The following is a 72,089-nucleotide window of genomic DNA, read 5'->3' as shown; positions in this document are numbered from 1 at the left end:
TACACCCCTAGGGGGCGTCTGCTAAAGCTGATTTTTGCGTGTACTGTGCGACACCACGGACCCCGAGCACCCACGTTTAGCCGTGCGTGGCAGTGGCGTGACCGGGGAAGAGAGAGTCCTGGTGGTTGAGCCGACGCCGAGTGCTTGGACCGTTAAGGTTCCTTGGCGACGGCAACACACCACTTTGGCCTCCACGGCTCGTAACCGGAACCTTTGCTCCGACCCGCCTGGGGGAATCGGCAGTCACCACTTCCTGTCCTCCCCTTCATCTTTCTCTTTTCTGTCTTCTTTCTAACAACTTTCCTGACGTCTCATTCCTTCTCAGTTTCCCTTTTCCTGGCGGCTAGGGTTACCCAGGTGCATCGGACGAGTCTGAGTTCAGCCATAATAGCTGAAGGTCGTGGAGTATATGTGGCGTGGGCAGGACTTTCTCGCGAGTTTTTGTCCCGTTCCCATGTTGGGCTCCATCGGGGCCGGCTGGCACCATGGCTCAAAAGATTTTTCATTTTATTCCTTCCTTTTTTCGCGCAACTGATCCCTCCCGTAAAAGAGGGGGCACCGGCGCAACCGCTACCTTCTTCGCAAAAAACGTCAACAACTTCCATCGGTTTCACATAGTGCACAGCAATCATGCTGAAGAAACCACACGGCTGGTGTCACCATTTGTAGTCAGAAACACTCTGATATCTGCAATAGGGAGAGGCTACAAACTAAAGAAGCTAGCCAATGGAGACCTCCTACTCGAATTCCTGTAGAAACACCAGTGTGACCAACTGCATTACTTATGTTTTTTGGGGAGATCCCTATTACCATAAGCGAACACCGGTCGCTCACCACGGTCCGCGGAGTCACCTCCGCTGACGACCTAAACTAAGTTCCTGAAGAGGAAGTCCTGGAAGGTTTGAAAAAACAGAATGTCACAAATGTGTACAGGATCAAAATCCCACGAGAAAACAAAGAAATCCACACTGAGCACATCTTCCTTACCTTTATATCCAGCATTCTTCCAGGATCCGTGGAAGTAGGATACACAATAATGAAACTGATACCGTACACTCCAAATCCCCGCCGATGCCACAAATGCAAACGATACAGTCACGGGTCACTCAGCTGCCGGGTCCAAGACACCTGCGCCAATTGGGCCTCCAATGAACACCTTGCCGAGAACTGTGAATCCGAAAAACAACTCTGTTTGAACTGCAAGGGCAACCACGCAGCATCCTCTCATCTTTGCCCAGCGTCGAAAAAAGAAAAAGAGATCATAACAGTGAAATTCACTGAAAACCTTAGATTTCGCGAAGCAGGGCGCGGCATCACAGCGGTCTTTGGCGCCTGCTGAAGCCACACAAAGTGAGGCCGAAGCAAGGCCTCCCGCGCCCCCGGTGGAGAGAGGGAGAGAATACATTTATTTAACCAAGGGTTAGCGCAGCTTGGTGGCAGAAGACCGTGAGCTTCGGCAATGGCGGGTGCCCGACCCGTGAGTGACTTCTGGATATCCAGGCTTGACCATCCCAGTGCTGCTTCCTACTGGTCGATGGATGTGATGAGAGCGAAGGGATCGTACTTGCAAGCCCACATTTGGTGATGTAATGTGGCCCGTTCCCCGTAGTACTGTCAGAGTGTTGTGGGGTACAGTGAGGGGTGAATGTGATGAAGTACGGCTAAACTGTGGAGGGATACACTTTGAAGCTGACGCCAAAGGCGTTCTTCTTCCACTGTTAGGGATGGGTGGGCGGGAGGGTATTTGCGTTGGGAGAGGGGGTAATGTTTCATGATGTCTCTGTAGGTGAGTAAACTATCACGGGTTGATCTGGCTCTATGAGAGGCAGTGCTGGAACAACTGGGGCTGCGGTGTGTGCAACTTCATTTCCTCCAATACCCGTGTGGGCAAGGAACCAGATCAATTTTTCAGGATCAGTAGGTAGCTTTTGATTAAGAATTTGGTGTCCCTCAGGCGCGCGCTGGCCTCTGGCATTGTTTAGAACGGCAGTTTTCGAATCTCAGAACATGAATCGGGGTGTCGGCGTGTGTGAGTGCAAGTGCTATCGCCGCCTCTTCCGAAACTTGAGGGTGACGGGTTCGGGTGGTGAGGGTCGTGAGTGGGGAAAAAGCGGATGACTTGATGACTACCTGGGCAAAAGCGTCCAGGTGACGATACTCCGAAGCATCAACATACCGTGTGTATGGATCAATGGGGTAGCTGGCTGTTAATGCACGGGCTCATTGCGCCCTTATTTGGAAATGATATTGGGGGTGCATGTTTTGAGGAAAGGGCTGAATATTGATGTTTTCTCTTGTCACAGTTTCGATGGCTGAGTTTATCTTGGTCTCTTGTAGGTATCCAATGTGCAGGCTGTCTAGGAGGGCTCTACCAGCTGCACTGCGCGTCAGGTGGCCAAGCGGCCCCGAGCGATGTCCTTCGATAAGCTCTGCAGCCGTAATGTACACGCCTGTATTCTATAGTCGGGCAGTGGAAGCTCCTGGTGGTATTAGTAGAGTGGATCGATAAGCATTCCGGATTAGGCAATCGACGTTTCGAATTTTCGTTTCCCTAAGGGTAAGATACGGGAGAGCGTATGTAATCCTACTGATTAGGAATGCTTGTAATATTTTTAGCCTATAATTTTTTTTGAGGCCATGTCGTCGTGCTACAATTCATCTAAGAAGCCCGATTATTTGCACTGCATGAGCCGATAATTTCCTGATGTACGCTGTGTTTCGTCGGTCCTGTTGTAGAGGCAGTCCAAGTATGTTTATCTGCATTACCCGTGGTACAGGTGTACTCACCAGCTGTATCGCGATTGAGGGGTCTCGTGGTGCTCTATATTTCTTGGGTGGGAGGTCTAATAGTTCGGATTTGGCTGGTAACCAGTGAAGGCCAGCTAAGGCCGCGCCTTCTTCTACAGCGGTTGCTCCAGCCTGTAGGGTGGCTTCACGTTGAGCATTACTACCTCCCTTTACCCACATCGTGATGCCGTCCACATAAAGGGTGTAGTGCAATCCCGGCATCTGATCTAAGGTGATTGCTATATGAACCACTGCTAGGTTAAAGAGAAGCGGGGAAATCACGGATCCGTGAGGAGTACCGCATGATGGAAGCTGTATATCGGGCAGTGTGAGATTTCGCAATCGGAGTGTGGCCGTCCTTTGTGTCAGGAACGCGCGCGCGTAGTTATAGACTCGAGCACCTGGTCCTGTGCGTTCCAGAACTCTCAGGATAGCATCGTGGGTAACTCTGTCGAAGGCTTTGGTTAAAACTAGTGCTAAAACAGCTGTGGAATTCTCTATGGTTGGGTATTCCAAAATATTATGATGCAGCGTCGAGTGTATATAATTTGTGGAACCTGCCACTACAGTTAAATCCGAATATAATGAAGCTGACACAAATACGCAATTGTTAGTTGCGTGCATGTTTTAGTTACATGAAGATTTCGTGTAAAGGGTCGCGTGAGTAAAACAGAAACGATACCAAAATGCTAGACATTAGTGATGGTGAACTGAACCTTCAAGGATTAATTTCGATATGAAAAACGTCATGATTTATGCCTGCTGCTTTCCCGCGAACTAAGTCACAACACCTCATTCCAAAAAACCAAGGTCACGTATCCCCTTATTCTCAGGTGTAACCTAAGTATCACTTTTGCTTTTTTAGAATTCTCGGTGCCTTAACCCGTTCCAACTACCAAAATAATGTTACAAGGGAGCCTTTTCACGAACTTGATTCTCTTTGCCGCACTCAAAATTGTTGACAGGTTCCTAGCTCGAATACCGTACAGGTTGGCGATGTCCATCTTTCTCGCCGGTAGAGATAAAATTTAGCATTGCGAAGTTATCCTGAAACTGCGAAAAATTGTTTTTTGGCAGCATATCTTATTACGTACGAATCAACGCCACAGATTGAAGTACAGACAGGAGTACACTCATATACAGGCAGCCCTAGCTAGCCTAAACCACACTGACACTGGAAACGCACGGAAGTTCGTGGTGCGGGAAAATTTGGCTAAATAATACACTTCCCCAGCCGAGTTCAAAGGAAAACGAAAAAAAAAACAGTTGCTCATCCACTTAACAAATTCGTTACAGCAGCGTTAACCATCTCAACGGCTTCCTTACGTAGAATTCTCAAAAACAAGCGTTTCTTTGAGACTGGCAATGGGGAATTTCATGATTTTTATTAAATACAGGAACTCGTTACATTAGGGTTCGTTACATCCAGGTTTATCGTTATTCTTACTTTCGCAGAACCCCTCAAAAAACAAAAAATCAAGAAAAAACATACAGGCACTGCCGTAAATAAATCACATTTTATGAGACGCAAGAAAAGCTGTTCTTAGAAGCGAAATGATTCGCTTTTATTACACGCCAAGGTGCTTTAAACGACCATGAATGTGCAATATGCTTCCCAAGAAATAAATTTGGTTACTGTATTGGGAGTTCTCTACACGTTAGAGAACAAATTTCCGTTGCTGTGGTACATAAGCAACCATAGTTCTAAAATGGCTCGGATTCGTAACGTAGAAAGTTGCAGCTTTGGAAGCATGGTTTGCGCCTTTTGTCTCTGAAAATTGGGAGTTAAAGTTGGCTAATAATGGTAAGACATTTAAAGAGAAATAAAGAAGAAATAATTTGACAAGTTCGCGTGTTTTGTGGTTACTTGCATGGCCTAATATCGCTACTTTAACCCCATAAACATCTGGGGTTTAATAGAACGCTTGAAGCCCACGTGATGATTCACGTGTGGCTTGTACTAAAACCTCCGTATTAAAAGGAGAACGTGCGCCTGCCGAAACTAGACACGGGCTCTCAAAAACAAAAAATATTAGGTTATGAATTAGTTGTAACCTGATTTCTGTAACTTCGACACTCAAACCATTCTTGCTTTGTGCGTAATATGCTAAGCGTCCATGCCGATTTGGATTTGGGTGCGACAAAATAATAATTGGGTACAACCCTTGTGTTTCGGCAATAAGGATGAAGTGATTTCTATTCCACCTTCAATATTGTCTGCGGGTTTAAAGGGCTGCATCAATCTACCTATTGGAATTTTGCCTATATAACAATGTAATGCCAATGCTTCCAATTTATTTTTAAGCGGACAGTCGTCGTACCCTAAATCATGACTCCGATAAAAAGTTTCCCTTAGAAAGATCCGAGAATTGCGCTGCTTTACAAAACACAATTAGTGACATGAATACTCTCTGTTTGCTTCTGTAGAAGCAAGGCAATTTCAATAAAGTGACAGCATTAACTTTTAAGTTTGTGGTTTTTATTTGAAAACGCTTCGGCGTATACAGCTGACTGCCGAAAGTAGAAAAAATAAGGTCAAAGTGATTGGTAAAGAAACAAAATATTTGCGTTTTGTAAAAACCAATGTGGAGAAAAAGGCTGGGGACTTTCTGAAAAACTGTAAGGTAAAGAAACATGAGGTCGTTCGCTACAGAGGTTTTCTGAAGCGCCCTACCATAAACGCCTCCCATGTCCATTTTATGCCAATCTACTCAAGTGAGCGTGAAGTACACTGGTTGTACACCTATGAATTCGGAAAACGCACATCTTCCACCTTTACACGAATGCAAGTGCGATGTCATCGCGTTCATGATTTTGATTCCGTTTTAGTGTGAGTCGCATTTACATGCAATTATATGTGATTTGCGGCTGCGTCATACCTGGCTCTCTGTTTTATTTCGCATGCGGTTAGCCTAGTAGAGATAGCGCATCGTAGTGCGAGTAACGGATATTTATATAAACAGCGCGCGTTGGACAACATACGGACAGGTGATTATTTGTGCTCGGCAGTGATTATTGCGTTCAATGCAAACGAAAATGCTCCAGGTGTTATGAAATAAAAAATACCAACTGAACGAACAGTTACCCCAAAAATGTTTAAGCGGTATTTTTAAACTCAGACCACTGTTTCCAAAATACATTCATATTCTTAAGAAACTACTGTGGAATAAAACTACTTAGGAAGTCAAAAGTCCACCTGTATTCTTACTTTCGTCTAAAAATACCCATAAAAGCCTTTAAAATATTGTAATTGCAAAGAAAAATTACTTAGGTGATTGTTACAAGAAACATTTATGCATTTCCATACTTGCCAAAAAAGCTGCGTTCGAGGAAAGAATTCTAATTTCTCCCGTCTGGAAACACGGGTGTACGCGAAGCATAAACTCAATAAAAACAAAAACGTCCAACAGATCCAGTAGTGACCACAGAACAAAAACTCTTACGCCAAATTGAAAAGGCAGTGGCAAAGCAAATGGTAAAAGCTAAAGGCAAAGCATAACACACAGAAAAAAAATAAAAATACATAATCATTTATCCACCGAAACAATACCCTTTTTTTCGCCAAGCTTTACGCGAAAACAATTGTTTAGTGAACGCGATTCATCTCCACCAGTGATCATTGTTTTTTTCTCTAAATATCTGCCTCCTCTCCCGCAGAGGGAACCACATAAAGCCGGCTGAGCTGCGCTAGAATGTCAACTGCCCGATGAGAGCAAGCAAGCGCCCTGGCGATGTGGAGTGACGCGAGCGATGACGCTGATTGGCTGCCATTGTGGCTTCATAAAGCACGACACTTAAGCGCGCGCATCTGCGCCGGCTGCGAATTTTGAGCTCTAGCAATGTATAATGAGCATCAATAACTCCCCAATCAGTAGTACCTAACCCTTCGACGGCATCCTTATCACATTTAATGAAACACTTAGAGGTGGCTTTGTATCAAGGTATTTAAGCTTACGCTATTACCGACGTAGCAAGTCAGTAGTTACAAGCTTTGTTTGATGTACCGCCACATAAAAGTGTGCCTAACAATAAAACTACTGGTCAAAAACGGTATGTTCCGTAAGGACGTCGCTAACAGTACCTGCCTCCAGATTCGGCGTATCGAGACGATTCGCCCGACACAAAATAAGGATGGAAGTAATGTCCAACATGCAAGAGATGTAGCAGTTGATGCTTTCACAACATCATTAAATTTCTTAATAAATTTTTGCAGCAAAAACACTTTCTCGGTTACAAGACTTTAATAATTGTGGCTCTGTCCAAAACCAAGGCCTGAAAAAAATTACCAAATTAGGCGTACGGCGCTGAGAAAAATTGAAGTCGACTCAAAAGAAAATTCGCTTCCGTGCTACAGGAACTCGACGGCTACCAGTGTGTTTAAACTTACGATTACGTGGAAGCAAAATATTGGATAATTTTACAATTGAATAATTGCACAATTAGATAATTTTAAAACCTCACCTCCAGTTAGAATAGCTTGGTGACGTTATAAATTGCCCCAAAATATTTCTGATTTGCCTTAAATATTTCAAGACTAGGGAAGACGGAAAAAAGAATAATCGAGGACGAATAATTACTTCAAAGAAAGCCATCGTTAATGTGGCATATAGCAGGGACCAGTGTTTTGGAATATCTCCTGTGGGAACGACCGCCAGGCGAACAATTCTTGAAACCTAAAGCTAGTTGTCCGAATGGAGGACGCCACCATTTTGGCCTGCAGAACATATCTTGGAATGAAAACTTAAATACCCGAAGGGATAAAGAAGCATTCCTTTACTTTGCTCTCGACGACGGAGAATTAGGGGGAGATTCTGAATATGGTTGGGAGAGATGTTGGTTGGTGCAGTGGGAGGAAAGATGTTACTTTGAATGTCGCTTAAATGGAAGATGCTTTTTAAGCTGCCTAGGCATGCAGTGAAGGGCGGTTGCTCTGAAGAATAATTGTGCACGCACGTTTTTCTGGTGGTATGCCCGGGGAATATGTATGTGCCTTAAGGTAGCAGCTACGATGTTTGCGCAGGAAATTTCCGAACGTATTCTAGTTGGTGCGAGCAAAAGTAACCTGAATACCCTCCTGAGGCGCCTTCATGGAGTTTAGATTGTGTGCATAATTGAGGTAGCTGTAAGTTGTAAATGGCGAGAATGGAGGGCAGAATTCAGGCACCGTGTGACTGCGTAACCACGACTTCAGTACCATGGGAAATGGTAGAGGCGAACGCAATGCATATGTCCTCATTTAAGGTTGCGTCAGGTGTGAAGCTTGTGATGGCGTTTACTTTGTTGTCCTAATGGCAATGTTGGAGGCCCACATGGTTAAGCTTGTGCCATGTCATATAATTGGCGAGGTTTTAATGGTACAGCCATGGCGTTCTATATGGCAACGCCTATGTAGCGGAGTTCTGTAAATGTACAGGCCTCTTCAAAAGCAAACGAATCATGACCGTGGGGCCCTAGTTTCATTGCTTCGCCACATAGTAGAAGCGGCCGCAATCAAATAGTGGAATTCGGGAGATCGGTTGGCAGTGACCAGCAGCCCAAATGATATGCCTAATCGTGCTTTGCTGGTTTGTTAAGCTGTGTGGGAAAGCGTTCAAGGCGCAGCGGCAGCGTGAGGACGTGCAGTGGCGCTGGGCCCGTTGTCTCGGCAGCACGAGCCCCAACCAAGTCCACCGCTCTTGGGTTTGTAGAAAGAGCACTGTAAAATCTGCTGTTGTGACGTGCTACAATGCGCCACCGATGACATCCTGGTTTCTAGCGGCAAAACATTGCCTCATTATCAAATTTACTAGGTAAAATTGAGAGTCGAGCATATATACATTGCTGAACATACATTGTTGAAAATTAAGCGCGATATATAAAACACGGACAAGAAGGAAGAACGACATCGGTGCTATATTAGCAACTCAAAGGATTATTTTCACAGAAAACACACAAATATACCATCGGAGCAACCACAGCCACCAAATAAACTAGGGCCGGACTGTTTGGCAGAATACAAAGTTAAATAAATGGGCAACAAAGTATTCATGTGGAAAATAGGTTGCAGGTTGATGTGAAATCTCAACAAAATCTGTTATTATTTTAAAACGAGTTCTGCTTCTTCGATTGTCTTTGTTGTGATTACCCTGTTTTCTCCCACATAACTGCTGGCACCACTAGCTAAAGAATGCTCTTCAGAAGAGAAAATACAGCACGTGCGTGTGCCCAAAGATGAGGTGAGATACGCAGGAACCACTATGTGACCCGAAAGCAGGACATCGGTAATTGCGGTTTTAACGCACAGTAACAGGGTTTGGACGACGCAGCTTCAACGAAGTTGAAAGCGGCGGGTTATGTTGCCACTTGCGGCTGTGAGAAAGAATGCAAGCCCTGCCAGTTCACAGCCTCGTGCTGCCGCGGCCCTTTGAAAATTGGCACGTCCTGCCAGAAGTAACAACGCAGCAAGGGGCTACCAGAACGCCGCATCTTCTTTCCTGTCAGCGCTACTGCGCGGCGCAGCGGCGCAATTCGGTATTGGTCCCCAGCTCTATTTATTTCTACAGAGACTTGTACTTCAAAAATATGTCTCCTTTGTGGCGCCTGGAGGCTTGCGCGTGATTTCTGTTTGCGGTAAGGCGTAAACGCTAACGTTGTTGCGGAGAGATACCAATAGTCTGTAGCATGGGCAATGGTGTCGTGGATTAGGCAGGAATGACGGCTCAGCAAGTAAAATAATATTGTTATGTAAAGAGAAGTATTGGGCGAGTTGTTTATCCATCATTACTAAACAGCGCAACAAAAACACGTATCTTTTTCAATAAAAGATCAGTTGGAAGTCAGCGCTGGACCTGTGTACCTCAGCTATAGTTCGTGTTTTTGTTGCGCTGTTTAGTAATGATTGTTATGTGACCACAGGACAAAGATAACACGAACGATGCGATGATGGTGAACGATCTTTTAAGAGTAGTTATATGGCTGCCACAAGACCGCGCGCTCCAGGACCCAGCCACTCCTTCGTCATCTTCCTCGTCTGCTGACAGAAACAGACAGTACGGGACGTTGCCCTTCACGAGTCCCGTGACATCACCGCCCCCGGTCGAGGGCGACCGTTCCTGTCGAAACCGCGGTGAGGTGGCGATTTTGAGGTGGATGGGCAATGCGAGGGAAATGGTAGCAGTACAGAGGTTAGTTGTGTGCACAATCGGGTTCGCGTGGCATGCTTGACAAAGTTCGTACTAGGTAGCGTGCATTTTCATCTGGACTGGTTTTGCAATTTGTCGGTGAGAGCACCCGGCTACTCGGCAGGTTTGACAAATATTAGCGTGGTTTTTCAATTTACCCGTTTAACGTTTTACATTTTACAGATAATAAGAGGGCACGCATATTTTCTTTCCAAGATATCTGTGCTGTGCATGTGCGTCAAACAACCGCGGGTGTAATACGTGCAACTGCTGTTTAAACGCATGTGCGGCAATCCTTAGGCCAGCGTAAATGATGACTCATTAGTGATTGTGGACTGAAATCAGGTTAACACCAAAACAATTCGTTAGTGCATGGACGTCTTAGTTTGGCAAGATACACATATAACTAACACTTCTTTGGGTTTGCACACCAACTAGAAGTTTGCAACTGAGAGGGCTTGTTATTATCGCCCTAAACTCTAAATACACAATAAGAAAATATTTTGTGAACATGGAAAGTTTGTGATAATCAAAATCAAATTGCTGCTTTGGAAATACCTCTGTCAATCTATTATAAATAAAAAAAACTCGAGCAGTTTGGCCTTGATGCTAAAGGCAAGCAGCGTGAGCTTACGCAGTGGTTCATCATTCCAGAGGATCCTTAGTGTTTAAACTAATTGGAAGCGGATACCTGTGATCCAGCACCAAGAACAATCTTCCCTGAGTGGGCGGTCCTTGTATACATATTGGTGTCCTTGCGTTCACGGCTGGTTCCCACGTTCCTAAACAGTGCTGGGGAGATGTCTCGTACGGAGGTGTACTTGCACACAAGTCCAGTTTACAATGGTTACCATGGCCTATGCAGAGTGATAATAGCCCGAACAGCCAGGCGCACTTCATACACCTAGACGCACTTAAAGGACGGTCAAGGCTGGCAGGGCACCTGCCATCGCATGTATGGCATTCGGTGCTGTCTTCAGTGGCTGGCTCTAATAAAAGGGCTTAAAAGGGATCGTATATCTTTTGTATAAAGTTGTTCGTGTCAGTGGGCAGCGTTGTGCGCAGGGTAGATTTCGCAACACAACCTTAGCATGTACAATTACAAAATTATACCGCTGTGACAGTGCGGAAACTGCGCTGGTAGAAACATAGAATGTGCTATCTAAAGTCATAAAATAATTACTGTTTTTAATCAGTAAAATTAGTGTATATTTGTATGCTGGTATAAAAATAAACAAAATATGCTTGGAAGAAAATTTACAGCCTATTAAAGCAGGAAGAAGGGCCGAATTACATTGTATTACGTGTAAACTGACAATCAGACGAAAAAACAGTCATTGTTGTGTGTGAACACTGCGTAGGGGCGCCAATGTATTTATTTATTACTTCTGCGCTCTGTAAATCTGAAAATCTTTGTTTGTTTTGTATTCTTGATTTGTCACAGTTTTGTGCCTTGTTAGAAGCCCTAAAGTTAAAGAACTTGCGAAATGACGTCCTAAAAACCAGCTCAACTGGCGACCACCCAATTTGTTCGTAATATCTCGTAACCCCTAGCTTCCAACGTGCAATCTAATGGCATTGCCTAAATTGAATATCGTCATGGGCATATACACTAATATTTAGACAAAAACGCCAATTTAGAGCTCTCAAAATACCAAGAGCATCACTGAATATTACAAAAGGAAGTGAAAAAAAAATGACATTCCGACATTATTAGGTTCACTAGAAATATTTTGAAATTTTCCCCAATAAAAGGGGCGCAAAGAAAGTGATAAGAAAAAGAAAGCCAATGTGTCCGCTAATTAAAGAAGCATGGTTTCAAGGCCATGCAACTGCTGAAGACGAGGATACCACGTAGTGTAAAACGATCTCACTAAGATAACATTGGTTGGTTCAAGACATGTCATTGTTCATGATTCGAGACCCCTTCTACGGTATCGGAATAAGACTGGGATAAAAGCTGGCGTCAAAGTAACAAGGTTTCGCACGCCCCATTCGTAGCGGCACTCTTTCTTTTCACAGCATGTATTCTCTGTTCGCTCAAGAAACCTTTATTGCACCAGGGGCTTTGCGCCGCTGGTAACTGTAGCATTTCACCTAGGACAAACTCGGGGCAATATTGTATACAGGTGTAGATTCTGTGTCTTGGAGGCATTAGGTAACACGCAATCGTAGGCAGTGCCAGCTACACTCGTCACATCGCAGAGCAGCTCACAAATGGGAGAGTGCCACCGACTTCCCATCTGTGCCTGCTATAAAAAAAAGTAGAACATGGATAGTAAACGAGACCACCAATGAGGCGACTTTTGAACGCTGCAATAATTTGAATACACACAAAGCTAAAAAGTACTTGCATCCTTTTTTTGATAATAGGTTGGTGTTGCTGTGAGTGTCCTGCTGCTCCTGTTTATCGTGTTATTATATACGTGATTGACTGTGAGTGATGCGTTCTTGTTTAAAAAAATAAACTGGGGCTCGATCGCGGTCTCACCTTTACCATCATTTTTTTCGCCAACACAGCTTGCCTGGTGGTGCACCTGGCGCTTTTTTCGGCAGTCAAGGTTTTGTGAGATTTCAGCATGTTTAGGTTTACTAGAAAATTCTGTTTTAGTAACAACTCAACGGGTGTTTTACCAACAGGATAATGCGAGATTAGGGCAGGTGGCTCAGGAACACGAAGCTGGCACATAGGTCCGAAATCCGCTTTGCCTGGCAGAGAAGAGTACGCCATGCACCAAAAGGCTCGTATTCAAGTACACGAGGCGTCCAGACTGCACGACCAGAGACAGCTTGCAGAAGGCCATAAACTCATAGCCGAGAATGGACTGCTTGGTGTCGGCCATTCTGCAACGCCACCAGTATGTGCGACCTAGGTAAAAATTTGCTCTAAACGACCGGTCGCCGTAGCTGTTGATAGGCGAGTAGTTGACCGCGATTCACCGGGAGGTGACGTCACGTAATCATCGGCCAATCGACGGTCGGACGCTGACCTCGGCTGCCGTATCGACCACGAACAGTTGCCTTACAACCTTATAATAAATGTTAGAACTTCTTTTTTCACGCCTGGCGGACGATTGCCATCGTCATCAGCTTCATCTCTAGCAACGAAGGTTTGTCACGCGCTCCGCTGCACTTTCACGCTGCACGTGCAGGTTCTTCGATTAAACCATCTTTATTATCTTATGTTTGCTCTCTGTTTTTTTACGAAGGCTTGGCAGCCGCAGGACCTCAAGGTTCATGGCATGGTGCCAATTTCAGGGACCAAGCGACTTCTTCAGGTGGGCTACATCGACGAGATTTTGGCTTACCTTCAACCGCCTCTTCTTCTCTGGAAAACAAGAATGATGCCGCCATATCAAGAAACCCGTTTTGGAAGCTTGGAGCAGTCCTAAGAAGAAGAATATACGAGGCGACCCTAATAAAACATGAGATGTGCCTTCGCGGCTGCCTAACGGCCAGGATGATGACATCGACTTTTGCCCCAGAAATAGGGTGTCCTGCCTGTCAACGTCTTTTACGATGGGCTGGACCATGGGGAGCCTTTTTGAAAGACGGTGCATCATCCTTGAACAACACACTGAATCGGAAAGGTTAAGGACTTATTAACGCGATTGCGTCCTTAGGTTCATTTTTCGAATTCTGCGTGGCTGCTAGACGTCCGCATTCAGCCGTGTTTATCAAGCCTCCGCGTAAACACGTTTTCGCTGCCACCCGTAAGCTACGACTACATTGAATATGGCACATCCGCAACTGAAGTTTAGAAAGGAGGCCAATCATACTACAGCAGAGACGAAGGCGAGGACATTCAATTTTGACCGCACCTGAGCAGTGAAGTGCGTTCCCAGCTTGTCGGTGGTAGCACGCTTGGCAGGCACGGTCGCCAGCCGTGCCCGTAGATCACATCACACCAAGGCGCCTCTTCATCGAACATAAAAATTTACACTTTCTGTAGTTCACGTGCGGATGCCACACCTGGGCTTTAGACGCACAGTAGTGGAGTGCTCCGGATTATTTTGCTCAATCTGGGGATAGTTAATGAATGCCGAAACGACGGTACACACGCGTTTTTGTTTTATTCTGCGACCAGGGAAGCAGCCGCCGCGGGCATGATTTGAACCCGTGTCCTCGGGCTCAGCAGCATCATGACGTACCCACTAAGCCACCGCGACGTGTTCTTTACCAGAAATATCGCAGGCAATGCACTGGGTCACCAAACTAATACAGGCTAATACAGGGAGCAAGAGATTAACGCCAGTCTTTGAAAAATAAAGGTACACATTATGGGCAGGAACAAACTACTACAAAACTCTGTATATTGCGTGTAATTACATGATTTTTCGATCTATTCTTCAATATTTCCGCTTTGCTGCTTCCGTGGCAGGCCGTGTTGGCCGCACGCGAAATGGCGCTACGCGGCCAAGTTAAAAGTCACCCTGAACATAGCTACAGAGTTATTCCCAGAGGACAGTCACGTAAGGCCTCCTGCTTGGGCCTAATTGTGGCCTGCAGTATTTTCTTACTAAAAATGCTCGGCATGGCTCTACAGTCAGGCGGCAGAGCAGATCGCAGAATTGCCACAAGACCATATCTTCAGATCGTCGCTCACATTAAGAAATACCTAACCAAGAAGAGAGCATCAATAACATAATAACCGATAATGCTCATGCAGCCACTAATCATGATGGCATAGTCAGCGTAGTATATATTTACCCCGCACGAAAAAAAATCTAATAGATGTCATCATCAGGACGCAGAAACAATGCCCTCCACCAAGAAATATTTATCGTGAGGAGCTCTGACAAACGGTGAACTACCAGGGTGACAGAATGTTCACTCACAGAAGGTTTGATAAGGGTAAAGCCTTTAACTATATAAACAGACGACAAAGCAAAATTCAGAGGCTGCGATTAGACGTTGGCAGCACAGTACAGTAGCAGGTGAAGTTCGAAGGCGATGCCTTCATCCAGCAGGACCGCAATTGGCTATTGATGGCAATGATTATGAATACGTTCGCAAATGCTCTCCTCAAAACGCTTTTGAAGGAATTCGAGAAACCGCTCTCCGGTCATGGCACCGACGGTGTGTCTGACAAAACAAAATCGGCATGGGTCATCGTATGACATACAGCCTCCCGCCCCCTCTCAAAAGTATTGACTTCAGCCCATCACGGACATGTCACCGATCTACCGACTCCGCATAAAATCTCTCTACCCCTAACAAAAGCAAGGATTCAAGCCTACTCACAAACATGCAATATAACAGGATCTTGAAGAAAGTTCTCAAATCATGAGACCAACGGGTACACCGACTCCAGCGTGTATGAAAGTACTACGAGGCAACAATTGTCGTAGTTGACCACTCTGGCAACCTTTGTGCCTGCATGGCCCTCCTGCTGAGTGAAACGAAGTGAAAGGTGATGCCATCCTCTTGGCAATCCCCGTACCCGAAATATTGAATTAAAAGGAGCCTAAACACCATTACAAACTCTTGTCTGCCGAGAGAATGCCTAATTTTTCGGTAAGATATTCCCATACACAATGAAGAAAGTTAACAACGTCACCTGAACAGCCGGACACCAGAGTGAAAAAGAACGTGGCACCGACCAAGAAGCACACAAGCCCCCATGCCACGAACCTTGCAACCGCGACTACTGTACTGCCTTCCCCGAGGAACGCAAAGAACGTCGCCCAATCCTACTAGTTCGAACACGATCTTCCCCCGTACTACAAGGGAGTCTCAATCCCAAAGAATTGCAAGCTTTATGGAAGATAAGCGAACAAGAGTACTTACAAATAAATGTGGGCTGAGATGGAGGTTGGGAATATCATACATTAGCGTAAAACTCTGCTTAATTCGCGAAATATATCCTCTTTTCTATGCAACCTACCCATATATAAGGGGTATGATTACGGAAGAATAAGTTTAAACGATGCACTACCATTGAAACAGGGGAGACAGCTTTAGCCAGCTAGCTAACATGAGATCAGCGCGAGCTGATTGGGAGGGGAAGCGAAGGAGCTGATGCATTGGCGACGCTAGGCTCCAAATTCGAAATTAAGCTCTCGAGCACCACCTTCTCCTAAACCTGAACTATTTCTTGTTCAAAAAGATTTTCACCCGGTCTGTATCTTCGCAAAACCAAGGAGAGTTAATTTGAAAATAAACTTTGAAACACTTACACTGCCCCCTTCCCGCTCAATCTGACCGAGTTAATTTAAAAATAAACTTTGAAACACTTACACCGCAACCTTCCCGCTCAATCTGAACAAAACCCCACCGTCAAAAACTTTTACGCTCACACCATTAGCAACAGCAGCCAAGACGTTCTCGAGCGAGGGTGATAAAACACCCTTGCGGCTAGTGTTTCTCCCTTCTCTTACCTTCAGTGCTCCTGAAGTGTAGATCGTAAATGCAGCAGTTCCGTTCAAAACCGCTCGCTGGGAGTGCAAGTAAAGCTATCGCGTCCTATATCTTATGACCGGAATGTTGATGTCATCTGCAACTTTTTTCGCATTGATCACTGATCACCGATACGTCAGTTCACTGATCTCTAATAGACTGGCCGAACAAAATGCTTGGTTGTGCCAGATCAATACCAAAATTTTAAAACACTGTTACCCTTAACAATCTCCAAGCAGAATTGTTGGACAGATTTGATTTCAAGAAGCTCAAACAGATTTGAATTCAAGAAGCTCAAATTAACTCAGAGATCAGAAAGTACCTGTAAAATACGGAAGCGGCCTACGGAAACAATGATCTGGTAACTCAAGAACACTGAGCCCAGTACAAATGAGGATGGAATTCTTAAGATATACCACCTCTAAAGGGCTACAATCTTGATTTTTGGGTATAAAATACCATGTGCAATTGATATACAATACCTACCTCAAAAATAGAACTGGTTCTGAGTACAGCCAGACCGACAGAACTAAAAACCACAGCTGACGACTCGGACTGCTTTAAACTTATATCGAAAAAAGGAAATATGCTGACGTGTCTAGTTAAATTGATATTTATTGCCGACAGCAAGAACTGGAATGAAGTGAAAATCAGCGAGAAGTCCGGAGTGCGACAGAAAGAAACCACCATGTTATAATTTTGTTCATGCGTATTTCGGTTTCCTGGTAAACTGCACCCCATTGAAAATCTTTATTCTCGCAAGAAAAGCTTCAAAAAGGCTACCATACCCAGGGAAAATAAACGAAAGAATGATTCGTCGTGCAACTCGACTCATTCAAGACCCAAGTAGCAACACAAGATCCGGATTGTCATGATGAACTGGAATTACAGAGCAGCCAACACCGCAATGACAGCCCATACACTAGCGCAGAGTAGACAACAAAGAGGGCACTATCTTTGGCTTCCGCAAAGTTTACACTGCGTTACATCAAACAAAGAAAGCGAACGTCTGTGAAGAACAAAAACACTTATCGGCGAACAATGCTATTTGAACCCACAAGAAGTGAAATATTGCCTTCATTGACTACTTTCTGCACGAAAGGTTTACTAGGTGGTCGGCAAGGAAACTGGTAGGCGCTTCGGCACCCTTAAGATCACCCCTATCATGGGTGGAAGTATAAGCAGTGAGATTCCCGGTACATATTGGTTCTCTACGGATATAAATTATGGTTGCATGTCATTATGGTTGCAAGCCATAATCTGTAGCACATCGTGCGGTGTTAGTCATTTTCGTACGTGGTGGGAATTGAAAAAAGGACGCCTCACCTCCCTCGTGTCCACCACCACCAGAACAACCACCACCATCATCATCATTATCACCACCATGATCAACACTATCATCGTCAGAACATTGTCCCATAAAATCCAATCACTCAAAAGGACGTTTATTGTCGGCTCATTCCTTTTTCTGCATTTTGGGTGCAAGAAACGAGGGTAAGAATAGAGACATGACGATCTAGCACACCCACGCACAGGTCCCTCATGGGGGAGTACGTGACACACTAAACGAATACATTGAGAGGTTCGGGACTTTACAAGCCTGGCAACTCTGAAAAAAGACTATTCGACCATGTTTCCTGTGCCAAATACTACAGTCTCAGCAAACCATGACAATCTCCACCCTAGCTGACAGAATATAACTAGTGGAGCTTTCTAAGTTAATAAATAAGCCAGAGACAGCTGAGATACGGAACTATATGATAGAGAAGGTTGAATACGCTGTTAAGAACGGAGTTGCCGTGAAAGGAGTGAAGAGGCGTCTTGGCGTGGGGAAAAATGAGATGTATGCACTTAAAGACAAGCAAAGCCATGTCACCACAAATACAAATAAAATAGTCACAGCAGCCGAGGAGTTCTATAAGGATCTGTACAGTAGCCGGAACATCCAGGAGAATGCCGAACGAGAAAGTAGCCGGAAGCCGCTACTGCCGTTTAGGTCTCCTCACACCAAACTGGTGAAACCAGCCATTGCCAGCAGCTGTCGCAACAGTGCCTTGAACAAAACATGCGAGCACCTTATGGACACCAGTTTCAATTTGCAAGTGCGTCGCCTAAGTTCGGCAGGTTACCCCGCAAACTTGGTTGTAGCGGTGGCCGACGCAATTCGTTCGAAGCAAAGACGGGCTGGCATCGGGCAAGGCGACCAAGGTAACCAGGCAACCCACCAACCTAACAAGGTGGTGGTTGCTCCCTACCTACACGGCATTTCACACAATCTTAAAAAGATTGGTGGAAGGGTTGACGTCAAAGTTTTGATGTCTGCTCCGGAAAAACTGTCGTGGCTTTGCACTGTTACGTGCCCTGTTCCGAAAGAAAAGAAAAAGTGCGGGGTGAAGCACCAAAATCAGTACGTCGATTGCACTGCGGGAATGGTGTATAAGCTCCCATTGTCTTGCCATAGGGCCTACATTGGACTATCAGGACGGTGCCTTAACGAACGCCTCCGTGAGCATGCCAATCGAGCGAAAAAAGACACGGGCGGGAACCTCGCCAGTCACTGGCAGACCTGCAAGTGTTCGCCTCGATTTGATGAATGTACAGTCGCCTTTCGCGATCCCGATCAGCGCACACGGGAGATTGTGGAGGCGGCTGAGATACATCGTGGTGGCAAAGATTGTGTAAGCATGACCTCGGTATCGCTATCAGCAAAAGAGCGGGCCTTCCTGGGCACGCCCATGGCACGAGGACCGTGTGCGCGCCTGTACAGTGCGCACATACTCTAGTTTAGGACAATGCGCACATGCACTGTGTTTTTTTGTATTTTCCCCCTTTTCGTATTAATATGTTTCCAGTTGGAATTAGCGCTTGTCCCTGTGTCATTCGTCTTGTGTCTAAATTTTGTTGCGATTTAAATTTTCACTATGGAGTACCAACTAGCTCGAGCCCTCACGTTGTTGCGAAAGTAGTTCAGAGGGGATAGATAACCCACCAGTAACGACCGAATAAGTAAGGAAGGCTTTGAAAGAAATGAAAAGGGGCAAAGCACCTGATGAGGATCAGAGAACAGCAGACCTCTTGAAGGATGGCGAAAATTTGTACTTGAAAAACTGGCAAACCTGTATACGCAATGCCTAATGAACGCAAGTGTACTGGAATCTTGGAAGAACGCGAACATCATCCTGATCCATAAGAAAGGACATGAAGCACTTGAAAAATTACACGCCGATCAGCTTATTGTCAGTCGTCTACAAGGTGCTTACCAAGGTAGTCGCTAAATGAATTTCTGCAACCTTAGATCTTGTCAACCAAAAAAACAAGCAGGGATCCGTAAATGCTATTAAACAATGGACCGTATCCACACGATCAATCAGGTGATAGAGAAGTGCGCTGAGTATACTGAACACTTTTATATACCCTTTAGAGATAATAAGAAGCATTTGACTCATTCGAAACCGTAGCAGTCATTCAGGCATTATGGAACCAGGGGGTAGATGAGTATGATGTAACAATACTAGAGGATATATACAATGGGTCCACCACTACCATCATCTTCCATAAGGAGAGCAGTAAAATACCCATAAGGAAGTGCGTCAGGCCAGAAGACCCAATGTCTCCAATGTTATTCACAACATGTTAAAAGAAGTATTCAGAACGTTGGATTGGGAACAAGTGGGAGTAAGGGTTAATGGAGAATACCTCAGTAACCTCAGATTTGCTGAAGACGTTGCCTTGCTAAAAAACTAGGGGCACGAATTGCAACAAGCATGCTTTCCTCACTGGACAAACACAGTAGAACCGTGGGCCTGAATATAATATGCAGAAAACCAATGTAATGATCAACAACATCGGGACAGCACAGTGGTTTGAAATACGTAGCGAGGCAGTAAAAGTGGTAAGCGAATATATCTACTTAGGCCAAGTTGTGACCCAGGATCGCACCCATGAGGCAGAGATGATTAGAAGGATAAGAATGTGGTGGAGTGCTTACGGCATACATTCTCAGATAATGAATGGCAGCCTACTATTGTCCCTGCAGAAAAAACTGTATGGCAGCTGCAACTTACAGGCAGAAACGATACGTTGCAGAAACCTGGAGACAGAAATCTCAAGGTTCACATAGAGGGTTCAGCTTAAATTGAGAAAGATTCAGCGGGCAATGGTGCGGAAGATGATAGGTGTATCATTAGGGACAAGAAAAGAGTGGAGTGCGTCATGGAACAAACGCGTGATAAGGACACGTTAGCAGAAATTAAGAAGAAGAAATGGACGTAGGCGGGTGATGTAATGCGAAGGCAAGATAACTGTTGGTCATTAAGCATAACAGCGTGGATCCTTAGACAAGGCAAGCGTTGCAGGTAGCGGCAGAAAGTTAGATGAGATCAAGTTTGCGGGGATGAATTGGTCGCAGTTAACACAGGACCGGGAAAATTGGAGAATAATAGGATAAGCCTTTGCCCTGCAGTGGGCGTAGATAGGCTGGCGATGATGATGATGATGGTGCTGATGATGATGACAGTCCCAGCCCGTAGTTAAAGAAGCGCCTCGGCTACCGAACAACACAAGCTTTTTCTTTCTTCATAACCGGAGATGATTTTGGTGGATCCCTGCACGTCAAAGGCCAAATTCAAGCACGGACATAGGTTGTGCTGTCCATTCGTGCTGTCTCAATAGCTGTGCATCTGGAACTTGTCGACGTCCTGACAACAGAATTCTTCATTTCCACTCTGCGGAGCTTCGTCTTACAGCGTGGACTGTGCAATACCAACTGGAGCCAAAACGCACGAACTTCTTCGCGCGCTTCGAAAGAACTTCAAAAGCTGTGCAAGGCTATTACAAACCCTGATGTTCCATCCTTTTTTACAAACTGAAGGAGGATACAGTATTCGTTTATCTTCCCAAGCTCTCCTTGGTGATGAGGTTTCTATAAGAGCCGTCCGATCTAGGATACTATTATTAAAGAAAAGATTGTGGAGGTGCCTAGTGAGTTACATTAGCTTTACCATGCTTCTAGCCGATGTGGAGGGAAGTTTTAGCTCACGGCCTATCACATAACGCTTTAACGACACCATGAACACTGTCCATTGTCCCCTGCTAGGTTTCTCATCGCGGGAAGGTTTATGGCACAGCCACGGTATGAAGTCGCTGAAGACCCCAACAAATAGGCTCACCAGATGCGAGTTCAGTGCAGAAGAGGAGAAGAAAATTTCATAGCTTTTATCTCTGCCTCATGGTTGTGATCAAGGGCCACTACTTGGCCTACGTAAATATAGTTGCTTACCGCTTCCACTGTCCCGCCAACTATCTCAAACCGCTGTGCTCTCTTCAGCTTTGGAGCATTACTTAAGTTTAGTGCATACAAATTTTCAGCAATATTGTTCTTTTCAGCTTGTCCAGTCCAGTAAGGATGCTTTGCAATTCGTACCAGGAGTTACTTAGCAAGCCAACGTCATCAGCAAATCTGAGGTTACTGAGGTATTCTCCATTAACCCTTACTCCAATCTGTTCCAAATCCAACGTTCTCAATACTTCTTGTAAACATGCTCTGAATATCTCTACAGAGGTTGTGCCTCAAGGCTTAACATCATTCATTATCGGTAGTTCGCTGCTCTCTATATAGAGGACGGTGTTAGCTGTAAACCCATTGTGGATATCATCTGGTATTCGCACGAAATGCTTGTCTACACCCTGATTCCGCAATTCCAAAGTAACTGCTGATGTATCAACCGAGCCAAATGCTTTATTCTATTCTATGAAGGCTATATATAGGGGCCTACTATACTCCGCCCATTTCTCTATCACCTGATTGGTCGTGTGAATATGATCCATTGTTGAATAGCCTTTTCGAAACACTGGTTGTTCATTAGAATGAACGAAATCTAACGTGGCAAAATACTGTTAGTGATTACATTGGTAAGTACGTCGTAGAGGACTGACAGTAAGATAATCGGCCTGTAATTTTTCAAGTCCTTCATGTCACCTTTCTTGTGGATTAGGATGATGCTCGTGTTCTTCCAAGAGTCTGGTACACTCGCGCTCATTAGGCAGTTGCTACGCAGGTTTGCCAGCTTTTCTAGTACAATTTGCCCGCCTACCAGGTGCTTTGCCCCCTTGCATTTTTTCAAAGCTTCCTTTACTTCTCACGTTACTTGGAGGACTTCTATCTCTTCTGAACTAATTCGTAGTCTGGTATTATCCTGGATGTCGCGGCTACTGCGCACATTTGTATAGAACTCCCCGTCTACCTATAAATTTTTGGAATCCTATTTGTGATGATATTGCCTTGCTCGTCTCTAAATGCATACATCTGATTTTTCCCCATGCGTAGAGGCCTCTTCACTGCTTTCAGTAGGCTGCCTCCATTGTTCACATCATGCTCGATCTTCTCCTTGTTATATCTCCTGTGTCAGCTATCTTACGCCTATTGAAAACCTGGTATTTATATTAACTGATTTTGCCGCATTGGTGGCGTAGAGGTAGAGCATCCGCCCACGCGCAGAAGGACCGTCTTCGAATCTTGGTGTCGCCCAATGCTTAGCGGATTAAAAAAAATATGCGTTTTGATGGAATTGTAGAAGAAGGCCTGGGGTGCGGCCTGATCCCGGCGACCATTGCCGTAACGCATTCCCTCACCAGATCAGGATTGTCGATGATGATGATGATGATGATGATGATGATGATTGCTTTTGGTTTCCTCTTTCAAGCGGGGTGATCACATGTTATCGTACCACAAAGGATTATTATAACCATGTTTTACACTGTTGGTTTAAAACTAGCGCTGCTTAGGGCAGGCTCTAACGCTTATTAGGCATGAAATACTTTTTGTTTTCCCTGTTACAGGTGGAAACTGTCCTAGGCAATATTCCCCTCTCAGCTTTTCGTCCACCAGCATTCTAATCTTCTTTTCGTCCCCTCGACAGCCGTGAAGTTAACTTCCTCTGTGATACCCTTAAATCCTAGGGCTTCTGGAAGCCCAATATTCCCTTCATGTAGATTTGGAAGGATGTAGTAGTGCCAACAACCCCCCTTGAGTACACCCTCTTCATTTGTGTTTGTTTATATTCAAGCTGACCCCAATCGAAGCTGTAGGAACTAGCAGAGACCAGAGACCGGGAGTGGTTGGAAATGCGGTCAATCAGTTCCACGAGCGGTCCAAGTGGCGCGTAATCAGCAGCCGCAAGCACCAAAAGCATGTTCTGCGGGAGGCGTTGAACGCACCCTGCCGAAGAAATAGGTTGTTGAGGTCCTGGCCATGATCACCGAATATTTGCAGCATGCAATGAAGCGGTTGGGGGTAGGGATCACTTGTCACCGAGATGCGCGTAGTTCAGCAGCCGCTCCAGCCTGCTCCGCTCTAACTAAGACCACAGCTGGATGATGGCGGCCTTAATGTGTTCGCGCGGTGCTACGTAATATGTAGTTTTGACGATGTCGGCAAGCTCGTACACGATGCTAACCGGGGAAAAGGTTACAAGACTATTCTATCTATTCTCCTGGCTAGTGATACGATGAGAAGAACACGCTTCGACCTATGTGTACATTGTGTGTGGGATTCCGAGTCCAAAAAGAGGGTAGCGGTGTGCTGTGCACGACACCGCTGGTATCGTGCCCCGGCGGAGCTGGTTCGTTGTCATCGCAGATCTGTAGATGGCCCGAAGAGTCTGGCGGGGCAGCGGGGTTCCACATATCGCGCTCGGAAAAGGCGTTCATGTCCTAACAGTCCATGTCGCAACCACCGCAGAGACAACCATCCGCGAACGTTTGGGTTGTAACTGATTTTTTCAGTTACGGTAAGCGCACGTGAGCCTGGGCATGGTGAGAAGGGATGAGCGTCATCCAGGGGTGTGCGTAAGCTTGCACCAGATGAGGAACTCCTTCATGGTCTTCACGGCGAGGTGAGCCCATAGCATGTATTTCACTGGAACATATAGGGCAATTATTTTTGGTGGAATAGTTATTGCGAATGGTGAGCAGCGTTACTGGTACAGAAATATATCATCAGGTGAAAAAGTAAACCACGTTATTTCGGTATTATGTCGCCAATTTTAATCTAGAGGTAAGCTTGACAGTTTTCCGGTACACTCGATAGTATGAAGGGAAGTATACTTACACCTATGAATGATATAAGACGGCCAGCCTCCCGTTTGTAGTGGAGCTTAGGAAAGAATTTTAAACTTGTGGCTTCATGGTGCTTGAGCGCATGACCAGGAGCGTTTACATATCTTGACAAAATCAAAAAGAGACAACTATTTTCTTTAGAGGTGAATATTGGAGCGCTTACGGATGTGAGTATAGGTTCCGCCGACTTATTGTAGTCCGTTAACCATGCACTCCACAAAGCATGCGACAATTGACGGAGACCCAGCTGAAGTTAAACATTACATTTACGTAGTATTTTGAAGCCGTATAAGCGGCGCGGCGCGATGGTCATTTGTTCTATAGTTTATATCGAGTTTGTTACAGTGCTTGCCGCGAGTGGTTGGCGATTGGCTAATTCGAGGGTTACTCAGAAGGCCGCCCAGATTCTGATTACGCCGATGGACCAGGCGTGTCTTTCCCTAAGCATGCATTTTTGCGTTCTCTTTAAATAGGGATGTGGTGGTGTGTCTTGTTAAGGGTTGTGTACATCCTGAGCTTGATCATCTCGTACCTGGCACTTGGGATTGGGAAACTTGGATGGGAGGTTGAGTTGGTTTGAATGAGGTTAGTTTCGGGATTAGAGCATCAATTTCTCTTCTACAAATTGAGGAAAGGTTAAATTAGTCGGTTTGCAAAACAGCGTCATCAATACATTGTTTTGGGTATTTTATATAAAAAGATAAAATCTACAGTTCGTGAAAGTTTGAACCAAAATCGTCTTGCTTTGAGCAAACCGTCCTGAAATTTTGGGCTGGACGATAATAAACAGCTCTCTTGCAGTGTGGGAATGCCTACATAAAAAGGCAATTACATCCTCGCTGTATCGGTTTCTACAGAGTTTAGCGGAATACTGCCCATCTAAATGGTACGACAAACGTCCGGCACGCTTGCACTGTTTTCAGAAAAGAAATCTAAAGGAAAATGCCAGGATCGGCATGGCCAAAGTGAAGGTTAGAACATCCCACGCCATCGGTCTCCCATTTCACGAAAATGCCGTGAGTGTATTTGGGCTGCCTAGGCTTCCTACTTTTTATGGATTTTTTCATCTGAACTGTCACGTTTCACCGCTTGAAATAGGTCGCGCCTCCTCACCTGCCAGTTATGAGGGAACTGTAGGAATACTGTTTCAGGGGATGGGGCTCTTTTGGTGTGCGCCAGATAAGCGCAGTGCTGGCTGGCAGCCAGGCTAGGCGCTAGCCGCCAGTGCCGCGCGCCAGGAGAGACCAGCCACCACAGCCACCTTTAGTAGCCCACACAAGCGCAAACCTACCACAATTCGTTCAGCCGTGCCGTAAGACTCCGGACATTATTGTGCTGTAGTGAATGCATCCCGTGTGCCGTTTACGTTTCTTTTCTGCAGCTTATTTAAAGCCTCTGCCGCCTCTCGTAACGCGCTCAGCGTCAATTTTTAAAAACGAGTGATGTCGTGAACCTTAAAGGTATGCAGGAATACCTACAAGTTTGAGTGTCAAGAAGGTTGGAATCTAGGCGTGTCATAGACAAATTGATGTATATAGGTCAGATTCTAATTTCTCTTTACCTGTTGGTATAATTATTACGTGTTGGTATGTTTATTAAGGTTGATCACAGAACGAGCGCATAGAATCGGATGTTTCTTTAGCCGAACGTCAGTTTTCAAGTTCAGGAATTGATGTCGCGGGCATGTAACTGAGCAAGACGAAAAATAAGTACGTCTTTTGGAGGTAGTTGACGAGAGCGGGGAAGATCGCAGCGGGTAGTCCCCTATGGTTAGTATGCAATTTTTCGCTCTACCTTGGCAAAATAGGCGAACTACTGGAACCGATAAACTCACCGGAATTTTCACAGCGACAACACAGAAAAATTTGTTTCCCCACCCAATAATGGGGCCAGGGAAGAAAATGGATATGGGTGTTTAAATACATTTTCGACATTACACATAGCACAAAAATAAAGCGGTTCTTTCTGTGCTTATTGGTAGAGTTTGATGTCGAGCAACTGCAGTGCAGTAAAACCCACTTTACACATTTTCATTTCACAAAGGGATAATGATAAGTCAAGGCACATCATGCGCCTCCAGGGAAAGAAAAAGCTTCCGGTGGGCGCAATAAAACCTGGGCACCTGGCGCGGTGAAGCACACGTCTTTCCTGTTGTGCTATTCCGACGCGGTCAAAGCCGTTTAGATTTTGGCCTTTGATCTTGACTCAGGTTCAGTGGGAAAAAGTTTGGCGTTTATTGGCCTTTCTATCAAGAATGTAGCGTTAAGGTTTCAGGAAAAGGAAAGGTATAGGAAGAACAAACGACTTACCACTCAGCCACCTATATTTGCATTAAATGTTGGAAAAAGCAGAACAGCATAAATACAAATAATATCCCCAATACTATTCCAACTGGTGAATGCAAACAATCAGAGCTGTGTATTATCTGTCTGGCTAGAAGGCAAAGCATTGAAGCCTTATATAAACAAAAACAAAAAGTCAGTCTCAAATAAACGGCTGGAAATATATTACCTCTTCCTTTTTAAACCCTGCTGCGTTCATTCAACTCTGATAATGTGTATATATTGATACCTATATATTCACCCATATTTGCGAGTGGCTGTTGACAGGATAGCTACAATTGGTACAAGGTGGCCCTGAATATTGACATTTTACACAAATATATCATGACAGCTTCATGTCGACAAGATAGGAAAGCGTAATTGTTTGAGTGGACTATTTGAAAAATTGCACATGTATTAAGCAACTCGTATGTTTCTCGAAGCTAACAAGAATGTGGTGAACCAAACTATGTGTGGTGTACAGCATATATACGTTTCTATTGCTGTAATTTTAAAGATAGTGTTATATTCTACACGCTCACCGCAAATATAGCAACGTAAGAGATATAAAATGAAGTTTACGGGAAGATTAAAGGCCCAACAGAATAAAAAACGTTCTTCGAAAATATGCGCTCTCGAAAATATGCGCACAAGTAGTTTAGGAATGGTGTCAAACGCCCGTCATGTGGCCCCGCCTATCCACTGCAAGCTTCGTGTGACACAACGTTGTATTCGCTTCTTTGTGTTTCCTTGAAAACGGCAACAATGTTTGCTTTTCAAGTTGCCCAAATATATAGGGCTCAAGCACTTCAATTTTTCGTAAGTTCAATATATGCCGTAATGGCGACGTCTGATGTGAAATAAAATTTCGCATGCAGTGCGAAACGTTTTTTTACGTCGGATACGTTGTCTATCACTGTTCTACACTTTATTACCTTAAAGAACCCCTCCAGGGGGTATTACATAAGGGGTGGGAAACAGATACAATAAACGAAATGCATATTGTTGTACCCGAGCGGCCGGCCAAAATGTGTTGCACGGGGAGATGCGCCAATAGCTGAGCCGGTTAACGCCTCGTCCAAACCATTCCAAACCGCCCGCGGTGGACAAACCAAAACACGCACAGCCGAAGAGGCCCCTCTCCTTTTACGTCGCCGTGGCTCCGCCAGATCCTGCATCGGGTGAACGAACCAAGACGGGATTGTCGCTACTTGCCTAGAGGCGAGGTCACGGAGATGGCGGGGGCGTCGACCTCCCTTTCCCCACCTTGGCGACGAGGTTGACTGACCGCTTCGCTACCATTCGTCACATTTTATATTTCAGTCAGGGATAGCCCTTATTGAAGCGATTCAAACTTCACAAGGCTCCAATGACCTTCCGGGCGTATGAAAACCTGTTGCTGCTATGGGAGAAGCGAGAAGTCGAAAACACGCCAAAAATTACATAAACACGTAGGAACTATTTCTGAAACGTAACAAAATATGTGTAAAAAATACGGTGGTATAAGTTGAATTGACAGAGCTGTGTAAATTGATTATCAGAAAAAGAAAGAAACGATACTCGTACTTATAACGTGGCTGTGATCTTGAAATGGTGGAAATCAAAGCAAGCTTGATAGCAACTAAGAGGAAGCTGCCGATCGGCCACAAAGGATGTGCGCCCTTGTAAACCAGCAGGGTAAATTTCCGCACGACGTGTTCAAGTTAATAAAGGTATCCGAACAATTCTACCCCAGACTGTACCCCAGCGATGCAAGAAAATAGGGAAATACTGAGGGTACAAGCTTAACTTGCAGATTCCAACTGCTAACTATAGACGAAGTAGAAAAGGCTCTCAAAAGCATGAAGAAAGGAAACGCTGCAGGTGACGATGGCATAACTGCTGATCTTTTGAAAGTGGGAGGAGATATTGTACTGAAAAAGATTGCTGCACTATTGCCAAAATGCTTAAGGACTCAAACCTTACCAATAGCCTGGAAAAACGCCAAACATATTGCGGCTCATAAATGGGGATATACCAAGGACCTTAAGAATTACACACCCATCATTCTATTCGCAGTTATTTTCAAAAGGTATAGTTATGCGCACACGGGCTGCCTGGATTCTTAGAAGCTCACAGAGGAAGCTAAAGTTTGGAACGAATACTCAACAAAGGATTACATTCTTGTTTCGATCAAGTGAAAGTAAATTCCGCAGGCTACACTAAAACCCGTTACATGTCATTTATATAGTATGAGAAAGCAGTTGACGCAGTACACACTGACAGACTATGAGAAAACTGTTGACTCAGTAAACACTGCAGCCGTGTGAAAATCATCGAGAGGCCAGAGAATACAAGAGACCTAAATTAGAGTTCTATGCAACTTACATAAGTAATGCACGCGAAGTATAACCTTTCACAAGCAAACCGACAATATGCCGATCCGACAGGGTATAAGACAGCGAGATACAGTTTCACCTAAACTGTTCGCGAAATGTTTGGATGGGGTATTTGAAATGCTTCACTGGAAAAACACAGTCTTAACAATAAACAGAGAATAGGTGAGTCATTTGAAGTTTGCAGATGACGTAGTCTTGCTCAGTAAGACACTAGAAATCCTGCAAGAAATGCATAAAGAATAATATGAGAAAGCACGATTATTGGGCTCAAAATGCATATGCTTTAATTGAAAGAAATGAGGAACAGCCTTGCCAAAGCACAATCTCCAGCTTCCAAGCAAAACGTAAGAAGTAACACAATATAGTACCTTGGAAAGAAGGCTGGTGCTGAACTTAACACCGAGAAAAAAAATCCGTCGCAGAATAGGTAGGGCCTGGAGAGCACACCTCAAACACTCCCAAATAATCAAAAGTAGGGTACCCGTATCACTCAAAAAAATTCCAACCAGTTCATACTACCGGTGATGACATACGCAGGTGAAATTTGGCGTCTTACTAAACAAATGGAAAGCAAATTTACCGCGTACCAACAGGCCATAGTGGGAATGATGTTATGAGTAAAACCTAGAGACAGGAGACACGCCTCCGGGAGCAAATTCGAGTACAACATCGTTTAGGCAAAGAAAAAAATAAAATTAGGCTGTCCTTGTAGCGACATGAACTGATCATCGGAGGAGAATAATGGTACAAGAGCGGATACCAAAAGACGAGTTTGGAAGAATGGGAAGGCCAATACACGATGGAGGAATAAAATCGAGAAATCCAGTTGCCAACTCTCGAGTGGCGCAGGGCAGAAACAGCCGGAAGTGAAGAAGGGAGGTCTTCGTCATGCATTTTTCAATAGTAGGCGATTGTCGTGGTTGATGATGATAACAATGTGAGTGGTAAGAGAAGAAGAGGTAGGTAGGTTTTTACTCCGTAGAAACGTCATGAGCCATTCTCCCTTGTGAATTCCCACGAAATGAAGAAAAGGCTTTTGGAAATGTAAAAGTTGTGTACCTAATAGAAATTAAGCTTGTTTGAGACGTCTTAACCGGGAAGTATTTTTGAAAGCTGACCTGAAGCAGCCCTGTAGCTGTGGCAACGCGTCGATTATAGTCGGCTAATTATGCGCTTCCAATGCATCTGCGCACCTTCTTCAAAATGTCTCAGCAAGTTATTGTACGTCTAAGTAACTTGTTCCCAAGCTGTTTCAAGAACGGTTTAAGAGGCACCCACTATATGCTTGCATTGTTCACATTTGCAAGACTCAGATATTGCAATAAGGTGTCGTCATAATTGAAACACGAATTAGCCACTTCTAGAACACTCACGTTGTCTTCCCCCTGTTCTTCAAATAAATACCTTTGGTTGAAATGGCACACAGTTTAAACGATACTCCATTAGGAAATATGGGGTGGTCTATGTCAAGAGTTTGGAAAACCTCCTCCGCAGGTTTATTGTTGACATATGGTAGCAACATCCAAAGCCGGCCTGTAACAGAAAAATCATCACGTAAAAGCATAACTGAAGAAAATGTTAGGATGACGTCCATTGGAGGTACTTGGTTGAGCTGACAATATTTCACGTTTGATGCAAGGTTACATTGACCTCAATATATACCAGATTTATGTCAAATCATCAGTAAAATGATTGCACATTCAACAAAATAAACCCAATTTTCAGAACGAAGCTTTATTTTAAAAGAAGCTACACACGTTAAAGCAGTAAGAATCACAGGAAGAAGCACTTACAAAAAGTGCAACTTTCGACAAGTTTTTCATTCATAAGCTGTTTTGGTGACGTCGTGTGCCAGGCATCTGTGGTTTGGTTTGTCCCCACGAGTCGCAGCTATAAATTGTTTCTTGCCCCCAGCCGAGTTCCCTCACGCCAGCGGCATACCTGGTTAAAGCGCAATAAACCTTGTCATTAACAGAATCCATCACATCTAATAACAAATGCCATCATACAGACGGAAAGACGCCTACCTAATAGAGATGCAGCTAGATTAGTTGAGGTTCTCAATTTATTATCTACTTTAGATCCAGAGATACACACTCCAGCAGTCGAGTTTACTTATTAAAATAGTTATCTGAAATCGTTAAACATTCTGACCTGCCATTTCACTCAGATTGGTCTGTACTTATAACAAGCAAAATCACCATAGCAGCACAGATGCACGAGGTTCAATTCGACCCATGTATGATATAACAATGCACGCTGTCACAACAGCAACGCTTGTACCACTAGTATTGAACACCTAAATATGTTCCACCTCTTTACAGATTGTTTGCAACCAAATATGTATATTTTAAACAATGGCACTTGTAACATGCAAATGCGAATATAAATCAAACCACCATTAAGGCACTGCCAAAAGTTCACAGGCCACAAAACTAAAAATTAAAGTCGCCCCTCAAGCAAGGCTAAAAATGCCAGAAAACTCAATAAAACACCCTTTTTTCTTACCTTAAATAAATTATTGAGTCGCAGATCATTTGAAGGCTATTGCTTTGAATTTCTTGAGCAAAGCAACCTTTTGCATGACTTCAAAAAACTGCGTGTAATTCTTTTTTTATTAGTGGGAGGACGGTGCCCTGGCTTGTTTGTTGCCCTTTCGGTGAATGAACCAAGCCTAAGAAATCTGTAGTGCACATTGACCGCGTTATTTACCAAAATGAAAACTTTCAAAAACCGCCGAGCAGGTTTCGCACTTTGATCGCAGCAATTCCCTTTCCAGGGCTAGATTTTATAGAGTAGGTATGTTCTCTAAACGCTCAATCATGCATCGTCCTGTTTGGCGCGTAAAAATAGCCGTAGTGAAATTTATTTCTGTTCTCAATACCGTCATTCGTAGTGCGGCGTACAGCAAAATTTTTATTGCCGAAAAAAAAACAAACGTCGACCAATATCAACAGCCACTGAACCCTAAGGGAGAGTTTTTGGGCACTCAGAATATATGCAGTTTCACAGCAGGGCTCTTCGGCTTGGCATTTTCTCTCTAATCTATTGTGGTTCTCAACTACTGATTAAGCGCCAAAAACAACAGGGACATAGAATGACGCAGGGAGACGCGCTAACTTCCAAAAATTTTATTGAGCAAGCGTGAAATATATACATGAAAAATAGTCGATAGGAGATATAGAAAAGAATTAAACACAAGAGATAACAGATAAACTCGGTGCTGTTCCACACGTGTCAGGCACTACCATGACCAGTTCTTTTTCAAGAACACTGCTTCCTTTACTGACAAACCTATCGACGTTGTGCTGACGCATTCGAAATCACCTAATTGAATCTCAGCCGCTTCAACTATTTCACGCATGCGTTGATGAGAATCATAAAACAACGTGACTGAATTTGAAAAGTAGGGTTCGCACCCCTGGCATTCAGCACAGTGATTTGAGAGGTTCCAATTTTTCCTTTTTCGTACAATATTCTGGTGTTCACGTAGCTTTAGTTGATGCAGCACCCGGACGAGAATACGGCTAAGACCGTCGCAATACGCCGCTGAATGTAGTCTCTTGTGCCCGGATGTAGGACAACAAGCTTTTGAATCAATATCAGAAGCAAAGTGAAGCTGCAGAAAGTTCCCGGAAGGGCAGCGGTAACATATGTTAGGAACTCAGCGCCTTCGTTTCTACCATCTGAAAAGCAGGGGGTTTGTTCTCTTTACCGAATGACTAAATGGAGGATAACGCAAGTGATGATCTTGGTTGAACCTTGCAGGGCCGAGAAAACATAATAAACAATGCGGAGGCAGTAACAAAATTAGGCGCCAAGAAGTCCGATTGGCTTCAATCAGTAAAATGAAAGAAAAATGTAGGCTTTGAAATATTTTTATTGCGAAGCAGCATAAGGTATGTTGTCCACTTCGCGTCGTTTTTTTCTGGAAACGGGACATTGCAGAAGCAGGTATACAAGTTTTTTGTGTGAGACTTTTATTCTTGTGGAAATAGCTAATGCTTTCGTAGGGGAAAACTCTGAAGTAGTTATGGGCTTGTTTGAAAAAAATCACTTGGAAGAGTTATGTGGATTGTTAATTTTATGTTAAATATATTTATTGTTTTCTTCCTTATGAGCAGCAGCTCTGCTCTATTCAGGAGAGTACTGACGACTATGGTGCTATTGCCTTTGAAAATGACTAAGGTGTTTCTACTCACACTTTGTTTTTAAGTTGCTTTATTTTTACTTAAGGTGTACAGTTTAGAATAGTGTGGCAACGTATACTTGCAGAACCCCGGGATGTGCACTACCGTTGATACCGGACCGGAGCTACAGGTGCTTCCGGACGTCGGTAGACCATGCACTCAGTGATTTGTTCTTAGCTAGACTCGACCCAGTTTTGCATAAACGCCTTTGGCAGAAAAATATGACACAAAATTAGCTATGAGGTTTTCTATTGGTACTGCTCATTATAAAGAAGCAGGATTTCAATAGTACCCACCGAGGTGCTTTAACAAACATTTGTCACCACTTTGTGCGACGTGCGAGGTGCCAGAAAAACTTTCATCTTTTATATAAATTTGGAGCCGTTTTGTAAAATTAAACGCCATTAAAGTATGCATTTATTCAGTTGCAATCGTCCTCCTCCCTTTCGTCATCGTTGTCCGACGACACAACCGCGTAGGGAAAACCCTCTTCTGACAGTTCCTCACCTCGGTAGACCTCCACTTTGTCAATTGGTTCTGTGGCTGTCTTTACGTATGGATTGTGCCGGGATGGCTTCAGAGATTGGTCTTCACCTTCGGTGAGGGCGAACTGTGGAGTGCCGCTCGCTGCGAGACGACTACCTTGAAGGTGGGAGTTTCTCGTGTGGCGTAAGGAAACCCACAAGCATGGACGAGATCGGGCGGTCACCACGAGCACGTGCTCACGTGCGCTCGATTATGTTTGTGTTAAACTAAAGCGTGAAAGGAGGCAGGGCAGTCGCAGCGAGGCACGCGCTCACCTGCGCTCGAGGTTTGCTGTCTCCACCGTAGGGGTTCGTGTCGGCCCGATCTGCTCGGCCGTTAGAATCAAACCTATTAGGGAGAAAGCACCGCCATACGTTTGTGCAGTGTGTACAATAGGTTTCGTACTCCACGTTGCCACCTTGCGGTAAGCCCTACGTGGCGCTCATGATTAACGCCTAACGGCGCAAGAGGACTTTTTTGGTTTCCTATCTTCCCTTAGACCTGTAGCGCAGTGACTATTAAATCCTGAATCCGTTTAACTCGCCCAGGTTTCACTGTTTCCAACGTTGGCCATACGGTCAAATGAAGGTAGGTCCATCTCAAGGACTTCCAGAAAATCTTGCCTACGCCAGTGAGATGTTATCTCGCAATGCATGGGCGTGGTTGCGGCTGCACTGCACTTTTTCAGGGGTGTTCGGTGAATGGCCGGCCCGTCAGCCAGTTGGTGCGACAAGCTACAGCGGGAGATATTCACAGACCGGAAGCGATTCTGTAGGCATGCCTAATGCCTCCCTTAAAAAAGAAAGTACGTTTCTTGCAGTCAACCTAACCCCTCTAACTTTCAATTCTAAGTGTAGCATATTAGCGTATGTTTAGGCACTTTGTACTATTCGATCACTCTTGTGTGTGTTTAATCCTACGAAATATTTCTCGCGTGTGGCACGCTCCCTTGTTTGGACATTTGTATTGCCTTTGAGTGGCAATCGTCCCCCTTGCCGTTGTTAACCTTGTTTCTATTATTCCTGGTCCAGTTTTCATTTTTGTTTGTTACGGCTGGAAGAGCCTATACCGATGAATCTGTAGCAATGAACTTTATGGGCTCCTATGCAATTATTCCTTTTTTCGTGGATTCGTGATTTTATGTAAAACAAGAAGCGCCAACTCAGCATGTATTGTTGCGTTTATAACTATCCGTCGTCACTTCGCCATGCGTTTTGTAATGCTAATGCGTTAGAGCAGAAAGGGTGTTTTACTTGGCTAGAAGGAACGCTCCTTCAAAGATTTAACATACTCAGATTTGTTTTGTGTCAATCTTTTACTGCCAAATATTTGCTGCCATAGTTTTCACAATTGATAAAATCTGATACATTGCCCCACTCCATTTCGCCTATGTTTCTTCAAAAATAGTGATTATGGTTTTGTCATAGCATCACAAGCAATTGCAGTTATTTATTGCGCCACTTGCAAGCAAAACGCTATGTACACCACTCTTCATAGAGAAGAGTTTGTGCTTCGTCCATTCAATTTGTTCGTTTTCGGCAGAGTTCTTCATTATTTATTTCCGGTAGCAGTAAAGCCAGATCAAGAACCCGGCAAATTAAGTGTTGCCGCAACTCTAAGGAATCAGTGTACAGGCCCTGCTATTTTCACTAGGGGCAGTTAAATACAAAAGAACGAAACAGCATGCCCTGCGATGACCCAGCAAATACACAACGCCTTTTTAAAGCGAAGAGTTTTACCTCTACCACTGGCACGCTATATTCGTTATAAATATCACCTATTCATTATAAATACCACCTTTACCTCTAAGAATTTCGCTTCTCCCGACCATTGGAATCAAGAAAAAAGTAGAGCAAATAAATAAATGAAGTTACTAGCACCGCCAGAAATCGAACCTGAACAGGACAGAGAAATGGAGCAGGAGCCCGTTGTCTTACCAATTGAGGTGCGACCCCATGCCAGACGGGAAAGACAGACGGAGCACTCACCGAGCACATTCGCCGCTTTACCCCAGCATTCTCCCTTAACGCCAGGTGATAGCGTCAACCGACCTATCGCGCCACTGTGCGTTCCGCCCACTGTACATGTAACTGCCGCGTGTGCGCCTTGCGTATGCGCAAGTAGTTTCAAAAATTCAAGGAAACTCACAACAACGCATGGCATCGCACGTCTACTCCGTCTCTTCTGCAGCCGACGGAGAGGAAAAAAGTCTGCCGCAGACATGGTTTTGACCTTGAGACGGTTTTGACCGGGTTTATCTTCTTTTGGTTTGATAAAAAAAGAGTGCCCTTTTGTGCTTCACCAATACAACTCAACCAACCACCGTTCATGAATCATGCATTGATTTAACCTTAGCAAATACTGACTCTGAAAAAGTAAAGGATGTGTTTATTGCATTTTACATGTCTAACGTCTCATTCTTTGTTGAGCCACGTGTATGTGAGTAGTCAGGGAATGCCAGGCAAGCTCCAGCCTTGCATCAACAACGATCCTTTCGGAGTATGGGTCCAACACGTTTCCCGAGGAATATCCATGCACAAACGAATTAGCAGAATTATTTTGGGAAAATATTGTTCGCATATGCTGTTGGGGCATTGGTTGTGGCTGGGTTAAGGTGTGAGATCGACCATGAAAAGGAGAAACGCAAGACAGACTGGGACGATGAGCAGTGGAACACACACCAGCCGTAGGAGTTGTAATGGAAGCTGTAGTGGCCTGCAACAGCGCAATGGAGGGAGAACGCTCCACAAGTGCCGGCAGAAGCCTGGTCAGGCGAAGCCATGTTGTCTGAAAGAGTCTAAGGCACCTGGCACCTTTCAGGCGCCATTTACGGTGAACACAAACAAAACAAGCTGCCCCCCCCCACCCCCCCTGGAACGAGACCTGCAGAGACCCCAGTGCTAAAATGCAAAACTTCGCGTGCTGGGAAATAACAGAGGTCAGGAGTGAAAAAAAAGTGACTTTTATCTCTTCAGCCTCTAGCTCAAGTGGGAGATGTTCACTGCACCGAACTATTGGAAGCTTACAATGCCATTAGTTTGAGGACCTCATGAAACACCTATCCCGCACTCTCACGTTTAGAAAGGTTATCGCTCAAATTGCAGTACGCCAAGAAGTGACGTGCCCGGACAGCGACAGCATTAGAAGGTCCGCATACAATATTCCGACCATTGGCATGAGGTGGTAAACCGAGAGACCCTTGGAAGTCTTCCAGGACTTCATGGGCACCGATAAGACCTTTGAACACTTCCAGCAGAATGTGGAAATCTTCGAGACCAACCGTGGCGGCAGGAACGAAGAAAAACAGGCAAAACCTCATCACTTTTCTAAGACCAGAGTTCGTCAAGAACTGTGGTAGAGAAAAAGAAACTCGGTCAACAAAGACTCCACCACTCACACCAAGCCGACTCACAAACACGGTCATACGACGCTGGGTTGCTAATTTCGCAATAGCTACGACCCCCACAGGCTGAGTGCCACCGTATGTCAAGGAACAGAGACACGAAACAAAGTGCTGCAGGTGACACGACAAAGCTAACGAGATTGAGGCACACCCTTTTTGAAACGCCCCGAACGAGAACTGGGATCGCTGCCGCTGTGCCATCTCAGCAAAAAAAAAATCGACTGCCTAAGCAGGCACTTATTCGTTTTAAATACAACGATAACCTGAACTAACAGAGCCAGAAAGTCCCACACGACCCGCGGGCAAACCACAAACACCTCTTTGACTAGCTATCCTATCAAAGTACATGGGAAAGCAGAATACAGCACAATCGTTGTACGCGAAAGTCTCGTTCCCCGCGACGTAAGGATGAGATGAACACAGACAATTTATTTTCTGAACCGGACAGCGTATCGTCACGTGGAAGAGGCAAAGGGACAAAATAGACACGCTGGTTTTCGAATGCACAACGCTCATTGTCCGCATGGCAAATTTGCTGTTTATAGTCATTCTCGGCAACTTCGACGATGTGCGCAACGGCCTCGTTGCCACTGCCAGATCAGAGAACTGCATGATATTCGGACCCGAATATGCACAGCACCAGTGCTAGAGAAAAGTACACGGCTTGCCAATATTCGGTGAAACAATTCGGATTCCATAAAAGCTCGCGTATGTTAGCCCCATCTGTCACAACAAAGTCTACAACTGTGGCCTGTGGCCCAGATCTAAAATCGGTCATGTCTCGTTTCCGAAATGATGCCAGCAAAATAACTTGTTACACGGATGAAGGAATATAAAGCTTTAAATGGTTTCCATGAGCTGGCATACGTATAAAAAATGGTAGACATGAGTCTAAATTGTCCAGTAGATGAGGCAACACGTACTGATGAACGCGGAGCAAACGCTTGGGCTACTAAGGCCCGCTATGCTGTTTTTACGAGGGCACATTTAGGTGGCGTCTTCCAACATCGAGTGGTGCAGCGTTCAATAAAACAACTGTCGAATAACTTCTATTGTCCAGGTGAAAACAGCAGATGTTACACAGTTAGAACTTAGACCAATACTAAGCTGGTCCAGTAATCCTGAATTAGGGAGCACTGAACATCAAACCAACTCATAGGCCACTTACGCCGATGCTGTATCGCTGAGTTATGACGTACCTTGTATATTGCAAACAGTGGCATATATGTGTGCAAATTTGCCTCAGTCTATATACTCGAAGCACCATCGTGTTGTACATGTGCGCAATGTGTTTGTTTCAGTTGGTCCTGGCTAAGGTTTTCCATTCGAAAAAAACGTTTATTGATTTGCACTAATTAGGTAGAAATGGAGATCACGATCGTGTGGTATCTGCCAGTCAATGGCAAAGGACTGCTGGAGAGACATTCGTCTCCCGAAAAGTTATTTTCCAAAACAAGTTACCCGTAAGTTACTATCGTTAGTGGCATCATGGTGAGTTTCATTACCGCCGTCATAGTCATCATCCACACCACTTCGGCAAAGCAATAGCGAACTAGTATGATGGGGCGGTGAGAACGGCGAAGGGGCGTTCTCTTTAGTGTAGAAAGCAACAGGCAGCGCTTCTGCTTCATATGAAGTCGCTCTACTTCAGGTGGTCGGTAGTGGGTATCGGTGTCATTGTTAATAATTATTGTCCTTTATTTCAAAAAGCTGCTGGCTTCTGGTATCCAATTACCTGGCTAGGAACCTTTTGTTGCTTGTCCGGCCTGTTTGAGCTGAGTAAAAACACCTATAAATCCGGTTGTTTTGGGTCATTTGCTAGCTGCAAACACGATAGGAACACGCACGTGCGATGTGCTGCCGGCGGGCAAATGTCATGTTTGTTCCTTTTGTGGGCAAAACTACTTTTTTAGGTAAGCTTAGTTATTCTATTTATTCTTTTTAGTTATTCTGATTGTCAGCGTGTGCATGACTTTGCCAGGCCGATAAGTATATCAAAGAAGGCGAGCTTTTTGTTGTTCTATTGCAAGTGCAAGAACCTGCAGAAGGTAAAAATGAAAACGCTCTTTTTCTAGGCGGGAAGCACAAAATTGGCTTGACCAAGCAACGCTGTGTGTCGCATAAAAATGTTCTAGTCAAAACGCGACACCTGCGAGTTTAAGTGGTGTTACTCAGTTTTCAGTCCTTTAAAGCCTCTCACTCTGGGGTGTAGCTGCTGTAAATGCTCGAAGTAAAACAATGAAGGTGGTAAGTTAGATAACAGACACCACCTTCCCGCGAGGGAACCCTGAGTTGATGCGAAGAGTCTCGGAGGTTCCGAAACGTTCACGAGAATGGGTATCCAAATAACTCAAAATGACGGAACTCCAAACTGTGCAGCGTGATTCAACCGAAGCAGCAACTTAGGGAGCGGCGCGCGCACCGGGTTTATTATGTAGAGCAGATGGAGTGGAGACAAAGAAATAAGAGAGGAGACGCGCATGCGCGCTTAAGGCGCAGCTGCGGTGATGAGTCGCGCGCGCGCAATCGCACAGCTGGCGTGGAGAAGGGGTCCTGAGGAGCAGCGCGCGTGCTGTCGCACAGCTGGCATGAAGAGAGGGAGAGTAGGAGGCTATCGCAGCTGGTGGAAAGAGGGGGAGAGGTGCGTACGGACAACGGACGATGGACGGACGATGAACAAGAGAGCCAAGAGCAAGAGATGCTTTGCATCTAAAAGCAGTGGTCTCGGTTGGGACATTTTTTTCAGTTGTCGGAGCAGCCATGCTGAAGCTTCTTTTTGTGTTTACCAGCTCCACAGTTTGAAGGATTTTGTCTCAGTGTAGCTCTCGGAAGCTGCAACACACACTGAAGGAGTTTTACGTCAGCCACAAACTGGTAGAAAAGCCCGGATTGATACAGGAGGTCTCCGTGGTCTTTTATACGCGTGAAATCACCTGGACCTAACTTTCTTTCCATTTTCTTTTGTGACCAAATGCCACTTCATTCAGCTTTTACAATCGGTCTTCAATACGCTCTTTCTTGGTAAATAACCAGCTATGTATGAAATAAGCCGGCCGTCAGTTAATAGTTCTTTGGAATGATCTGGAAGCTTTTGCACAACCATTGTGTCGCGCTGATTCTGTTTTGCATTCATCAAGGCGTTTGGCCATGAATTTTTTTCTCGCCCCTCGCAGCCCTTTTCTGGATAGCATCTGTGTCTAACAGTTAAATAAGGGCGCCAGGCTGTCAGTTTTTATGGTAAACCGAATGTGCAAGGTTTATGAATGCGTACCAGTTCACAGCAACCACGAACTGTCTCACGATTCCGCACGACTGCCTCATGATTCCTAGAAGATGTTCTGCCGGATTCTGGCCGAGACGGCCACTCATCACGTACTTCGAACCGACATTTTATGCGAGCTACATCAAAAGTGATAGCCCAACGGATAGTGTCACGTGCAGTCCTGAGGTTGTCGACTCGCCTAAGAAGTCCTCCTGTCTGTTGGTGTGGCTTTTCATTGCGTTGAAAAAGGGCTAAAGGAAATGTAGCTTGTCCACCGACAAAAACACTGGGTGTAAAGCTTCACCAGCAAAGAGAGATGTCATCGCTTATTTGAGGTCACAGATGGTCCTGAAACAAATGTAAACGTTTTACAGCGCACATCAGGAGGCACTACAACCGCGCTATCGCAAGGTACATCTAACAATTGTTAACCGCTAAGTCATTGGCATTGCATACTCACTCAAAAAACAAAGCGTGGCTGAAGTGCCCCACACGCCTCCCTGAACCGTGTCTTGAACAACGTCAGCACCTAGTTGACTTTGTCGCTGAATTGCTGGAAAGCTAGTGACGCCCTCTCGACCTCGAAATTCTTGGGATCGCTGTGGCTAAAAGTTTGTCCATGCAGAAATTGCAGAGCCACATTCTTTTCATTCATTGCCACCCGTTGGCGGACAGCCTGAGGAGACTCCTAAAATATAGAAAACACAGGTTGTAGTATATCATTTCTCAAGATGAATTTTATATTATTATGGCGAGTGCAGCTCAGCCTGTCTAAGCATAAGTTATGTGACCTTATGGAAGTAAGTACTCGGAAGTCAGCAGGCCATTGCGAAAACACTTGACGGCATAGGCAAAGTTTGATAGGATGTGACGTCGGTGCTCTGGACGAACAGGATGACGTGCACTACACTTCGGCTTTGTTCAAGAAGCGCCAATGCTGATCAAGGACCCAATCTTACTGCCCCAAGTTGCTCCGCCAGATGTGATGAAGACGATTTTGACAGCTGAATTTTCCGCAGAACTTATGGCTTCCGGCAATATTTTTGTCAAAAAATTACCTTTTATTTCCCTTCGTGTCGAATGCTGCCATCACGACAGTTCATTTACTAACAAATATGATGTAGAGTATGGCTACCCCATGGTACAAGACGGTGTGCTTACTTTCTTCTGACGTAAAGAACCCAAGATCGTCAAAGCCTTCAGTGTAGTCACCACTGTTGAATCCCAAAGGCTCAGAATTTTTTTTCGTCACCAATAAGGCCTCCGTATTCCTTGAACGCGTCCATTGAGCTCGCGTTCTCGATCAGCACGTCACAGACCTTAATTTCGAAGCCAAACCCTGCTTTGTACGGCTGCAAATATTTCCTCAGAATTGGTTTGCTGGGCATTGAAAGGATGCTCTCTTTTATCACATCAACATACAGTGAGAGTCTCATTTTCTTCATCAAGCACTCTAACACATATTGATTTATATATATATATATATATATATATAAATATATATATATATATATATATATATATATATATATATATATATATATTTATATATATATATATAAATATATATCATGCCTTTATTGCTTCTACGCAAGGAATACCTACAACTATGACGCACGGTTTCACGCGGTTTGGATTAAAGCCATCGCTGCTATCTTCTATATTCGTGTTTTTGGCCACTGTTGCTGGAAGTTGTCTTTGTAGGGTTGTCGCACGGTTTCGGCGTTATGCAACCTTTTGCATTTCCTCCTTGACTCGTTTAGTGGTGACTTTTCCTCTCGCCACGTAAAATCTTGGTAGTGAGGTGCGGGACATCCTACTGTTCAGATACTTTTGTGTAGCCTTGCAGTCTTCGGAAACAGCAACTGAAAAAAAGCGGCGTACCTGAGAGATTAACTCGGAAGATGCTGATACCATTGGTGTCATCAGCAGCACAGTTTGCAATAAACAAGTTACCTTCAGAAGAAGCTTTCCCCAGGCACTAAGTGGCGATGGCAGCATCTCCAAATGTCGTCGTTTCAAATCACAACTTCGGTGTTACCACGTGAAATACATCACTATACTTCGGAGCCGTCATGGCCAATTTGCAGGCCTGACTTCTGTCGGCTTCATTCAGCAACACTGTTCGCAACAGCTTTGTAATGTATTTCTGAGATTCCGCATAACAAACCGCAAAAAAATGTTTGCTTCGAAAGTTTGTCTTCATGCGGGCAGAACCCCTCAGATTTCTCAGGAGAAGTTTGAGCTTTTCCTTTTTTTGTATCGCCTTGGTAGCGAAAAGAACGCGTAGATTTCCGGCAAAATTTAGCCGCCAGCAAAGCTTTGAAAGAAGCTTCACTGCTTGGAGAAGGCTAATTGTGAAAGGCTCACATTTTATAGAATGTAAATTTTCATTTGGTGAGCTCTGCGGAGAGAGAGAAACGTGGTGTTGCTGACGCACCTCATCCTTCTCGACTGTTGCGCTTTTCCGGGGCTTCATTGTGGCTGCCGAAAGTGGAGCATGTGACGTTGCCGACGTTTTTCTTTCTCGGCTGCTGTATTGCGCTCCGTACAGAATTTGACAAACAGTCACGCAGGATAGTACGTACTGCGCTGGGAGCCAATGAAGGCTTACCGCGTGCACGTCGAACTTCAGGACCTACGTACTACGTCTGTGTGATCCCGCATACGCATTATGGTATAAAATGTTGCGCACACACTGCTGAGGATATGGTTGAGGGTCTGTCCAGCCTTCCTAAATTTTCTTCCCCATTTTTGAAGTCTGTCGTCCAGGGGAGCAGCAAAAAAAAGACGCAGTGGAAGCACATGGGTAGCTGCTGAGACAATCCGGAGCAAAGCAATGGGTGTCTGTCCTTTGTTTGGCATGGCAGCTACCTGGCCTGCCTCACCGTTACTGGACATAACGCGCGATAGGTGTTTTTCGGACGATAGCATACCGCTTGCTGCTGTAGGAAAACGTCACGGAAATGTACAACACGCAGAAAATGCAAAGCCTCGGCCATAAACAGCCAGAATATCTGTCTGACCGCGCGCCGGCCACGCATTGAACCTGCCCTCGTATCGGCTTTGTCGCTGACAGACGACACAGAGCCAATATGTTTGAAGCCGTCGCCCGGTGGCTCAAACGGGCGGGGTAAGCAACAAAACATTCCTGGTAAAGTACGCGCACACCGAAGATGAGTTTCTTACAAAAAGGTTAATCCGTGTACCACAGTAAAACGCGATAGCAATAATAACTGCCGAGCGCATCAAGCAACAGGGAGTACAAAGGTGGCACTCTTAGAAGAAACGATGGTGGGTGCGACATTTCGGTGCATGTTAAACATCCCGAGCTGGTCAAAATTAATCCGGAGCCCTCCAGTACGGTGCGCCTCATCGCCTGGCTTGCGTCGACGCGTTACACACTATAATGAATCAGAGCACTTTTTAGACGAAGGCGGAGCGGCGCCTTTGTCGGGGAAGACGCATTTTGCTTCAGCCTATATTCGGCACAGTGGTTCCGTTTGTGCCACTAGGTCGTGATATTCTAGTTCACCGTAGGGAAGGTGGTCGCTCGGTTCCTGAAATCATATTTATTGGCAGGACCGAGATGATTACACATAAATACTTTTATTGTTGTATCTAATAAAATATTTGAAGATTGAACCCAAGTCTTACGAACTGAGTGTGCCCCATAAAGGATTAGAGTGTGTGCTATTTCATTCTTCATTGTTATGCTGAAGGGCGTTGTGTGTTCATATATATATACTCAGCACTACTCGTCACTGTATAATTTCACCCAAATGCCGCGCAAAACAGAGTTACCATGAAGAACCACGTCCTACTAATCTTAAACTGAATGTCGTGAATATTTCTCTAATTTTAGCATGTTTTGCACCATGTACTGTTACTATATTTCTTAGAAAAGTAGTAGAACATTATATGTAGAAACCCGCCCGAAACTGCCAAATGCTGCTGTCTAGCTTGGGCAAAGGTCGCAAAGAACGTCAGGGTACAGACCGATCCGACGCAGTATGTCTTTGCGCTCGTCACAGAGTCTGAATAAAATATATGAAGACAAGACACTGCTTTTTCAAAGCATGTTGAACCTCTTCAAGACGTGCCGTTTTGATAATACAGATGTTTGCCGATATAGAGCTCAATAAAAAAAGACGAAAGAACATTTGAAAGATTATAAAAAAACTGCCCCCTTTCATTTTCAATAAATACGTTGACCTCCGCTTTCGCTACCTAAGAAATGATTCGCTTGAAGGCAAACTTTATCCTTTAGGCTGCTTGTTTTGACGGGAAAGACCGTTGTCAATATTTTTTTTAAATGGGAGTCTTGAAGAGTCAAAGCATAAATAAATACGTGAACGTAGAAGCGGATGACCAAGAGGCAAACCAGAAAAGAGGACATCTGTTTGTTTTTTAAACAAGAATCGCTGTACAATTCCCCGAATCAGGAAATCAGCAAACCAAAATGTATGGCAGCATCCACATAGGGAAATTTAGTTACCTGTGCACAATAAGATGAAGTAGCGCGGTTAATACTATAGGAAAAAATTTCTATCTGCATATATGTATATATATATATAGAGAGAGAGAGATATATATATATATATATAGCCATGTATACATACATCATTAATAGTCTTAATAGCCACTGCTACTCGGCTACTTGGAGGTGCTTTAGTGCTTTAGTGCTTTATAGCACCTCATGAGGTTATTGTGTTTTTTGTAATATACAGCAGTACACAAAATAAAGTAAAAAAATTTCGCCGTAATCAAAAGCGCGAATCGAACCCACGACCCCCACATAACCGGAGCAGTGCGCTCCCAACTGTGCTATCCTGGCGTTAAATTCCCTCTCGACTTTAGCGTGCAATATATTTTGGAATGTTCGCAGACCGGTCAGCTAGTGCCGCCCTTCTCCCACTGCGCCAGACGTGGAGCATCTTTCATTATCTCAGCGGCTCACCATCTGCAACGGGGTCAAATTACGGGGTAATACAATGGTATTTACGCACTGCTGAAGCTAGAACCATCGTAATGCATTCTGTAGAACAGAAATATTTGTGATGAGGGATTCTGTAAGAACACTCATAAAAGATGCAGTCGTTATTACCGGTGGCGTTCGGCTAGTTGAAGGTGCTTCGTAGCGCCGAATGAGGGGATTTTTTTTTGTATTACAGAGGAATAAAAAAATTACCTTCGAAAAAAAATACGCCGTTTTCGAAAGCGGCAATTGACCCCATGGCCTCCGTATAACGTGCGCGGTGCGCTCCGAATTGCGCCTTCGTGGCGCGAATTTCGTTTTGACTTCAGCGGGGGCTTATATTTAGGAAGGTTCAGAGACGAGTCAACTGGCGCCGCCCGTCTGCAACTGCGGAAGACAGAGTTGTCGAGGAGCCAAACCGAGCAATGAGACGCTAATATTGTGAAAGCGTCTTTGTGCTCCCTCGTACCGAGAGCAGGATTGCGCTGAGGGGGATAGGGGAAAAGTAGGGCAAAGCCGGCGCTTCGCACGCTCAGACCATGAAATGATCAAATCGCTAGTTCGTTACGTGCAAAGGGATTACTAGAAGGGTACAGAGGGAAGAATTATGGCTACCAGAAGACGCTAAATGAAGCCGCTTGCAATATCAGAGTTCCCTGTGCCTTCGTCCTTATGCGAGGCCGTGCGCAGCATCGTCTGTGCTATGTTTTTTTGTGCTATAATTCGCGACTTCACTGTGTGCTGTAACCAGAAACTCGTGCTTTCCCACAATAAACTTTGCTTAAAGTGATAATGCATGTGTCATGCGGAGAAATTGCAACAAAATGAAAGAAAACCACGAGGAGAAAAGACGTAAAAGAACGAGACGAAAAAGCAGAAGCCGCACGACACAGGGCGCAAAGATCGTTCAGCCGATTTACGCGCCCAGTGGTCGAGACGAGAGCCCGAAGTCGCAGCGGCCACGGGCCAATCGGGAGCTACCAGCGACAGCGGCCGGCGAGAGATGCAATCCCATTAAAAAGAACAGAGTGTCGGAGTATCAGTTGCAACCGAGATGCACGGCGGTCAGACGACCGCCGCCGTGCTTTGCCCCAAGAGGTCCTTCCCAACCTCAGACTCTAGAACCTCTCTACTGCAAGCGAGTCGGATTACCGCACACCGGCAAACGAAGACGACGCCCCAGGAGAGCTGCGTCCGCTACTCTGTGATGGGAGCTCTCGGAGCGCGCCGTGCCACTCCGGCTCGGCACGTTACCAGGAAATTTCAACCCTGCCACGGACCTTTGCTGGTAATAAGCACGTACTTTGTCCTACTGGTTCATTTCCCGAATTATCTTTCCTTTTGCTTAAATTCGCTACCGTTTGTTTGGTCGTATTTGCCTAGTTCATTCCGCATTATTGCTTCATTTTCTCTGTGTATGTCGTGTGTTGAAGGGGTTCTCGGGGAATACAAACGTGCAGCCTCGTGTAACAAGGTTCCATTTATTATTGTACAAACCATGACAATAATTACTTCCACGTCGGGACGAGGCTAGTTCGTTGGGTATTTTCTGAAGAAAAAACCATAAACAAAACGGCCGAGTTTAAAAAACTATGGATGAGATTAGGCCTAAACGGGACTCCGGGCGCAAAATTGCTGGCTCGAGGAGGGCGCCCTAGATGTGGAAGCGCTGCAAAACATTGCGACAATACAGAAACAGTGTGACCCGCAGGCGCGACTTTGTGGGAAATTTGAAACAGAAACTTTGTAGCTGCGGGTGCAAAATAATGTTGTGATAAAGCCCCATCTTTTTCCCCACAGCGCTCTAACGCAGACTAGTTTCTGCTGCTTTTTAAAGTTCTCGAGATTTCGATAGGCCGTGTGAACATGATGTAACCGCGGAAAATCAGACGCTTCTTCACAATGACAACGACAACAAAACTTTTCTTAGATGCAGACGGTAACATCAAACTTGATTGTGTGCGAGTTAGTCGAGCAGAAGCTCATGGATTAAAGTGACACTCAACTGCAGGAAATTGCATCTCTCACACACCTTTCGATAACATAACAGATCCCGATTAATGAGAGTTATGTCACAGGGCTCCACATTTGAGTCCATTAGGGCCACCTTGAGCCCCGATTGAAGCACCAGACAGGATTGTTATGGAGAAGCTAATCCAGTCGGGCGAAGGGCCAAATTCAAAATATAAGGGGACCGCAAAGAGATATCAAGCTACGTTTACCGGTAGCTTGCAAAGTGCTAAAACAAATACAAGAGATATTGCTCGGCATGTACAACGCTCACAGTCTGCCCGAGGGTTTGCATATGCGTCGGAAGGTTTTTATGTAATGGTAAAGCCTGATCAATATTTTGCTAAACGTTTGTACTTAGGACGCATGGTGTGGCAGCGTACTCACTGCCAAAAAACGTACGAACTTCCTGCAGACTTGTTTTTTGACTGATATCTGGTCTGTGTATACCAATTTTGTGTCGTGTGTAAAACGTTTTGTAATGAAATGGGTGTTTCGGCTTAATGGGTACAACGATCAATTTCTGTCACCGCATGTATTGCTGTTTGGTGTATTTCGGAGCAATTATGTGGAATATACATTCAGTGATTTAGTTTCAAAGAGTGTTTAGTATCGCGAACTGGTACAATGTGAAGAGGCACCTTTCAGTGGGAAAATGTTTAAGCGGAGGGGGACATGGCATGCGAAGAAATCGCAAACACCGACAAGGCTGCAGAAGAAAATTTGCGAAAAAAAACGAAACGACGACAAAAAATAGGACGCAAAGTATGCGGCGCCAAGGTCGTTTACCCGACTTTGCCGCCCAGCGCTTGACACCACAGCCCGAGCTCGTGCTAGACACCGGCGAATTGGAAGCTTCCAGCGACCGCGCTTGGCGGGAGAGGCGATCCCGTGAAAAAGAACAGTGTCAGAGTCTCGAGTGTGACCGGGATACTCTGCGGTCACGCGACCGTACCACAGGTGTGCCGGAAGAGGTTTTACACAACCGCAACCTCCAGGACCTCTCCTCAGAAAACGAGTCGTGGCACCAGACAACGGCAGAAGACCGCGACTGCCCAAGAGAGCTGCGTCCGCTACTTTACGACGGGAACACGGAGTGCGCTATTTTACTGCGGCCTCGACACATTACCTGGACATTTGAACGCTTCTACGGACCTGTGCCGGCAATATCCTTGTACTGTGTCGTATTGCTTTATTTCGCGAATGCGTCTCTTTTTCGTTTCTTCGAACTTGTTACCGTTTGCTCTGCCGCATTTCAGTAGTGCCTTCCCAAATGTTACTTCATTGTCTTTGTGTGTGTCGTGTGTTGATGTGGTTTTAGGGGAATGGCAACGCACAGTCTCATGCATAGGGTTTTTTTTATTTATTACTGCACAGAACCTGACAATAATTGTGGCTCCCCGTCGGAGAATCGAGCCCCACTCTGAAGTGAGAGAGTTTGGGATACTGGCGACTATCGCAGGCAGAATGGCCAAGTTTATGGCTGCGGTCCCATGCTAGCACCATGTTCGGGACACGAAAGTCTTTTTTAGGGAGAACCGTCATCCAATCTCGGGAGATCTACAATTTGCTTATTACCTCCTCGAAACTTCTCGACCACACTCGCACGTTCAGCGGCCAACCGGAAGGCTAAGCCTTTTCATCTGGAAACGTTTTTACAAGTGCTACAAAACTAGTAGCAGTGTAAGATACCTCCAGAAGAATTTTACTTGACGTTAAGAAATATTGTCAAACTGGTTACTCTAAAATTGTTAAAGCTGAAAGCATGAAACGCCTTAAATAATGTTTCATCTCAAAACTAAAATGAAAGATCAAGGTATTTTCAATGAGTATCGAGGCAGTATGGTAAGAGAAGTAAAAGAACAAATGTTCTTAGGAGTCTAGTTTATTGAACCGTTCTTTGGCTTCGGTATATAGAACACTTTGGCAATGAAATTTCGGACATATATTGGTGTTCTGTAACAATAAAAATGTGTGTTTCTGATTTGACCCAAACAATAGTCATGTAACACTAGTAACAATAAAATTTGCTAGATAATCTTACGATGATGAAAACGAATACAACCTGTCCCGTAGCGTTTATTGTCTTGAAAAAAGCCTAGTATGTATATTCGCCCACGTTTATGGTGTACAGGCCGACCTAAGAATAAGTCTGCTGCTTATTCAGCATGGTAAGCTTAGAGCTGATCTCATTTTTTTGCGTGAAGCGTGGAAAAATTATTCACACAAAATTTTGAAGCAATAATTACGATACTGGCTGTATATACTACTCTGGATATGAACAAGTACATACACCGGAAATGTGACGAATTACTGCATGTTGCCTTTTTTGAGTAAAGTCAGCGTAAACTAAAAGAACTTTTTGGGAAACGCTGATTTCAGCCGCAATAAACAAACTGAAATATTTCTAAATATTGTTCTTCCGAGTTACCAAGCTGTATATGTGTTGCTCAAATTTTAGTTTTTCAACAAAGTCGTTTTAAGTTGTATCTATGTTTAAAACTCATATGAGAGTTGTATTCTTGCAGCATAGCCTGTTTTACTCTACACAGTTATTCGCATTGATTGTATTCTATATTTTTCGGAATTGTACTTTTCACGCTTGTACTCTGTTTTGTTCTTTGTTTTTTTCTGCCTTGCCTAACCTGAGGGATGCGAAAGAAGAATGTCATATGTGTATGTGTTTAACATGTATCAGATGTGTGTTTTTTTATTCCTCCGATTACGTGTAGTAGAATTTTAGTTGGATGGAAGGCATCCTGCATGAAATATGCGGAAGGAAACTGGCGCATCAGTGAGACTTTGGGGCATTACTCGTGGTATTGTTGTAACAATTACGAAAAAATACATTGGAAACTTTGGAATTACAAAGCAATTTTGTTTTGATTTGCGAATAGCAAAGTTTCCAAATTCTTTTTGAGTGAAAAGGAGGGTTACAGCACGGTAGACATTACCGATGAGCGAAGAAAATTTTATAATGAGAAGTGATGATAACTCATAGAAGACATGTGTCGAGGCGAAGTGAACGTTTGAACTAAATTGGGCAAAAATGTACCCGTACGAACAGCAATGCAGACAGTTGGAGCAGTAATAATTATTTCCAGCCAAACAAAATAAATTGGATTGTGTAGCAGATGCTCAAAAGGGTATGCATAATATTGTAATCCTATTGTTATCACATTTCATCGCAACGATATTCTTTTCAATTTTTTGGAATTTAAATTGTTTCTAGGATCGTGTTCCAAGACATACAAAAGTCCTGTGCTTATGATAGAAATAAAGAATGAATGTGTATTAGATAAATTTCGTCAGAGTAAGGTATCCACAGTGTTCAAAATCTGTGCACGCCCATTCGCGATTGTTTAGAGGCAATTAAATCTCACATCAAATTTTGCTAGATAAGGGTGGGGAACTAAGAATATCATAACTGTGAGTTCGAGCGATCGCCATATTCTGATTGGTATGGTAGAGGGCAGAGTAAATTGCTACTTTCAAGAGAACGTAAAATTTTGTTCATAAAAATAGAAACAACAAATGTGCCCTCTGGCTGATGGAAAAGCGTAAATCTGTTCACACTGTTTCCTGAAACTAAAAGAAAAATTGTGACGGCTCAGTGACAAAGATTTTGGAACAAAGCTTTCAGTGCTTATGGCGAAAAATTTCCAGAAACTATCAGTGCACAATTATGCCATCGTAGCGTAGTCAATAAATTTTGTTTTCCAGCAGCTGAACGCTAATGAGCTTGCATTCGATGCAGCTATTTTTGCGTTTTCCTAAGGTAGCCTTTCTGGTCCACAAGTGCAGCCTGCTTTTCTTGTTTTGAATGCTTGTGTCCTTGCAAAAAACCTTTCCGCACTGATCGTCAGAGGGTCATAGATATATACGCGGTAATTCTTGTGTCCGGGAAAATAAAGGAGAATTGCTTTCAGCGATGCTGTGTTTTACCACAAGTTTGTGGTCCTAAATCACGAATACAAATGTGCACTACCCTTATGGAGTGACAGAGAATTTCTGAAAACCAGCTGATGCTCATATATTATATTTGTGTTTGAAATAGTGCAGGTAACCTCTTGCCTATCCCCATCACAATGGTCATTTATTATGGTTCGTTGTGCCTAAGAAATTCTTTTCGTATCTGCGTTGTTGAGTATAGAATACTGTGTCATCTCAACTGATCCGTTTGCGATTGCGGCACACTCATGGTTATTGTGTCATTTTACAAGCAGCGAAGCTTTATTTTCCAATGCAAATTCTTTTATAAAAACGTTGAGCTTCTGAACGTGATCTACAAGACCGTCGAGGACTATATCGACTTTCCGCTTATACGGCGTTGAGGCGTCCGTCTCCACCAAGTTTGATTCAATCGCAACCTTTTGTACCGTTTCAGCCGTCGTGCACTCCAACAAATCTTCAGGATAATCAATTGCTTTGACCAATTTGGGAGACCTCAGCCATGCAGCCACATTCAAAGTCATTCAGGAAAAGTCAACGGTAGCAGCAGCTGCGGCAACACAAATATGCAAAGAGGCAACTAAAGGGAGACTAACTGGCAGCAGTAAAATTATAAATCTTACGTTCGTTGAGGCGGTAGTGTTTATGAAGAAATATCGATGGGAGAAGCTCAACGATGGCAGAAAGCGAGGCGGAAAGCGACACTTACTTTCCCACCGTGGTTCACGTGGTTCCCTCGAGGCACGCCGTGAGGTTTCGGCACTTTTCGCTCACGCGCGCGATTCCCTTAACAAGAGAATACACGCATTTGCAAACAAAATTCTATGTTAGCGGGGCTCCTTTTAAAGATTTTTACCTCTGGTATCCTATTCAGACTCAGGATTAGTGTAGGAGAGCTGCACAGTTTAACCTTTTTTTATAAGGAGCGTGAACCTATCCTAGATACCTAACTTAGAGCCGTTTGTCATAAGTGCCATGTGGTCAATGGTCGCCAAAGCCCTTTGCTGCAGCGTAACCAGATACGCGCCCCGACTAGATAAGCAAATTTTCTTCCAGCGCATTTATGCTCCCGTACAGTATTGTCGTGTCCCACATACGGAAGAGGAATGGCGACATGTAGGTGCGTGAAGGAGTCACTGACGTTTCAGTTTAGATTCTTCTGTCCAATTACGCGATTGAGCACCGATAGAACTTCACCATTCTATTCTCGAGGGACCTCTTGGAGACAATCTGATTTTGGTGTTGGGGTTCTTGCTGTGTCATTTTTTATATGAACTTTTATGCTTTGTTATATTTAGGGTATATTTCTTCACTAAGCTCATCGAGAAAGTCCTCCGTATGTGGGAGAGGTGGGTGATATCTTAACCAATTCCCAAGATATAGGTAAAATAGACAAGTGAAGTCTCTAGAATAGTGGAAGAAAGATTCCATAAAGGTACGGAGATTGCAGAGGTGAGCACCTTTCTTCTTGAATAACCGTTAGTTACCGCGCAACATGGAAACGATGAGAGTGATAACCACTGCGGAAGGCCTAAAGTGCACCGGCAGAGACGGCAGCGACTCTGGACGAGGGCACAGTAGCGCTACTGGTGTTTTTTACACGTTAGAGAACGTTCATTCTACGTCGTTAGCGCCAATAGATCGTTGCAGCTCACTACACCCGAATCAGAAACCCATTATACGGGCTTTTTGCAACAAGTGACCGTTGAAAATGAACAATAAAACCATCATCTTAGCATTTAAAACCACCATATCTCATTCAGTTCTGCCACTCGTTGAACAACTGTTTGCTTTCTAGAGTAAATAATTACAAGTATCCCGGCGTTGTCTTTGCAGCAAACCATCATGGAGGAAACATTACCGCTAAAGCCTTAAAAAACTTAGGAATTTAAGATGTACGTTGGGTAAATCTGGTAACGATACCAAATTTTCCATGTGTAAGTCGTTATACCGTCCAAATATTGAATACGCCTCGGCATTATGGGACCCGCACAAACAGTTCGAAATAATTAAAATAAATTCGGCTCGAAGAAAAGCCATTTGATTCTTCAGCCTTCGTTATAAGAGTCATTTTCGCTAACCTCTGCTCTCTGTGCCTAAATCTAGCCTTGCTAACCTCACACAGCGGCATAGAGTCATCAAAACATCTTATCATTCCCACTGCGATATTTACTTCATGTTTTCGAGGCTGTTGTCAACGCGTAGCCATCATTGTTTCCTTTTACACCAATATTTGCCCGAAGTGACGCCTTCCAATATAGTTTTTTCATCGAACAATAGAGTGGTGGAAGGGTCTACCTGGCTGTATTCGTGCACTGCGGCAGCAACATTTTTTGACAGCAGCGCAGACGTACTAGTAATCATCTCCTCAGATTTTTCCCCTCCGTCTCCACGTTGTATTACAGCGTTTGCTATCTCTCAACACAATCGAAATCTTATATTTGTGCATCTACGTACCTGCTGCTTTTATGTGACTGATTTGTATTCTCGTATTTATTGCCCTTTTCCTGTTGTTTTCTTTTGTACATAACATTTTGTACACCCTCCTGCCATAGCCTTAATATGGGCTGCAGTCTTTCGAAATAAATAAATAAATTTTTGACTCCCTCACCCTGGGATAGGTGAATCAACTTTAGTGCAGTTGACGGTTGTCTTTTTTGAAAGCGAGCAAACGCCAACTCAGAGAAAACAAATAAACTGGCCCTTAATGAGGCATACTATTCTGTACGGTACTCTATGGCGTAGCATTGAGCAAAAAAAATACAGCGACCGTCACCGCTTTCGTAGCAAAAACTTAAAAAGGAAAAAAAAACTAATTGGAATGTATTACTCACGTACACACGCTAAACAAGCGGCCCTTACCTTTCGGCGTAGAGAGAGAATGTCCACGCCTGCACACTGCAGAATAATGGAGTAGAAGTAGCATAAAAATTACCTTTGGCGTGTACTTGGCGAGAGTAGCGAGTTGTGGCCCAAAGTGTAGCAAACAGATCAATGTCATTAGAGAGTCTTCATTTGTTATAATTCAAATCTTCTCAGATGACAACATTTTAAAGCCCTGTGACAACGCGAGGCAAATCCAGGAATACCAGGCGTTCAATCAGACATATATCTTTCAGCATTTACAGCCTCACATGAAGTGCTTTGGCGTCACAGACTTTTTTAGGCTTAAGGGTTATGCATTCATGTATACATAGCCAAAGTTCATAATGTGCGATAACTACCCGTTTTCTTCAAGACTAACGATCTTTCGTTTGGCTTTTCCCAGTTTGAGAGCTATAGTGTTATCTCACAGGGACTACACAATAGGATCACTGGAAGCATTTCATTTGGTCTGGAGCGCGGACAGCGACAGCCCTTTCCACCAGACACTATTCCACCAGAACGGAAAGAAGCTCGCCGAAACTCTACATTAAAGATTCTACAGCCGAGTTTATGTTGGCTAGGCTTTAAGCCGAAGACGACAGTTAGACTCCGAATATTACAACATGTTCGATTTTGTCTGACTGACTAGTAAGAACAATTTTAAAATTAATATTGAGTCTTGTGTTTTTATAACGTGTGATTTTTTACGCCGCCTATAGGTTAGGTAATTTCTGCGCACACACACACAAAAAATGAGCGCATGTGATGTTCTCAATGATCGCAGTTATCTTATAACGCATATTGGGATGGTGAAAAGCACGTACGGTGAAAAGTACGGAAAAAAATTGTATACGTTCTTGTGAAGTACAGAGTAGTACGTATACTGGTATTTGCATTTTAATTCGTATTTTATATGATATATGAGAACATAATTGTAAAATTTAGGCTTGGTTACGCCTATAATATCTAGGTGAACGCTACAAATAATATTTTATGCCTATCTGATGGGAAAAATGTTCGTATAACGAAGCAAAAGGATGAATTGCTCCGTTCTGGCCAAAACTATCTTTTTGGTTGTTCTCTAGTCGAGAACATGGCTGCTCCAGTAAAGTGTAAAAAGAAGTGATGTTTATAGAATTTGAACCAATGTCTCCACGGTTGCACCAACTTAGGATTTTACTGTGCTATCTCGGCAGTGTTGTCGTTATATTTCGGGTTTTTCTTGTCGCGCTGCTACTAACAGGATTAGACGGGAATGCACGCATGGTCAGAATGGTGTACCGCACACCCCGCTTATTCCGTTCCCTAAAGTTAAATGCAAGGACAGGTCTAGGACGATACCTGAAGAAAAATAAATCTAGAACCTTATATAACAAAGTCAACGGGAACCGCGCAATACCTCATTAAATCGATAACTTCGTAAATTCGGGATTGTCTTTGTAGAAGCAGTCTATTCAATGAATTCGATTTCTGATTGGAGGCTTATCTTAGCAGCTTCTGTCACATCGCAATTGTGCCCGCCGCGGAGCTCGCTGCCGATAATTTAGCAATGCGTTGAAAGTGCGCGCTAAAAATATAATAACACACTTGAAGTTCTGGGGAAATGACCCTATTTCCCGGTAAAAAAGCCGGTCATTATCTCCTGCGTTCCCTTCATTGGCATGGGCATACAGACTTTTCGTAGCACGCAAGCGCGTTCAACGTGTCCTCGGTTTCTCCATGAACCCCAGCAAAACGACTAAGTCAATGTCACCCTCTACGTCGCCTGGAGTGGGTTTACTAGCTTCAGCAGTTTCCTGGACGTCAGTCTCACACACTGCTTATGCGCCGCAAGCAAACTGTACGACTTATTCATTCGTCGTTTGTCCCAACTTCTGTTCTGTCGGCTTTTACACAGGAGCTCATATAATCGTGGAAGCTCAAATTTTCTACCGTTTCATTAACTCGATGAAGCTGATCCAATGAACTGGGTGGGGTTGCTTCTACTTGCTCGTGTCTGTTTCTCAAAATACTTTAACAAATTTTGAATGCCTCTGAACATATTTCGTTAGTTGGAGGTCGTATACGCAATTACCTGTATAGGCACCAAAGGGGAATTCGAATTTGTTCGCTAGATTGAGACAATTGCACGATAGGGCTTTTTCAGATCAACGTTAAACTGTATATTAATTGTTGGCTCTCAGCGTAATGTTTACATCTACCTTTTATGACCGCATAGAATTGTGCCCATGTGAAAGCATCGTAAATGGCCAGTTAAAACAACTGCTTGGGATAGCATTTTGTAATGATCGATTGAAGTAATGAAAACTTTCTTCAACATAATAAACCAATAAAATTTACAAATGAGTTCGGCCAGTGTAACAACGTGAATTCAACCGCCCAAAAGAGGTCACTGAAACTATTTCGCAAACAATAGAGCGGAGGCATCCCTGGTTGTGTTCTTGTCGGCGGCCGCCAAATTAACAACCAGAACCACCACTTGTGTAAAAGTGAACTTCACGAGACAGCGGCAACTAAACATTTTTAGGCACTTGCTTCCTGTTACGTTATTTTAAAGCTAGCACCTGCGTATATGAACAATCTCTTCATTGTTTCGTGTTTGCGTCTTTCAAATTTCTTTTCGTTTTTCTTTGAGCAGAAGATCCTTAAGACACAGACTAGAAACAATTCATGCGGCAGCGTCTCTACACGGAAGGATCTCTTCCGCTCGCACCTGTTAAATTCAGGCGTATTCCCATTAACGAGCCACAGGGAACACATCAGGGTAATTGTTACAAATTTTTCCTCGATGCCTGGCTACCGCTTGGTTACCGTGATTCGCGGCCCGGTGGTGGTGCGGAGTCAATCAAATTTCATTAGTTTTTTTTCTTTTTATAGCTGCGGTCATTCTAATAAGATAATAGGGGAAACTTACGACGGCGACAGAAACTGTGATAAACTTTCTTGTTTTACGATACATTAACTATTTCGCTCTATAAAAGGTATCGGTGGCAAGAAGGCGGGTGGTTTTTTCTTCAAGGGGAGAAAAGATGAGCCAAAGCAAAACAAAATTTATGCCCATGAAGGAAGCAAAATTTGCGTACACAGAAAGAATGGTTGGGCTGCAATTAGAGCAAAACAATACTGCACAAACGTTCAACAGAAGAGCCAAAATTGTTTGGGCAGTCATGTTTGGCAGCGGCAGTAATTATAACGGGATCATCGTCTACAGGAGTCCGAAAATGTCTATGAAAGGGCAGCACAGTCGTCCTGAGCCGTTAGTGATGTGGCTACTGGAGAAAGTGTGGAATGGCGCACAACGCTCCTCTCAATACCAGCTTTATCTCCAGTGCCGCAGTGTCATGGCCCTGTAATACTGAGAAGCGCGTATTCACTTAATTCTCACTCACACCTTGCGCAGTCAATTTTTTCAGCTTGGCACCTTCATCCTCGTCCTTAAATTAGACTATGCCCGAACGCAAACCCATTGGCACAATGCTGCAAAAACTATATCTGAATGACACCGAACATTTGTGTTGTCTCTGTGAATCGAAATATTGACACACAGCGAGAGGTTATCCAAATGTTTTACACAAAACGGCGCGAAATAACGATGCTGCAAAAACTTAAAAAATAAATTCACTCCTTCTACTACTTCTACTGTTTCCACAACGGCTGCAGAGTCCAAGACTCAATACTGGGCATCAGATATACCTTCGAAAAATCAAACAAATGCGCACATCTCAAGAAAATGCCAGACAGAGATCATATGCGTGAAGTTACGATCACTCACACAAGTACAAATAAACCCGTTTACGGTATAAGTAAGCTAACTGACGGTAAAGGTTTGGTGATTAACCCGTTTCCGCCGGACGACAAACTCTGACTAAACGTCCTCCAAATAGCTGACGCTTACTACCGCATCATCCGGCTAAGAGCTGTTCATCTTTTGGTTTTCATGCGCTTCCCAAGTCTGCAACAGGAGCTGAGCGCTTATCAACTACTGCAACAATCAGCTAATCTGAAAATAGTCATCCCATCGTCCCACCATGCAATGCCATATTTGCCTGAACCTTGCACACTCTAAAAGTTCGCAAAATCGTTTCAGACTTCTACGCACTGTCCCACTTATATTATTAAAAATACCCTGCTTTTTCTCCTGCGTATTAGGCCAACAAAAGCAGACAACCCTAGCCTAACTTGCCTTGCAGACTTAAAAGACTCAGGGCTTCGCAGATGTCCCCGCACTATAGGCAGACAACGTGAAACGTCGACCGAGCTATCCATCTAGTACACACTAAGAAAAAACCTGTTTTGTTATTTTCTGTTTTCCTGCTCTACATCCCGAAATACAAAATGGTCCAGTTATGCTCTTGTCCATTTGATGGATTCATAAGTACCTACATCGCCAACCAGCTTTCACAACCAGCTTTTGCAATTTTATTCACCTCGACCCTCTAAAAACTTCACACCTTCTCTTCTGAATGATACGCACCAAGGGATACAAACACTTACTCGCTATGAACAAAAGCTGGTATTGCCCAAAAACGGCATTATGAACTAAATAATTCGCGGAATAGAGTAAGCGACAGAACCCAGCAAAACACAAAATGCCCCAAAACGACACTTTCATTATGAAAGCATTTACTATTAGTGTCTTTGGAATCGCGATTTCATTCGACGGCGAAGGGTTTCGCAGATGAAATGCTTACTATGAACCCGAATACAAATTGAAAAAATCATAAAGGTCATCGCTCAACGTCGATGAAGGCTCAATGAACACAATCTTATATGCTTCTTCTACCTTACGAGTTACCCACCTCGCACAATTGGGGTATACCCGTTTTTCAAGAAAAACCAATAACAAAAAACAGAGTGGTCCTTTACAATCCAGCAAGTTTAAATTTTGGCTGCCCCAGACAATATATACCATCTTTGTTAGGGTAAGTTGTATCCCATAAGGTGAACCCCTTGACAAACACCTTGTGAACGAATTGAAGTAGGGAATTTCACACTTGGTGGCTGAAATCATCTCTGCCACGTAGCGAGTCAATTTTTGACACACATAACCAAGGCAATGCATATCACAAACAGAAATGTACGAGTCGTGGCGTGAATAAAACTCGGTGAGCTTAGATAAGCGCTCGAAGCGAAATGCGGGGCCAATTTTATGTCCTGTAGCTCGAAGTACCCGTCGACAATAGCAAATGGGGGGGAACGCCAAGTGCAAAGATATCAAATATGAACACGCACTGCTCAAATCAAGTGGGGGTAATTTTGGCTGTCCTCGCTCGTGACGGTGTTTTCAAGGGGGCGAAAGTGGCCCCCTTGGCGGTGATGCCAAAAATGATGTCTTCCTAGCACCACTGTCGCGCACCACCCAATTTTCTCAACCAGCGCCACAACGAATGGGCATCAGAATGTTGCCTATACGTAAAGAAGGAATGGAGGGATGATAACGTCTCTGAAACCAAGTAAAAGCCTCGAGCGCAGCCATGACAGTGAAGCAATGCTCAAGGCCTCATCACAGGCATTACTGCCGCGTTTTTTTCCTAACTGAAGACTAAAGAGCAATGACACCCTTCAAAGCCAAAGAACGATGTACTCCGTTAGTGGTGTATGTTGAAACAGTTGCCGAAGCAGCAGGTCTGTGGGGAACGTTCTTTGGTTATTCTCCAGGTCAAGCTCCAGAGAAGTTAAAAATAGTGCTTTAGCTGTAGAGTACACCCGTAATTGAGCCGCCGGTTGGTGAAAAGAAAGTTGGATAAAAAAAATATCAATATTTCGCGCTTGTACCGTTTGCACTGGTGGGTGACCAGTGGTCCCACACCACGCCCGAAGGGTTTCGAGTGAGCTACCGCATGGCCTCCCACGGCAGCTTGTGGTCAAGCTCCAAGCGTTTGTGCAATCGTCGAGACAAACTACGGTACGGCGACGCATTTACCCTATAAAGAAACCGGTTGGTATCCGGTGGCCAAGGATTCGAACAGGGTACCTACCGCTTACGAGACGAGTGTTTTACCACTATACCATCGCATTCGATATAAACGTTCCTACGTTTTTGCAGCCGCCCCTTTCCGTAGAGGCGATTTACCTTGCAAGCCGGGTTAGCTTCCCAATATTGTACGCTAAAAGCAACGCAGACACAAGACGAGACAAGAGATGCGACGAGGACGTCCTCGTCCGATCTCTTCTCTCGTCCTATGTCTGCTCGCATTTAGCGTACAAGAATGCATCACCAACAAGCCAAACTTTGCACTCTCGTCGAACTTCCCAATCGTTATAGTGCCACAGAAGGAGCGAGCGTCAGGCAGGGGAGTCGCTCGTACCTATTTTAACGGTAGGTGGCGGGAGCCACCAAGACATACGAATGCACATGGGGCCTTCCAAAGCCACGCTGGGCGCCCAACTATCAACCGCCTGTTGCAGGACATGCCGCTAGACTCTTCCTCCCCCCCACGCCAGTGGCGCAACGCGGCATGATAACCTGGGGCCCCGCTAGATGGACAATGGCGGGGAGCACCTCGCAAGGTTAAAGCCAGTTTTTCAGGAGTGGATTCTCATTCCAAGGGTCTGCACTCGAACAGGGACGCCTGTACCCATAAAGAAACCCCTGGGTGCCCGCTGGTACCAGCAGTCGAACCTAATCTCCGCTATAGTTTTAATAGTCGGATTTGAAAAAACAGTTGTTTGGTTATATGCTGGTACGAATGGACACATCGAAACGCATAGAGCGGGGCGCCTTGATTGTCAATGTAGTAAGAGAACTGGTTATATAAAAACACATATTGGGTGTTGTGAAATTCCTCCGCAGTACAGAGGATTTTCACAACGCTTCACAAAAGCTGGTGACTTTGTATTGTAGTTTGCCATACTCATGGGGAGTTACGGTAATAAAAGAGTCGCTACAGAACTGTTGGAAATATTGTAGCTGCGTATATCGTAATTTCTGTTCGGTAAGCAGTCTCAGAATTTTTAAAAATTAACTGGCAAAAGAAACGAACTCGGGAAAGATAGTGTTTTTTTTAGTGCCGAAGGTTATTTTATTATTTGGTAAAATTGAAGAAGTTTTAAAAACTGCTCCGTACCGGCACCTGAAGAATTCTGGAACTTCACTTCTCCGCTAACTTCAGTCCTTTCGCGAACAGCAATGAACAGGTCGTCATGAGGTATGGAGTAGAACAAGTCTTCGATCTCCAGAGAAAAAGCGGTGGTGGCACACTTCAGTTCTGCCCTTCCGAAATGCTATACCACATCTGCGGAACTCTACACGAGGAATGGGTCCCCAGCAGCAGTCAAAGTCTTCACGAGTCGCTGAAGGTAGAAGCTGACCAAGTGCTGCCAGCTGTCTCGCTCCAAAACCTTGACCCTTAGAGGACACTCGGGCTTTTGGGTGTTCCCTGCGAAAAATACTCCCAAAAAACCGTTCTCGGCCTTATACACCTATTTTTTAAGCACTCAAGCCATTATTCATTCAGCTTGGTGAAAACGTCCTTCTACTGTTCTTTTTCACAACGGCTTTTATGTACAAAAAAAAGGCTTATGCATAGGCTTCTCCGTTGCACCCGCCGTTAGTGAGATCTTTGATCTTCCTTAAACAGGCGTGTAGCCGTTGAAATCAGTGACCCTCCGGTAGTGAAGATTTACAGATACATAGACGACTGTTTGGTATTTCTTAACGCTGCTGGTACTAACAACCTAAACAGCGAAATCGCTACCGTCATGAGCAAGTTCGCCGCTCTTTCAAAGTGAATGACATTCACTCTCGACAAGCCGTGAGGAACGTTATTTATATTTTAGACTTCGAGCTCGATTTTACTCCTCCCCATGTCTGTTACATGTACAAACCTAGAACAAAAAGTGCCTTCTGCGTTTTCTAAATTCTCATTCTAAGTTGGTAAAAAGGAGCATAGCTACAAAGTGCCTTCAAGAAACTCTTGTCAAGTGGTGTCAGCATAGGGTCGACGAAAGTTTAAGAAACAAAACCATGCGCCTGAATGATGCTGGGTTCTCTGCGGCTTTGGTCACAAATGTTTGTGTCTCTTCTGCAAAAGGGTGAAGGAAACGACAAGCGAAGGAAAACCCATAAGGAACGCAAGAAAACCTGTGGTCTTCCGTACTTACACCGCATTTCCCCTAAAGTGAAGAATGTTGCAGCCCTTTACCGGGTGAACGTATCGTTTTCTGCCCCATGCAAGCTGTCAAAGTGTGCCCTATGTTGAAAAAGAAATAATCCAGAAGCGAATGCGAAAAGAAACATGCATCCCGTTTCTCTTATTGCATAAGTAACGTGGTTTACAAGGTACCTTGAACTGCAGGAGTGTCTGTATTGGGGAGAATGGGAGATGCTTTAAAGAGCGTGCAAGAGAACACAAATTTTCAGTACGCAGCATTTCAGGTGGTCACATGAGCGACCATTGTAAAAGATGCAGATATCAACAACTAACCTTATCTGCGAGTGTTTTTCTTCATGCTAGAGTCGCTTTGGCGTAGGCTCGAGCTCAGCAGCTCTCTCATCTTGCGTCTTCAGGGAAGCATCGGCAACCCATGCGGGTTACACCCTCTCACTCAACGCGAGAGGCTTCCCCGCGGTGATTATTTCCGGCACGTTCATTGTTCAATCAAGCAAGGACAACTCTCGCGCCATATACTCTCATCGGCTTTACAGCTGCGGCAGCAACGGGGAAACACATCTGAAGCTGCATGTCCGGCACTTGCAGGTTAGAGGCAAAGCTATTGTATTTTTCGTTTACATCTGCTTTTGTTGGTGATGCTGCTGCCACTGTGTCTGTGCTATGAGTACCGCCGTGGTCTAGTTGTTGAATGAATGCAGACAGGATATAGAAAGGAAGTTCAGAAAAGAGTACAGGTAACTGAAAAATAGCATAGACTTCTTCAACAAGTCGTTTGAAAAAATGAAGGCAGCAATAAATATTGCCGAGGCTTAAAACGCCGTAATCAAGGCCCAAATTGCCGCTTTTACCGTAGAGTGCTCCGCGCGTTGCAGTCAGTTGCTCGAAAAAGAGCATGAGATGGTGTACTGGAGCAGTACTCTATACGCAAAAACATCGAGATCAGAGGTGTACCATTCATTGAAGGAGAAAGCCTACCTGTCTTGCTGCATAAGGTATGAACATCCTTAGGCGAGCCGATTGTAGAAACCGATATAGATGCCTGCCACCGCGTACCAACAAAAAACGACACAGTCAGCAACATAATCGTTCAGTCCTTGAGTAGGTCCAAGTGAGACATCGTCCTCGAGAAAGCAAACAAATCTGGTTTCGACAACTGATCTTGATTTTACGCACCCTTCTCTAGTAAAACTGAATGAGCACAGTTGCCCTGACTTGAACCTACTGCTGGGTATGACTGTGGCAAAAAAGGAGAAAAAGGGCTGGGGCTATGTATGAAACAAAGATGGCAAAATGTTTGCAAAAAAACCGAATCCACGCGCACGGTGAAGGTGACACGTGTCAGCGACCTCGAAAAAATGCAATGCTTGTAATCATTCTGTCTGAAACTACGACGGCTTGTCATGGCAGCCGCTTATCTGACGCGACGCGAAGTTGGCAGTTTACATGCGGAAAACCAAAACACGTTGTCTTTTATTCGTATTAACACACAATCGGCAAGAAATAAAGACGATAAAATTCTTCCACTGCTTGCCACCTTTGCTTTTGAGCATGACATTAATATGACAACTCAAACGCGGTAGGAAACCGATCTCGATATACTGGGATCTTCAGGTTTCACAACCTATTTCATCAATTGACCTTCCAAAAGGGGGAGCTGTGCACTGTTAATGGCAAAAAACAAAAGGGGGAGCTGTGCACTGTTAATGGCAAAAAACTACTCGCGTTGCCACTTGGTTGCGTCGCGTTCCTATTTACTTGCGATTACCAGTGCTTACAGTAAAATCTAGGGACTCTCTTTTGCGTTTTGTACCGACCACCGGGAAGCAAAGTGCCAAATGTTCTGTCTTTTTTCCATAGCTACCTAGGTAAGGTGAACGAAAATCGTTTCAAACTAATCTTAGGCGGAGACTTCAATATCAATTTCCTCAAAATTTCTAATACGCACCCAGGCCTCCAGGTCTGCTGGGCATCGAATGTATTTGTAATGCTTTCAAGCGCCTACACGCATCCAAAACAGCTCCTCGACGTTAGTTGTTATTTTTATCACCAATACTCACGATTGTATTTCCTTTTCTGGTGTTCTTAACGTACATATTAGGGATCATCTCCCTATAGTTCTTCTGTTATCTACCCCTCCTTGTATACATAAAGTGCCAGATGGTCGCGTGATTACTCGTGACATTAGCAGCTCAAACTTAGACAGATTTTGTGACGCGATATCTCCAGCGGAATGGTCAGATATCATGTGCACCACAGACCCTGATACGGCTTATGATTGTTTTTATTAAAAGTTCAAAATGGAGTTCTATAATTTTATCCCATACAAATATTTCAACTGAGTACGCGAAGGCAAGAAACCATGAATTACAAAAAGGTTTTGAAAAAAATCCGCATAAAAATTTGATTGCACAAGAAATTGATTCAAACCACGGACAACGAAAAGTTCAAACAGATCAAACTGCGAAAAAACAAATTTAATATCCCCCTGCGTTAAGAAAAAAAGATGATACATGCACAATTTATACAGTCCTCGTGTAATGAAAAGATCAGATATTGCTTTAAAGAACATTAACTCTGTTTTGAATCGTAATGCAAATAGCCATGACACGATACAAGAGGTTATCCAGAACATTGAAATCTTGACAAATGCCCATCTAGCAAACATTTTTGACGATTACTCTATATCTGTATTCAAGAGTGCTCACAACCCAAATTATACAAACTTCCTGAATGAAAGCACCGGTGATTCAGCCTTCTTGGCCCCCGTCACTTTAAATGAACTTCTGAGCGCTTTTCTTTCTATACAGAAAAGTGGTTGCCCTGACGCTGATGGCTTAGAAAGCCGACCGATGAAGTATGTTCTAGACCTTATTTCACCGGTGTTAGAGCATGTCTTTAACCTTCTTTTTACAGCCGGTACTTTTCTTAAAAAACTTGAAATGGCCAAAGTTATCGTTTTGCACTAAGGAGGCGACAAAAACGAATTCACAAATTATAGGCCGATCGCGATACTTTCTATAGTTTTAAAGGCCCAGAGACGCTTATACACACTCGCAAGATGTCATTCCTTAATAGGCAAAAAATATTACCCACTGCACAATTTGGATTCGTTAAAGGCCGTTCTACTGAGACCGCCCTTCTAGCGCAAAAAGAGGCAATTCTTAACTCCTTTGAGCAACAGTTGTACACATCAGGAATATTTATCCATTACTCAAAGGCGTTTGACTGCAATGATTATGTCACTTTGCTAAAAAAGCTCAGCAACTACGCCTTTCCTGGTACCCTTTTGCAGTTACTAACCTCCTACCGTAGCAATCGCCGGCAGAAAGTGAAAATAATAATCATAGTGCCGGTGTCAAGCCTGTTTCTGCAGGAGTACCACAAGGAAGCATCTTAGGAACCCTGTGATTTTGCATATATAATATTGATTTGGTCAATATTGATAGCTCAGCTAATATTATATTTTTTGCCGAAGACACGACCTTGCTTCCTAACGTGAAAAACCAAAGTGATGTGTTTCGAATGCCCAATGAACTGCTTGATAAACTGTCACGCTGGAGCCGAGTGAATTCATTGACAATTAAGGCAAATAAAAACAAAAGCAGTCCTGGTTAGACCAAGAAACCGTACAGGTTTGTTCACGAAGTACCAGGACTGGAGTACCAGGACTGCTAATTAACCAGGTGTCAGAATATTGCAAATTTTGCGTCCGTTCTGGTTGCATCTGCTTTCTATAGGGGCATTGACCCTGTCAAGCTCTTTCTGAGGCTTTTTGTTTACGGTCCTCAGCACTTTTTGTAGGAATAAACTGATTGATTGAAAGAACAAATACGACAACCGGCATCTTTTTGTCCAAGACGCCAATTATTACCAGGCTCATTATGATAATATTTGCAAAAAAAATCCATAAACGAGACCAGTTTTTATTACCCAAGGCATAGCATAAAAACAAACCCGACACAAAGAAAGGGATAATGAAGAGTTACAGGATAAGTTTGGCAGTATCGAAAACGTTCTAAAACAAAAAAAGTCAAAGCATGTGTTTTTACCGGCACAGGTCTCTTGCGCCTCGAAATATGGAAGCACAAATGTGGACAGTAGGCGTCGCTCGAAGAGGTCACAAGTCAGGGCTGATGTTGGCAAGGCGCATTACGAGCTTACGCTCTTTTTTTGTACTGAGCTGTCTTGGACACACCGCCATCCCTGTTTAGGCTGCCCGACAAGACGACAGCCGGGGTTTCGGGGGGGAGGGCCGAGAACTTGTGGTTATAGATTACTTCATGCAGCACCACCTGGATCCGACCACCCAGCCGACGGACGTCCCGGTCGCAATCCACATCGCATCTCTGTGCTCACCATGCAGCGCCCCTCCGCCCATCCACTGGAGCTGTCGTCTTCATATCGAGCCGCGCCTTGCGCAAGCTCATGTTGTCTGTATTCGAGCGCTCGGGGCACTCTTTTGGCATATACCACTGGGGTAGTCTGACTGGTTTTCTTTGGCTTCCTATTAGTTTATCGCAGGTTTGTGCCCTAATATTTTTTGCCATGGCACATCACAACCATTGAAGCATTTTCAACCAAAAAATTTTATCTCACAGTCGATGACACACCTCAGTCAATGAAATCAACAGTCACAGAAGCATATAGTCCAACTTCAGTTTTCAGAAGAGGCCACTGGCGCGTCCACGACCGAACACAGCAACAAGGTGCCTATATACACAGGGCACATCCTGGAAATGCGCGAGCAGAAATCACCCAAAAAGCGGAGCCACTAGATAAATCGTCTCTTTCGCGGCAGTAGCTGCGGTGCCACCATCTGCCTCTTGGATACCAGCGAATGGCAGAACAGGGCTTAGACTTGCTCTTTATATTACACGCCATAAAAGCTAATAGAAACTCGTTGACAGTTTGTCGTCGTCAGGCCCGCGTATGGAGGACTACCGGGCTTTCCTCTTTTTTGCTGCCCTGCAGATCTTCCTCACCTCAATTAGAGTTCTTCGGTTTTGCACATTTTGAACACCAAATTATCGCATCCTACTCACTTGCGACCGGTTTTGTCTCCTCAATAGCACGGGATAAGCTCTGATGCCATGAACAACCGTTGTCTCCCACGACGGTCTCTGGACGCATAGCGACGCTTGGGAGATACTACGTTATGTAGATTGGTTTTACTATATCCATAATCCCGGGTTCAGCACATGCGGAAGCAATCTTATCCTAAAGCTCAACAGTAGAGCAAAGAATCAAATCACATGTCACCCCCTGCGCTTCTCAAGAGGTTTCGGTACCTTGCTGACATTGAAGCACCGTTTCTTGGGTCACAAAGGTGTAGTGAAAGCTGCAATTTTCACATTTCAATTGTAGCTCTAGCTCTAGCTCCAGGACTGCATATAGCTCTAGGACGGTTTCGTTGCAAAAGGCCCTCTTGTTAAGAGAGCACCCTATCTGACAGCTCTTCGCCGCTCAATCCTTAAAACGCCGCAAGTTCTGTTTATCCTGCGGTGTCCATATTCAGTTTTGGTGTTACGCAGTGTGGTTTACGGTTACGCAAGAAAACTGGCAAAATATCGCAAGGTTCAAAACAATAATTATTAGAAAAATAAACACAACAAAGACGGCCCGTTTATAATGATACAAAAAACCATATGTGCACACAACCCACGCATGGATACAAATACCAGAAGGTTGGCGGGGCTATGTTTTGGCGGAATCGAAAAGTGTTCTCATGCAGGAAGACGTCACAGTACATGGCTATTACCGGAGTGGGTGGGGAGAACCTAAAATTTTAAAACACAATTGTGGAGTGTAGACGTCAGTCGACGAGATCTCATGTTGCGGTTTTTGTTGGCCAGCACGCTCCGAGCTCCCCCTCGTGTCCCTCAACTCAGCACTCTTGGCACGCCCCCGTAATCATCTAAGAAGTTGCAGGTTTGCAGAGGAAAGGTCCGAGAGCTTGCGGTTCTGGGAGACCGCTTGGGGCGCAATCAGGGTCCGACCGCCCCGACGCCGCGCAACCCGGTTACAATCAATACCGCCTCTCGGTGTTCCACCACGAAATAGCAACTCCGCACCGCCGCAGTCCCGGGTATCTCAATATCGGTCTGCGCCCGTCCCGCGCTTCTCTTGTCTACTTTTAAAAGCAGGCACCACATAGGGTGAAATATTTTGGCTTGTCTAGCTCGGTTCCACTGCTCGGATTTTTTCATCGTCGGCTTCTTTGGGGCGGATTTGTGACTTGATTTTCTTCCCAGTAAAACACGCCTGAATTAACCCTGGCAAACGTACCCAAGACGGCATAATTTATGTTGACTACCAGGTTACTCATTTACATATTTTTACTTGCTTAAATTACCCAAAGTCTATATTCAGAGTAGGAAGTGTATATTCAGAGTAGGTGAATGGTTTAGGGACGTATAAAGCTAAAATAATTCGTTTAAAGTTACGATATTCTTATATTGAATGCCAAGCCAAGTTTATTGCTGCCATAAACTGCCAGCCAAGTTTATAGCAGCCAAGTTTATGGCTGCCATAAACTAATGGCTGCCATAAGCAGCCATAAACTTGGCTGCCAGCCAAGTTTATGGCAGTCAAGTTTATGGCTGCCAACGCAGCCAAGTTTTATGACTGCGGTCCCATGCAAGCACCATGTCCGGGACACGAAAGTCTTTTTTAGTGACAACCGTCATCCACTCTTGGGAGATGTACAATTTGCTCATTACCTCCTCGAAAATTGTCGACCACACTCGCACGTTCAGCGTCCAACCTGAAGGCTAAGCATTTTCATCTGGAAACGTTTGTACAAGTGCTACAAAACTCGTAGCAGTGTAAGACACCTCCAGAAGAAACTTACTTGACATTTAGAAATATTGTCAGACTGGTTACTCTAAAATTAATTAAAGCTGAAAGCACGAAACGCCCTAAAAAATGTTTCTTCTCAAAACTGAAATGAAAGATCAAGGTATTTTAAATGAGTATCGAGGCAGTATGATCAGAGAAGTAAAAGAACAAATGTTCTTAGGAGTCTAGTTTTCTGAACCATTCTTTGGCGTCGGTATATAGAACACATTGGCAATAAAATTTGGGACATATATTGGTGTTCTGTAACAATAAAACTGTGTGTTTCTGCTTAGACCCAAACAATATTTTGTAAAACTAGTAACAATAAAATTTGCTAGATAATCTTACGATGATAAAAAGAAATACAACCTGTCCCGTAGCGTTTATTGTCTTTAAAAAAGCCTAGTACGTATATTCGCCAACGTTTATGGTCTACAGGCCGACTTAAGAACAAGTCTACTGTTTATCCAGCATGGTATGCTTAGAGCTGAGCACGTTTTTTTGCGTGAAGCGTGGAAAAAATATTTACTGAAAATTATAAAGCAATAATTACGATACTGGATGTATATACTACTCAGGATATGAACAAGTATATACACCGGAAATGTGACGAATTACTGCATGTCGCCTTTTTTGAGTAAAGTCAGCGTAAGCTAAACAAAATTTATGGGAAACGTTGATTTCAGCTGCCCATAAACAAACTGAAACATTTCTAAATATTGTTCTTCCGAGTTAGCATTGGTAGTTTTAATACCAACTTTATATGTGTTTCTGAAATTTCAGTTTTTCAACAAAGTCGTTTTAAGTTGTATCTATGTTTAAAACTCATATGAGAGTTGTATTCTTGCAGCATAGCCTGTTTTACTGTACACTGTTATTCGCGTTGATTGTATACTATATATTTCCTAATTTTAGTTTTCATGCTTGTACTCTGGCATGTGAAAGAAGAATGTTATATGTGTATGTGTTTGTCATGTATCAGATGTGTGTTTTTTTATTCCTCCAATTACGTGCACTTGGATGGAAGGCATCCTGCATGAAATATGCCGAAGGAAACTGGCGCATCAGTGAGACTTTAGGGCGTTACTCGCGGTATCATCGTAACAATACCGAAAAAACACATTGGAAACTTTTTCTTTCCTAATTCTTTTTGAGTGAAAAGAAAGGTTACAGCACGGTGTACATTACCGATGAGCGAAGAAAATTGAATAATGAGAAGTGATGATAACTCATAGAAGACATGTGTCGAGGGGAAGGGAACGTTTGAAATAAATTGGGCAAAATGTACCCGTACGACCAGCAATGCAGACAGTAGGGACAGTAATAATTATTTGCAGTCAAACAAAATAAATTGGTTTGTGTAGCACATGCTTAAAAGGGTATGAATAATAAAGTAATCCTATTGTTATCACATTTAATCGCAGCGCTATTCTTTTCAATTGTTTGGAATTTAAATTGTGCCGAGGAGCATGTTCCAAGGCATACAAAAGTCCCGTGCTTATGAAAGAAGTAAAGAATGAATGCGTATTTGATACATTTTTCAGAGTAAGGTATCCAAAGTGTTCAAAATCTGTGCACGCCCATTCGCCCTTATTTAGAGGCAATTGAACATCACATCAAATTTTGCTGGATAAAGGTGGGGAAATAAGAATATAATAGGTGTGAGTTCGAGCGATCGCCATATTCTGAATAGTATGGTAGAGGGAAGAGTAAATTGCTACTTTCATGAGAACGTAAAATTTTGTTCATAAAGACAGAAACAAAAACTGTGCCGTCTGGCTGATGAAAAAGCGTAAATCTGTACACACTGTTTCCTGAAACTAAAAGAAAAAATGTGTACGACTCAGTGACAAAAAATTCGGAACAAAGCTTTCAGTGCAAATTGCAAATAATGTGTTGAATTGATCAGTGCACACTTATGCCATTGTAGCGCAGTCAATAGGTTTTGTTTTCTAGCAGCGGGACGCTAATGAGCTTGCATTCGATGCAGCTATTTTTGCGTTGTCTTAAGGTAGCCTTTCTGGTCCGCAAGTGCCGCCAGCTTTTCTTGTTTTTGAATACTTGGGTCCTTGCAAAAAACCTTTCCGCACTGACCGTCAGATGGTCATAGATATATACGCGGTATTACTTGTGTCCGGGAAAGTAAAGGAGAATTGCTTTGAGCGATGCTTCAAGTATTTTACCACGAGTTTCTGGTCCTAAAACGCGAATACAAATGTGCACTACCCTTATGGAGTGACAGAGCCTTTCTGAAAACCAACTGATTCTCATATAGTATATTTTTGTTTGAAATGGTGCAGGTAACCTCTTGCTTATCCCCATCACAATGGTCATTAAATATGGTTCGTTGTGCCTAACAAATTCTTTTCGTATCGGCGTTGTTGAGTATAGAATACTGTCTGTTTCAACTGATCCCTTTGTGATTGCGGCACACTCACGGTTATTGTGTCATTTTACAAGCAGCGAAGCTTTAATTTGCAATGCAAGTTCTTTTATAACAACGTTGAGCATCTGAACGTGATCTACAAGACCGTCGAGGACTATATCCACTTTCCGCATATACGGCGTTGAGGCGTCCGTCTCCACCAAGTTTGATTCAATCGCAAGCTTTTGTACCGTTTCAGCCGTCGTGCACACCAACAAATCTTCAGGATCATCAATTGCTTTGACCAATTTGGGAGACCTCAGCCATGCAGCCACATTCAAAGTCAATCAGAAAAAGTCAACGGTAGCAGCAGCTGCGGCAACACAAATATGCAAAGAGGCAACTAAAGGGAGACCAACTGGCAGCATT

The sequence above is a fragment of the Haemaphysalis longicornis genome, unplaced genomic scaffold (genome assembly GCF_048455015.1).
Source record: "Haemaphysalis longicornis isolate Haplotype H1 unplaced genomic scaffold, Haemaphysalis longicornis Haplotype H1 scaffold_6, whole genome shotgun sequence".
NCBI lineage: Eukaryota > Metazoa > Arthropoda > Arachnida > Ixodida > Ixodidae > Haemaphysalis > Haemaphysalis longicornis.
This window is presented reverse-complemented; position numbering follows the sequence as displayed.